At 41.6% G+C, this 72,089-nt stretch overlaps 1 protein-coding gene across 1 annotated transcript; it reads left to right on the forward strand.

Annotated features, from left to right (window-relative positions):
* The first annotated feature begins 13,915 nt into the window (after window positions 1-13,915).
* On the forward strand, window positions 13,916-48,442 carry Fas (Fas cell surface death receptor). The gene is made up of 9 exons (XM_038316718.2): window positions 13,916-14,050; window positions 32,944-33,079; window positions 38,753-38,890; window positions 40,694-40,802; window positions 42,440-42,501; window positions 42,652-42,711; window positions 43,185-43,249; window positions 44,667-44,691; window positions 46,087-48,442. The coding sequence occupies exons 1-9, from the start codon at window positions 14,021-14,023 to the stop codon at window positions 46,401-46,403; spliced, it is 942 nt and encodes a 313-aa protein (XP_038172646.1). The 5' UTR covers window positions 13,916-14,020; the 3' UTR covers window positions 46,404-48,442.
* The last annotated feature ends 23,647 nt before the right edge of the window (window positions 48,443-72,089 follow it).

The following is a 72,089-nucleotide window of genomic DNA, read 5'->3' on the forward strand; positions in this document are numbered from 1 at the left end:
ATCACACCAAGGAAGCTCTAAGTTGGGAAAGGTCAGGATTGGGTAATGTGAGTCAGGAAAGGCTGCAAGTCTTTAAGGTTGTCTTATATGGGAAGTGAGGCTCAACGAGGGTCCTTTTAGCAGAGATATTTGGGTGACAGGGTGGGGACAGAACCCAGAGAGGCCAGCTGCTAGGAATTCAGAATTAGGGAATGGTAACATCAAAGAGGAAGTGGCTCAGTTGATAATGTGAACTGAGGAGGCTTTAGTACAAACCAGCCATGTACACGTTACTTTCATTCTGCAGACTTCAGACTTTGGATTCTCCATATGAAGAACAAGAATGAGAACAGACACTGAAAGTTAAGATCAGATAAGGTTGCAATCAAGCTCTTGATAAGTATTAACTCCATATTAATCACAGGGCAGACAGAGGAATGCCTACTTGTAAGGAGACTGGCTGATGTCTTACACTTCAATACTGGTGGGCTATGGCGTTTAGTGTTTTAGCTGTGTTCACAATGTGAGAATCAGGAAATAAATTCTGAGCTGTGTGAGATCTATACTAGTATTCAAGGGTAGGAATGCAAAATGGAGAAATCTGATCCTAAGACATAAGGAAGGGTGAAGGTAAAGTTGACTACGGCCCTTCCCCCAGCCCTCTGATATCTACTTTGCTCATGATGTTATAAAGAGCTAGATGGGTGGATGATGCCTTATAAAGAGAGAATGTTGAGATGGGTAGGAAAATAGAGAAGTAGAAATGAGAAAGAGGTGGAGAGGATGCTAGGCAATGATCATTCCAGAAAAAGTGTCTCAGGCCCCAGTACTATGTATTTTAGCCTGAGCATGGGAAAGTTTAAGATCAGCTTTTTATTAAAAAAAAAGCAAAACAAAACATGAGGCAAATGGTCTCATTCACCATAAGACAAGAGATGCCCTGCTGTTGTACAAACCAGAGTTTATTTAGATGTACCTATTCAGATGTACCTGAATGTGGATTTGTTCCATTTATATGAATCAGATGAGCCTGAAAATTAAAATATATATATATATATGAAAGAGTCTGGAATATTTTGAATTCTCAATTATTAACTAAGATGTGTAAAGGTAGCACATTGCAGAATTCTGGGAACAATTGCCTTTGTTCAAATCCCAGCTCTGTAACTTACTCTCTGTGATGGATGCAGGATCCTTCTTACTAGGTTCCTTTTGCTACTTTCCCTGCGCAGCAGGGCATTTGGGGAACTTCTGTAACCCTGAAATATAACCATATTTATAAAACCCTTACAGTTGTGCCTGGGTCATACTGAGTGATCTAAATGGGTTAGTTATGATTATTTTAAAAAAAGAAGCAACACCAGTGCATGTGTAAGTTAAGGGCTTTTTATGTAAGAAGCAGTGGATTTTTCAATGAGCAATCACACTGAACTTAAGCATCTTTTCAGAAGTGAAAAAAGTCAGAACTAAAAGGCAGAGGGTGTGGCTCAGAACTGAAAGATACAAGTCCCCAGGACAGAAATAAAAAAAGCCGAGATTCCCAGAAGGGGCAATTCATGGACATTTATGGTCACATTCTCCTGATTGGCCGAGGGACACAGCAGATATCCAGCCAATTTTCTTTCGGTTCACAGAAAAACTCAGTGTGCTTGAAAGGGAACTAAGGTCTTTTTTTTTTTTTTTCTTGATAGGAAAAATATGTGTTTATGCATTCAAGGCAAACTTGTGTCTGGAGCAGAGACGCATTTACGATATGGAGCTATCGTAAATAGAATTAAGTAAGAGGCCTGGTAGGAGACTATTGAGTTCACTAACTTTCCTGCATCTCTCGCCTAACACAACTGTGAAGATGGTCAAATAATACAACTGAAAAAATGTTCCAGGCAGAAAAAGGCGGCTTTGTTCTCACGTACTGATGGATTGAATTGGCTACACTCATGCCACATCTTGGGTCCTTTCAGGTCATTATATCCCTTCTGCCTAGGTGACTCCAGCCACTTATCCTTCTCAGACTTTAATGGAGTAGGCTTCAAATTTAACAATGATGTTTGTGGTACTGGGGAAGGAATTCAGGGTCTCATGACACACCATAAATACACACTCTACTGCCACGGACCGGCTCAGGGGAGCCACTCAGACCGTGGGAGAAGCAGGGTCTTGGTACACAGGAAGGCACAAGTTCGGCGAATGACAGACAGACACAACACACAAGAGAGTGCTTGGAATCTGCTGTAATTTTTCTAAATTCATGTTTTCATTATACAGTATTCAAACAAGGAACAAACCAGAAGGTCATGTGTCATCAGTTGGCACAGTATGAAAGCTTCTCTTAGTCACATTATCAGGAACAGGTGTTAGACATAAAGCATCCTTAGAAGAGGAAATCTTGTCCTTGGGAACGTAAACCTCAGTCAAGTGGTTTCATCTCAAGAATAGAAAGTTTCTGTCTCATTATCGCTATCATGGCCTTTCCTCTTTCTAACCCTTTCTTCATATCATCTAGTGACCAAATATGCCTAATCAGCTCTCTGCACCTGTGGAGATATACTTTTTAGTACCTCCTTATGCAGGAGGCATCATGGGGTTTGGGATCTAGGAAGCCTATTCATAAAGTTCAAAGTATAACTTAACAGTCTTTGTCCATCAACATTAACCCATCTATTCCCTTGCTCATCATACTCCTCGTGTATGACAAAGGTTCTGCTGTAGTCTCATATATTCCCATACTGTGCTTCCCTATCTCAGAGCTGTTCCTGAAGAGAATGATCCTTGCCTTGTATATATAAAGACTATTATTATTATGAAAGAAATTATGCAAAGCTCATATCCCGCATAGCCAACTAATCAAGAAACCTGTCTATGCCCCAAGGGCAGCCAGTACCGGGCTGTCTGCCATTGATATCCAGGAAGCCTAATCCCATGGGACACGTCACTCCCGTCCGGCATAATGACATATGTCATGTCACACAGACGACACTGGAGCTGGTGTAGCACTCTACCACTGAGCTATATCTCCTGCCTTCTTTATCCTTTTGAATTTGAGATGGCATTCTTGTCAATTTTCTCAAAAAAGCCTTGAATTGGGATCCCCGGGCTCAGTCTCCTTAGAATCCGGGTGTGGTTCCCCTGCATCAGACTCTATGTAGCTGGAATTCCAGGCCTGCACCACCAGATACGATTGCATTTAATAATGCTATAGGTGGTTTATTCTATGCTGAGACTTGAAAATCAGGAAGCCCGAGGGTGAAGTTATGGTCATACCATCTTAATTATTCTGTATTTCCATCCAGTTTGTGGCTTTGTAAGCTATCATTCTTACAGAGAAGAATCGTTACAAATAGCTAATTTCCTTCTCTAGGTCTTATTCAATGCAATGAAGAGGTTCTTAGTTCACTATATTATGATGTTAGTCAAGAAAGCCTAGGACTTTTTGAAATCTTTATTTATTTTACGTATGTGGATGTTTTGTCTGCGTGCACATTTTTCTGCACAGTAGAAGAGGTCGTCTGATTCCATGAGACTACAGCTGTAGATGCACTCACCACGTGGGTGCTGGGAATTGAACTCAGGACCTCTGAAAGAGCAGCCAGTGCTCTTAACCACTTAGCCATCTTTGCAGTCCAAGCCAGTTGAAGATTTGAGAAAAGAATATGGCAAAGGTATGCTATGAATCAGCAGGAAGCCAAGTATTTGACTGAACAACAAAGCAACCAGGTTTTGCACTTCCATGGTCATGAGGCCACCAACACAGCAGGGCTGAAAGGAATTGGGCTTTACGAGTTTATGGCTAAAGCTCAACTAGTCACTGAATTACCTCTGGCAAGGATCTACCTCCCAGAAAAAGGAGAAATTTAAGAGGACTGATACTATGGAAAGCTTCCACACACAGTCAAGCCAGCATCAGTGTCACACGCCATGAATAAAAGTAACACCTTAAGCTACCCTTCCTCAACATATAATCAAGCTACACAAACCCATTGGTTGACTTGCCAGCTAGAGGACTACTCTCCCAGGGTCTTTACTCGGTGTAGAAGCTGCTATAAGAATACCCATTGCTCCCGCAATCCCCAGTTTACTATAATTAGAAAGTCAGGCTGCCTCGTTCTTTTTGCCTGGATGAAAAATTCTCGAGGTGCAGGATTGTGCATGTTATAGGGAGCTCTCTCTCTCTCGCTCTCTCTCTCTCCCTTTCTCTTTCTGTGTGTGTGTGTGTGTGTGTGTGTGTGTGCGCGCGTGTGTGTGTAGCTGGGTTTCAGGGAACATCAGACATACATTTCTCTCCCACCACTTGGGTCCTGTGGCTTCACTCAGATTGTCAGGCTTGTGCCTTTACCTGCTGAGCCTCCTTGCCCCTCCCCCATCACCAATTTTTAATACGGAACAATTTTAGCTTTGCTTACAAGTATTGCTCTTTGCACTGTGAATGTTAAGCAAAACTTTGTCAACCTACAGTAAGTTACAGAATCAAGGCGGATTTCTAAACACTGGAAGGTCCTCTATTAGCGAGGAAATTTAAGCTAAGAGTGGTGCTCAGGTCCCAGAAATATAGGAAGGAGAATCAGGTTTGAAATGGTGGATATTAATTTCGTGATTCCAAGTTCCTCTACCCACCAGCTCTCTCCAACTTTCTGACTACATAGGTCAGAGTCTCAAGTGATACCATGATATTGACATGTTAAATGTCAGATGGCATTGTGACACAGATGAAATTCTGAATTTAAGTTTTAAGTATTAAAAGCATCAGAGGGCCATATGGAAGCATTAAAGATATCCCATTTCAGTAATTTTATTGACAGTTGTTGCTTTTATATACTAAGAACTTCAGCAGAAGTCCACGTGGCCCAAATTCTCTCAACCTAAAAAAAATCTTGTTCTTGTGTTCAGTTATTTTGGCTTGTCTAAATGCCAAAGTAATGAGAGAGAGAGAGAGAGAGAGAGAGAGAGAGAGAGAGAGAGAGAGAGAGAGAGGGGGGGGGGGGGGAGAGAGAGGAAGGAAGAGAGAAATTAAGATTTATTTTAACTTGAGATGTAATAAGAGGCAATAACAGATTCTCATGGGAATGAAAATCCTGACCCAATGATTCTTTTCACTTCTTGCTCTGGTTTTGAATGTGTCCCCCAAGATCATGCATTGGGAAAAAAATTAAACTACAAATTTAAATGCTAGTATCAGTGTTGGTAACTATAGGTAACCTAGAAAGGGCTAGGTCCTGAGAAAGCCATTTGTTAAATGATAATTAGGCAGACCATAAGGAAAATTCTCATGCAAGTCAGTTTTATTAGTAGGCTTCCGTTTACTGAGAGAGAAAACAGGCTGAGAAAGAGTAAAATTCTGCTTAGCTGGTAAAGTAACTGAACTGGAGCATGCCCTAGTCTCTGGCATCTTCTCTTCACAGTAAGTGAGTTTCCCAAGAAAGGAAAAGTTTCCCTGAGCAGGGACACTCAGTCTAACAAACCAGACCTTCTAGATTCTTTTTCCCTGCTGGCAGTGTATCAGCCAGCAGTCCTACTCTCTCTATACATGAACAAAGCTCCTCCGTTTCCAGGAAATCATCCGTGCACCTAGCGCTGCTTTGACTCAAGCACCCTAGACTCTAAATGGGGCCTTGGCTATCTTCTCTCTCTCCCAACTTCAACTTCATGATTTTCCTCTAGCTCCACAGGGCTCACTGTGGTCTTCCTGTCTTCCCGTCTCCCTCTAGCTGCCCCGCAGGCAGCATCTGCCGACAGGGAAGGGCCTTGCAAGCAGAGGTTCTGATCCCATTCCACTAGAACTAGACTGGCCTTCAGAGATAAACCCCTTCACCCACCTCCCACTCACTCGCACCCCACTGAGCCAGCATTTTCTTTCACATCACCTCTCTGGCAGGACCGAAGGCCATGTTTGAAAGTCTTAGTTTGTCATTTGGGGGGCAGGTCTCAGGACAAGGCTGAGAGTAGGCACTACCTTGCCGGATCCCAACCCTTCCAGAGCTATAAGGTTCTAACTGGTAATGACCTGGGAAACAATTTTAGTGGCATGCAGGCAAATATTTTACTTGATATTTATTTTTATAGATATTTTCTATTTTTGGCAAGGCATGTTGATTTTCCATTTTTGACTATCATGTAATGTCTTGTTTTAAAAATAAAATGATTGAAAAAACAAAGTAAGTTGATTTTTTTGTAAGTTGATTTTTAAAAATACATTTTGCTTAAACACACATACACACATCACACACACATATATATATAATATATATATACATATTACATATTGTATGCACTCATGTGGTGCATATACATGCAGGAGGGGGCTGGAGAGATGGTTCAGTGGTTAAGAACACTCACCACCTACTACTCTTCCTAAGGTCCTGAGTTCAGTTCCCAGCAACCACATACAGAATATACATTCAAGCAAAACACTCATACACTTAAAATAAGCAAATCTAAGAAGAAAGAAATGACTAACAAACTGTCATAATAATCAGTTAAGTGATGTTGAATTTTTGATTTTGTCATGAGTTGGGCAGATTGCTAAGTTTAAATTCCTGGTTAATGGGAGTCCGTCATCACTAATGCAATAAGCCAATCAAACTGAATCAATAAATTCAGGTTTATTCTGAGCACAGCATTCCTGGGTGGCCCCAGGAGAAGTTGAGAAGATCACGAGGGGAAATCATGAGGTGGGGGCTTTTAATACTCTGCGGGGGTGGGGGTGGAGTCGCTAATTGTGAGCTTCCTCAGGGGCGGAGATCGGACTGAGGCAACTCCAGGGGAGGGGGCTTGGAGTGGAGCCTCCACCCGAACATCCCAAACACTTTGGACATATAGATGCCAGGGGCTGGGGTGATGCTTCCACCCAAACACAGAGGTCGGTTTTAGCCAGGTATCCTGTTGATTAAAGAAAAATGACACACTTATCAGATGGGCACATACTTACCCAGAAGTAGGGTGAGATACGCTGAATAATTTACAGCCCCTTACTCATCTTTCCCAGTGTAGAGATGGCGCAAGATCATCATGTCTAACACTGTATTAAGTGGAGCCCACTTGAGACTAAACCCCATCAACACCAGGTCAGCACTTTCGACACCTCGGAAGACAAGTTCCCTCTGTGGGTCAGTTCTGAGAACCTGGCGATAAGTGTGCTTGTCAAGCTTGGAGTCCTGGAACGGCTCTATTTGGTGCAGCCCTACATGCAGAAATGGAAGCGGAAGGACGCTCACTTGGGTGTTGATGTCTGGGTCTGTTGATCAGCTATTTTCCCCACCTACCTGCTGCCAGTCCCTCCCCCCCACCCCCACCCCCGTAAATGCATCTCAGTGTTTGGTTGAAAGCATCACCTCAGCCCTTAACATCTTTAACCAAAAAAAGTCTGGGATGTTTGGCTGGAGGCTTCACCCCAGCTCCTGGCATCCATTTTGGAATGTTGGGTGGAAAACTCCATTTCAAGCCCCCTCCCGTGGGATTTGCCTCAGTTCAAACTCCACCTCTGAGAAAGCCTGACAAATGGTAACCCCTCCCCAGAGAGGGTCAAGATCACTCCTACAGGCTATTTAAACTGCCCCCCAAAGAATAAACATGTGGTCTTCCATTTCTCCATTCCCTGCTTCGTGGTTTCCCTGTCTTTCTTTGGGGGGCGGTATTTGAAGAGCCTTTAGGGGGCGGTATTTGAAGAGCCACCCGGGAGCACTGGCATCCATTAAACATGGCCTTTTTCTAATTTAGTTTGATTTGGTCTGATTTGGATCATTACATTGGCGGAGAGGCTTATTGGGCCAAAAAATCTTAACAGTTTCTGGATACTCCTCAATACATCATCATCTCCATGTGATTGGTCAAGAGGGATGTTGGTGGTGTACCAGTTTTCATGGTGGGAGACTTTGAAGATTAAATAGTTTCTTCCACATCTCAGGAGCCAGGCATTCAACCCTCATCAGTTAGGCTCCGGGGCTCTTTTCTTGGTGCTGTTCCTTCAGGCATGTGAACGTGCTTGTACAGGAGGTAGTTCAGCAAACGACAATAGAAACCAGCTAATTGATATTTCTTTTCATCTTGTCCATGCTCCAGTGAAACTACCTCGGGATTAGGGATGTGTACTTTGGAGCTGCCTTCTGTGAGTGCTAAGCATTTTGCAAACATAGTCTCGACCCTTAAGAAATACAGTCTTGGGGGGGGGGTGAAAATACCTGTATGATCAGCATTGCATGTTATTTGTAAACTTAAAGTTCTTCCTTTTCCCTGTCTAGGAACCGAAATACATTTTTATTGGTTGATAAAATATTTGATCAGTTATTTGGTAAGTGTAAGCTCTGATGCCCTCTAGTGACAGGAAGTAGAGGAAGTGTCTCCCTGGCTGTCAGGCAGTCTCTAAGGGAGTGTGGAGGTAATCTTTCTCATTAAAGCTTGAAAACAGAATAGCTAATGTTGAGCAATTATTACTGGTAAGAAAGGATTTCTTATATTGACTTTAAGCTTTAATGGTACCTGAAGAACCTGAGAGTTGCAAGAATTTGGCTTACACTTAAATTGAGAATTGACAGGGTAGGCAGTTGTGGGGAAACCAAGTTCCAGTCCTGATGATAAGTCATCCAGGAGTCAGGGGGAACCCCAGACCCCATCTTTCCACAGGGCTTCCTTTCAGTGTGAGCACTCTGCTTTTAGTTCTGCCAAACTATGAACTTTTCCCCCCACAACCAACCATACCAATAGAACAACTCACAGATATATTCGTTTTCATTTCAAAACCAGTGAGAAAGGGTTTGTAACTCAGTTGTTTCCAGCCAATGACACCAAGGTTTACTCCAACTGAATATGATATAGTGTTTTCATTGGCCAAGCGGAGTTCCTAACACAAGATGTACCCTGGTTCCAGAGCTGGTGATAGCTCTTCTTTGATGGTTGATAATTTTTGTCCTGCTGACTAGACTGTGGTACCCATATATTTAGTCAAACACTATTTATGTTTTGAGATACTCTATTTTGGATAAAATTCAAATCAAAATCCATAGGGTTTTTTTTAATAAAATTATAGCCCTTCACAATGTGACTCGGCCTTAACCAAGAAACTCAATGTTTTATGAAAAAGATTGATCATGTTTGAAAAACTGGGAAGCCCACCAGCAGGCTGCCTTTGGATTTGAACTACAACTCTTTCATGGGTCTCAACCTGGCTGACATACACTATAGACTCTAGACATACCAGATCCTGCAATCATGTGAACTTATTCCTGAAGATCTGTCATATGTTTATCACCTGTCTATTCATCCATCCATACATTCATGCATCCATCCATGCATGCATGCATCCATCCATGCACCCATGCATCCATCCATCGATGCACCCATGCATCCATGCATCCATTCTCTATTCTGTTGATTCTGTTTCTCACTCCCTGGAAAGCACTGACTCTGACTGAAACAACCACTCATATTAGATAGTCATGGGGAGGGGAGATGGGCAGCTTTTCCAGAACCACCTTGGAAATCCTGTTATTAGGAATGAGGAGAAGAGATGTAGGGTGGAAAAGATAAAAAAAAATAGGCAAGGATATTCATTATGGTTGGAAACTATTAAATCAATGTATTGCTATTTAGTCAAAGCAGTTTGGCTAACAACAAGATTTTAAAACTTTCGCCATTGAAGAGAGAACAAAAATATTGGCAACAGTAAAAGCTGGTGGGTATTTATCTATTAAGTTTTTTATGGAGGCAGATGTATATGTGAATGATATGTAAAATATTTAGAAGTAGTTATTCTTACAGTAAAAATGTACTTTAATTTGCATGGTATGGCTCGAGTAAGACAGTATGAGTGTACAAAACACTCCCCACTTCCACTGGAGTGCCTGAAGCCATATTACAGAGTGCATTTGTTAGAGGTGTGGGCAAAGTTCAGTGGGTAAGATTGATTGCTATGCAAGCATGAATCCCTGAGTTTAAATCACCAGCATCCACCAGAAAAGCCAGGTATGGTCATCCTCCTGTAACTCCAGGTGAGGTGGGAACAGAAATAAAATTTTTTTGGGCTTTCTGAGCCTCCAGCCAGGCTAGGTGACAGAATATCAAGCTCCGGGTTCAATGAGACAACCTATCTCGGGGAATAAGGCAGAGAGTAAAAGAGGACACTGTGACATGCATGGGCAACATTTGTATACACACAAATCATTTATTCCTTTTTTTCCACTTGAAGGCCTGGTGATTTTTCAAAATGTACTGGCAGAATAGAAATAACCTTTAGAAAGACTGTCTTAGCTTGCTTTCAGTTGCTGAAATAAAACGTTGATCAACTGCAATTTAGGGAGAAGAGGGTTTACTTCATCTGACATATTGCAACTCCCAGATCACAATCCATCACTGGGGAAAGTCAGTGCAAGAACCTGGAGCAGAGGCCAGGAAAGAACACTACTTACTGGCTTTCTTAGTTTGCCTTCTTATACAACTCAGAGCCATCTGCCTAGGGGTGGCACTGCCCACAGTGGGCTGGGCCCTCCATGTCAAACAGGAATGAGGAAAATGCTTCCACAGACATGCCCACAGGATATCTAATGGCAACAGATCCTCAGTGGAGAGTCTCTCTTCCCAGGTTACTCTATTTGTGTCAAGTTAACAAAAACTAACCAGTGCAAATACCCAAAGTACTCCATCCAGAACATAAATGTTCATGAGTTACTCATTCAATATATACTCCTCAAAAGTTCCATAAGAAAGAACTTGGGGCACAGGAGGTATGACCACTCCTTGGACAATAACAGCACATATTAAAGACCATGAGAAGTCACAGATTAAGAAACTCCAAACACTTTTTTATTTTACTGTTATTGTGTATGTATGCATGATGTGCTTACATCACATGTTCACACATGTGGAGGTCAGATGACACCCTTTGAGAGTTAGTTTTCACCTTCAGGTGTGGGTTCTGGAGATAGACTTCAGGTTGTCTGCCCTTTCTGGCCAGCACCCTTAAAGTAATTCTATAATCGCTCACCCTGCCGACTTGTAAAGTATGAAGAAAGACTGAATCGAAAGTGAAAGTTGCTGACTGATACTCAAGGGCTGTTGGTTTTATCAAGTGCCATTTTACGAAGTGTGCTGTGCTCCCCCATCCCGTCCCTGTGACCCCCTCTACTTCTCCTTCTTCCTCTTCCCTTCCCCCTCTTTCCTCTTTCCCTTTTGTTTTTTCAGGGAATGCTTTATTTCAAATGCTCTCTCCTTCCTTCCATTTTCAGAGTAGTGGTAGGCGGGCACAAGCTAAGGCATCTCCAGGGCACTGATAACCTCCAGGAAGACGATGCAAGATGTGGGGGGAGGAGTAGGGAGGGAGGAGGGGTAGGGTGTGGGTATAAATGCTGAAACACCTGCTAAACAGAATGGAGAAACACAGACAGGAAGGAGGGTGACAACCAAGATTCAGAGAACTAAAACGAATTAAGAAGAAAATGCTGCAGGATGTTTTTCCCCCACCTCCTCTCAATGTATGCATGTGCGTATGCGTGTGTGTGTGTGCGCATGCGTACGTACATGCATGTGTGTCTGTGTGTGCGTGCATACGTGTGTGCGTGTGCATGTGTGTGTGTGTGCGTTCGTGTATGTGTGTGTGTGTGTTCTTAATTAAATGAATCCTCCAGAGAAGGAAGAAGTGGAAATATGAGGTGAGCACTCAGGGGATTTTGCAAACATTCTGACCAGTAGAAGTGGAGTTCAGGAACCACTTCCTGACCAGGACCTTCGTGTGCTGCCCTTGAACAAACTCACTTTATAGAACTGTGGGTCGAGACCCCGTGGGTCGCATAGCAGCTATCCTGCATATCAGGTATTTACATTACAATATGTAACAGCAGCAAAATTACAGTTATGGAGTAGCAGTGAAATAATTTGATGAGGTCACCACATCAAATAATTTGGGAGGCCACCACAAGGTGAGGAACTGTATTAAAGGGTCGATCAGCATTAAGAAGGTTGAGAACTACTGTTCTAGAACACTCACACAACACTAAAGTGCTATCTACGTTTCCAAAATAATAGTGACTTTGAGCTGTGTTAATTAACTAGAGCAATAAAGAATGACAAGAATTGATTTTTTTTTTCAAAGAAAATTGGCCAGGAAATAATCAGTGACAAAATGAGGAAGTAATAGCAATGTGTACTACAGCTCGCTGTGTGAGGACTTTTCCCTCTTAATCCAGATTACAGTCCATTGCCCCAGTCCTTGTCTCCTCCTCCCTCAGCTGCTCCCCAGCTCCCCTTCTATCCAGGCACTCCCTTTCTATCATTAGAAAGCAAACAGACTTCTAATGGATAATAAGAAAATGAAATACAAGATAAAACAAAACCTAGCACACTGAAATTGAACAAAACAATCAAACAGAAGGAAAGAGGCTGAAGAGAGAAGCCCCAAGAAAAGGCCCAAGTCATTTGCACACCCAAGAAGCCCATACAAATACTAAACTGGAAGCCACAATATATACGCAGAGGACCTGGTGCAGACCCGAGCAGACCGGAGCAGGCCCTGAGCATGTGGCCTCCGTCTCTGAGCTCATATTGACTTAGAGAATCTTCTTTTCTTTGTGTCCTCCATCCCTTCTGGCTCTTATATTCTTCCTTCCTCCTCCTCTTCCAGTGGGTTCCCTGCGCTCTGAGAGGAGGGACTTGATGGAGAGATCTCATGTAGAGCTGAGTGTTCCTGGGTCTCTGTATTTGCTCCCATCTGCTGCAGGAGGAAACTTCTCTGATGATGACTAAGGCCCTGATTTATGAGTGTAGAAGAATACTGTTAGGAGTCATTTTATTGAAATCTTTCTTTTTTTTTTCAGAGCAGTGTATTTGGTTTTACTGGGTCCTTGGGCTGTCTAGTCTCTGACTCTTGGTCACCCAAGCAATGTCAGGGTATGTGTTTCATCTTGTGGAAGGGGCCAAAAATCAAATCAGATAGTGGTTAGCTAATCTCACAAACTTTGTGCCACTAGTATATCTTTGCAGGCAGAACACCATTTTGTATGTCTATATATCTATATCTATATCTATATATGCATATGTATGTTAAAATGCTTCCTCTGTAACCAGTTTTCATATTACTTCCCAAATAGCAGTTAATTTTAGCCGTCTCCCCCTCTATTTCCTCAATTCTCCTCCTCTCCCCTCCCAACTTGATCCCTCTTCCCCCAGCCATAACTATCTGTTCTATTTCTTTTTCCTGACAAGGTCTATCCTCCCCCGGCCTCCAGTCCCTTACACTATACCTAACTTCTGTGGCTCTACAGATTCTCGCTTGGTTATCATTGTCTTAACCACAGCTGTGTGATTGGTCATCAGTCATTTAGGTTTGTTCTCCACTTGGGAAACGCAACCAAGATGGGCTTTTCCTCATGATCCCACAGCCCAGTATCTCTACCTTCTATATGGTGATTGTCACTCCATGCACTAATCATGGACTCCGTGGAAGGACCCTTCCTCATCAGGATTCCAGTCTCTGTACCTCTGCTATGGTTATTACCATTCTGTCCACTATTCAACTGGCCCGGGAGCCTCAACAGTCCAGTCACTGACAAAATACTGAAGGCTGAGTGAAGGCAGGTTGGTCTTTGTCTCCAGCAGTTATTCAAGGTCCAGTTCCCTCAGGAGTTCTTTCCAGGGTTCAAGGGCAAAAGGAGCAAAAGGCTCTCACTTGAACTGGGGCTCTGCCTGTGGAAGCACCCAGGATGGGGAATGCCCGGTTGTGCAATCAACCCCTTCTCTGGCTACTCCCCCTTCCGCCCCGCCCCAGTGAGTTGATGAATCAGTGGATTTTCCCCCGACCCCAGCAGACTTCCTTCCAAACGCTGGGGCTTTACATAGGTTGTGTCTGGTCCCTCAGAAAACTAATACAGGTGTTCAAAGCGGTTTCTGCCAAGAGCTCAGGGAAGCCGTTTGAGAACTACGTTCTGGCACGCCAGGGGCGGGGCCCAGGCAAAGTACAGTCCCAGAGACGGTCTAGAGCAGAGGGGGTGGGGACTGCCCGCGTAAGTGACTCACCCTGCTGAGAGGTGGAGACTTAGGCTGGCTTTCCCTCCAGGTCACAGAAATGCTGTGGATCTGGGCTGTCCTCTCTCTGGTAAGCTTTGGGACGCTTGGGATGTGGGACGCTGCCCATTGTGGACCACCGCGCCGAAATCCAGATGCGGTTAGCATTGCATGACGGCTAGATGTTCAGAAAGGCGGGGGAGCTACTTTGTTTCTTGGCTCAGTGCTCAGGGCTGAATCCTGGGCTCAGACCCTGCAGCTCGAGCGTTTTTTTTTTTTTTTTTTTTTTTTTTTTTTTTTTTTTTTTTTTTTTTTTTTTTTTTTTTTTTTTTTTTTCTGGGAAGAGTATGGGTGGGGAACGACCAGAGCTTGGTGCTGGCCGAGTCTTCAGTGGCTTTGGCACGGCTGGAGAGGGACTCGGGCCGAGAGATATGCCCAGGCAGAGATCCATTCTGTGGCAAGAGAGGGGTTCCCTCCGAGGCTGTGTGGCACGAGTGGACTTGGCACTTCTGACAATTGGTTCAAGCGGGAAAGTGAGTCGACTCTGGGCTGTGGTTACAACCCAGGAGTCAGAAGGCACCATTTCTGAAAGTAACCTTAAGAAAGTAATTTTAAGAAAGTTACTTTGGATTAATAAACCTAAAAAGTCTCTGAAGATTTGCTTGCGTTCTTGTGACAACACAGAAAAAACAAGCAAACCAATTTTCTTCCCTTCCGGGAATTCATGTCTGACTCTGTGGGTGACAGGACTACTGACTATTTTTATGTTGTTCTTCTGCCCTGTTTCTTCTCTTCCTTGCTTTTTGCTAGCGCTCCACGGCAAGTTTGTCCCGGTAACCCTCGGGCTCTGGGTCTCAGCCGGGTGTCTTCTGCAGGCACAGGAGTAAGAACCCTCCAGCCCTTGGCCTCTCCAGAAGAGTCCCCTGCTCAGAGGAGCTAGTTTGATAATGGCCAATCAAAGGGATTCTACCTGGGACGGAGGGGGAGGGGGGAGGGGCTCATCTTGTTCTGAGTTTAGACAGATTGTCTTATTGGGCCCCTAAAATCTCCGGAATACAATGATCTGAAATCGGTTTTCACGGCAGCAGAGAAGGGAGGAAGACAACCTCTGCTCAGCCTCTGCTCGCTTTTACAAGTGGAAATGAAGTTTAGAGAGCTTAAATACTGCAGAGATAGTACAGCTACTTGGTGGCAGTGGGGACCTGGAACTCAGCTTTAACACCAAGGCACAAGCAGTTAGTGTATAAACTGAAGACATGCCTACTTCTTGTCATGGTTAAGGGGAAGTTTTTTTTTTTACTATAGGAGAGGGGGGGGCAGAGGTCTGTCTGGAGTATATAGAGAAAGAAGTAGACTGAACATAGCCCATAACCAGTAGACAGGACATGCTGCCCAGGGCTCCTATGAGACAGGAGAGAACAGCAGAAGATAGAGAATAGAGAAAAGCTAGTGGGAGAAGCAGGAACAGAACATCAAGAGAACAGAGAGAACAGCGGGATCATCAGGGGAGGGACGCCTGTGAGCTGGAGGCAGTTTAGGGTAGGGGAGAAGGTGAGAGGAGCTAGGATGCTAGCGTGGACCTTGGCAGATACCTTGTCCTTGGCAGGGCATGCCTAAAATTAGAATCTGCAAAGGCCTTTTTCTAGCCACTTTTCGACAACCTGATCTACTGACTCCTCTCTCTGCCCTAGACCACGTTGATCTACCCCTGGAAGGGACATACAAGAGCAGATGTCTGCATGAAAGTTCCCCATCCCTAGTTTTTCTGGATTCTAAGTCCACGCTTGGAACTGATGGGACTGTGATTCCTGGGTTAGCAAACGTATCTGCCCTCATCTCGGTGGCTTTTCTCGGGGACCACACCAGGTACTCTGACAGCAGGTGGGGTGGTGAAGAGGACTGGACAGAGTTCCTTTCCAGACAGATCCCAGGGTCTGGGCGGGGGTCTTCTGCCTGGAACTGGTGGGCAGGGCCAGAGGTGAGTGATGGAAGGACTCCCTTCACAGGTCAACGCCCGTCTATGGCTTGGCGGACTTCCTGTGATGTAAGCATGCTATAGATTTTTCAATTATCAAACCTTTTGTTGCAGATTTTACAAGTTTTTTATTTTTTTAACCACACCCAGTGAATTTACAAATCCTGAGGTACAGGAAGTTTTGAGAAGGGGAGTATGGGTAAAGGAACAATGAGCCGTGCTGGGAACAGCTTATGTTTCGGCTGTTTTAAAGCATAGAGTGTTTTTTCCTGTATTATTCTGTTTTGCTGTCCTTCTTCAGGTCACAAAGACAAGTGACCCTACCTGACCCAAGACAGAGATTTTGTAGGAAACTTTTAAACAATCATTCTTAGACCTGGAGAGAAAGGCCATAACCGAACTCCGGAACTGGATTTTTTTAAAAAATAAATAAGAATAGCATCTGACAATATTTAAATATTATCCATACACACAAGGCATTTGATTCTCTGTAAAACTGAATTTAGTCATCAGATGGAAAGTCTAGAGCAGACAGAGCAAAGAAGGCTCAGAGATAAGAGCGGGGAGCTGAGAAGGCTTAGAACTAAGAGAGAGATTTATTTTGAGAGTGGAGAGCAGAGAAACTTTATGGATAAGAGATTTGGAGATTGTTTGTTTGTGCAGTGGCAGAAGTTGTTACAATGTGTGAAAACTTGGAAATCTAGTGTACCACGTTTGGCCATTGAGATGTACTGAGAGCAGGCCATTTGCAATAAGACAATGCGGTTTAATGGGATCTCTGAGTCTGTGGAAGAATGGGATCTCTGAGTCTGTGGAAGAAAAGAGATGAGAGGTGAAAGGGGGGAGGTGCATTCTGAATGGGAAGAGCCCATAGAGAGGGAGAGAGGGGAAGGAAAGGAGAGAGGGGGGAGACAGGGAGGGAGGGAGGAAGGAAGGGAGGGAGGGAATGAGGGAGACAGGGAGGGAGGGAGGGAGGGAATGAGGGAGACGGAGGGAGGGAGGAGAGAGAGAGAGAGAGAGAGAGAGAGAGAGAGAGAGAGAGAGAGAGATTCTTTAGAAACACAGTGAATAGCAGGTGGGAAAGACTTAAGAAAACTCCACCAGAGGGAAGAGTCCGTTATCTTAGAGGCCCAGGAGAGCATAGAAAGATGCCTGATGTACCTTGCAGGTCTCCAACAGCAGACCCCAGTGAGCCAATGAGAAGTACAGAGACAGAGTAGGATGCTCCATGGGGAGATGAGGAGAGACAAATAGTTAGCCATGGTTAGAGACTGAGTTAGTTTCAGGATGGAGTCAAGAGACAGAGCTCGCGAGGAGGGGCTAGGATTAGACTGAGGATATGGACAAGCGAGACAGCGCAAGCTCCAGGAGGAAGCTGAGACCATGTAGGGACAGGGAGGAAGGATGGGAGAGCGAAGGATAGGTGTCCTGGTGACAAGAATTTCAATCCAGGGCATCCCCAAGTGGACTGAGAGACTTGCCAGGGAGAAGTGTCCAAAATCACAGAGGAGAGGCATCCCTTTGCATGGGTTGAGATCCCAACAGGGAGAGAGAAGCTGCTTGACATACTGGCATGACTTTTGTGACAGTAGTAGTCTCTAGGAGTTGATGGAGACAGAGCAGGAAGCTGAAGCTCTAAGGAGAGATCAGACAGGGGTAAGAAGCAGCCGAGCAGGAGTCAGAAGAACCAAATTTTCCATACCTTAGCAGAGTCAAGTTAGTAGCTTGATTCGGAGAGGCTGGGCACCTTGGAAAGGGGTCTCTGTGTGCCACTCCCAGGTGGCACTTAAATGTGCATACATGACGACATGACTGATTCATAGTATGGTTAGGGGAAGGTTTTTTAATTGTAGATATGAGAGAGAAAGAACAGCCAGAGGCATCTGGAAGAGTCAAGAGCAGAGAGAAAGAAGTAGACTGGGCATGGCTAGCAGTCTGGATATGGCCTGGGGTATTTGGGAGAAAGGGGGAGAATAACAGGAGGGAGGGGATAGAGAAAGGATGGCGAGAAAAGCAGGAGCAGAGGTGGGGCAGCACACAGCAGGCATAGCAGGGCTATAAGGAGAATGAGGGCTGTGGGGAGGGAAGCCCATGAGCTGGAGGGAGTTGAGGGTAGGGGAGGAGGGGAGAGGAGCCAGGATGCTATCAGGGTACTTGTGACCCCAGCATGCACTGTGACACACTGATAGGCCTTCTGCCAGAGGTAAGGAAAAATGGCTCCTTTTGACTAACAGAAATCCTTCAATAGTCTAGATTAAATCATTCATGGATATGTGTACTGCCTTTTGGAGTTTGAGGAATTGAAGTTTCTTTTGGACTAGACAGTTTGCTGGTTGCATCTGATATCCAGAGCATACTAAGAGTAGAAAGGCAAAAGCTCTTATACCTGGCACCTTATGAAGGAGTGGAAAAAAATTCTTTTGATTCTTTAAGAAGTAGTGTATCATATTTGGCCTCCAAAAAATGTCTTTATGTTGTCTTAAGATTCTCCTCACTGCAAACTCCATGGTCATCCATTGCTGCAGTGTGGGTGACTTGGAAACAATCTCAGTTCTTAGCGGTTTGCCAAAAGCCTGGAGCTGTGCTCAACTTAGGTCTAGCCGTGTCTTTATCATAGGATGTTTGCCTCAAGAAGCCAAGAAATAGCCTTCCTAAGAGAATGCACACAATACATGTATGCCCATGTTAATATTTACACACACATTAGTATATAAATATTAGAATTAAGAATAATTTTTTGTATTTATGATTTATGGCCTAGGAAATTAAAATTTACTAAATAATGTTATAAAGGCAGGGGAGTAAATTTGTAATAATAACCCTGTCACCTACATAATCATTGCTGTATTTCATAGTGTTTTCCATCCACCACATGAGACTCCCAAGCTTCCTTACTTAGAGCATGGCCTTGTCCAACATCAAGCCCCCATTATTCTAGCCTTGTATCACCCTGTGTGTCTCCTAAAATATGCCTTCCATGTAATAGGGCTTCCTCAGTTGTAGCATAAGTGAAATAGAGGCAGACTGAATTGGAACAGAAAAGGAAGTTTGGTTAAATACAGGGGATTTTCAAGCAGTAGATTTGGGGATGGGTTTTCTCTTTCTCCCTTCCCCAAGTCCTTCTGCCTTCAGCACCATTTACAGACACAGCAACTAGCCCCTTCTCTGCCTCTCTTTCTTCTCTCTTAGAGACCCCTTTTCCTGTCTTAGTTTCTGGGAATTTTCTTTGTACAATAAGTTAAGTCTGAAGTCCCCAAACCTTCACAAATTTTTAGGGGCAATAGAAAAGCAATCTATTTTTACTTTAAACTGTGTGTGTTATGAGTCCCGTGTACATGCATGTGTGTGTGCTGTGTGCGTGTGTGTGTGTGTGTGTGTGTGTGTGTTATGAAGTGGTACAGGTCCTTAAAAGTTTCATCCTGCCCTATTTAGGAATGTGACTAATTATTTACTAGACAGCCACTTTTCTCATATTTCTGAGAGCAGTAGTTCAAACTGATGGTTGAAGAAAATGGGAGGTGATTTAGAAGAGAACGGCACTTTTACAAGTCACCCTACAGAAGAATCATAAACCGTGTGTTTTTGTTTTGTTTAGAAAGGGTGGACAAAGACAGCTGCTTCATTATAACTTAATTATTTCCTTTAAAACAACTCTACAAACATGAAATATTTTCCCATTTTTTGGAAGGCCTTTATTTATCCCACAAGGGACTTGAAAGTTTTGTGAATGCAATAACGAGACTAAATACAAATCAGAGCCTTAACAAGGGTGGAAAAATTTAAGCTTTGTGGGTACTGGCACATGGGATTCAAGCTCTTGTGCTTGCAAGACAAGCACTTTCCCATCTAAGTTGCCCTCTCAGCCCAAAGCACGTGTTTTAAATCAGGGTCAAACTGTAAAACCAGAATCAACTCGGAAGGCATCAGCTTCTCACCAGCTGCAGTTAACAGACAGAAAGTCTTCTAACTGTCCCTGTCCACAATAGATAGAACTATAGCCTTCAGAGCAGATGGAGACTTAAATATAGAAAAATAATTTTTATTCTGACCCTGAGATTACAGGGGAGTCAAAAGTGAAAAAGAGCTGATGAACCAGGATTTGATTCTGTCTCATTGAGAGTGAATGTTCTTAGGGTCGGAGTGTCAGTGTATCAAGACAACGTTCCTTCTGATGGCTCGGGCATGCTCAATGGGGAGTCTGACCATCACAATCCAATTGCCATTTGGAGAGAATCGCAGTTTTTCTGAATTAGAAACTTGAATAAGGAAATCCCCCTAGAAAAGCCCCTTTCAGCTTGTATGATTTGGGTGAATTATCTTGGTTCCAAAAGTCCCTTACCAAGCACATGTTTTACATTACGGACCAGAGACAACTTACTGAAAAGTAATAAAAAGCATGTGGTTTAAGACGGCAATAAAATAATGCAATAAAAAGTAACTTGGAACCAAGTTTAGGATACTGAATCCGTCTCTTCTTCTTTTTGAGTAGATAAATTCTTAAAAATTGCCCAAACAGAATGAAATTTAACATAAATAATGAAAAACGTTATTCATCTTTTTTTTAAAAATCAGCCTTATAGCTTCTGAGTTGTATCCACACAGGTACATAGTTGAATGTTTAATCACTGTAATGTATGGTCGGCTCCTTGATACTTTCTATGTATATTCACCTGTGTGTGTTTCTGTGTAATTATGATAATTGCATAATTTTGATATTTTACAGAGAGGTAATTTATTAAAGGAGTTTGGATTACCATAATTTTGCTTACTAATTTTATAGTTTATAAATAAGTATCTCTTGGGTCTAAGAAATAGCTCAGTGATAGTGTTTCCTAGCATATGCCAGGCTCTGAGTTTGATCCCATCACCCTAAATAAAATAAACAAATAAATACAATCCATAAGAAAGAAAATAGTGGAGCCCAAGTTGGGGCCCTGGACCCCACAAAGTTTAAAAGAGAACAACTTTGCAGATTGCTTTCTGACCTCCACTTGTGCAGGTATACACACACACACAAACACACACACACACACACACACACACAGATGTTCATAGAAGTACCATAACCTCTAGTTTTGTATTATCTTTTCTTTGGGGGCACACGTGGGTGTGTTTGTATAATTCACCAAAGCAGAAAGAAAACTCAGTTACCTGCCATTCTGTTACCCCACAAAATCCTTGCTCTCAAATAGAAGAAAGGGGCTTGGAAGCTGCCTCCGCCAGGAACACTGCCCACTATGCAAGCAAGAAGTTGCTGCTATACGAAGAGCAGGCTTTCCTTTTTAAGAAGGAGATGAGCTGGCCATGCTTTTTAATTACTGCTCCTGTTCCTGCCATATGGCCTACTCACCCGCAGTCATGGCAGGAGTCACAGCTGGCTCAAGCAATTGTCCAAGGCCCGCTCAGTGGAGATGCGTTGCTTGGGTCTCTGTGACCACAATGGCCAGCATAGTAACAATCCACAGGAGGCAAGAAGGCAGTCCATGTTGGTTCACACTTTGAGAATCTGACTCTGGGTAGTTTATTTTAAGCACATTTAAGGATAGCAAAAATTCGATGAAAACTTTTCTCATGATAATCAATTCAATCCTGTGTGCACGGTAAAGCTCAAGATATGACTGCATTGAAACTTCTTTGTAAAGCACAGGTGACATACTCCAGAAAGATGGGCTCCATGGATCAACTACATGTGACACCTTTCAGGAAAATAGCTTTTTATAGATTGACTAGCTCACAATAAGGGTCTGATGTGGGCTTTACCACAGAACAAAGCATGTGAGGCAATGTGTGTCTGTGTGTGTGTGTGTGTGTGTGTGTGTGTGAGAGAGAGAGAGAAAGAGAGAGAGAGAGAGAGAGAGAGAGAGAGAGAGAGACAGAGACAGAGACAGAGATGGTACTTGTGATGGTTAATGACAACTTGTCAGCTCTCTGCTTTCTGTCGAAACAATGCAATAAAGAAATAGTCTACACGTTGTTCTAGACTAGGCTTTGTTTAACACGCGCAGTGTTGATGTATATAATACATATACATGAATTTATACATTTATTTCTATTGCTAGTTGAAACCATTTAATTTTAGAGATTTTCGATGTCTATTGGAAAACAGAGCTGGGCTAGTGTAGCAGTTCTCGATTCCCCTGGAGCTTAGTCCCAGCTGGCTCCTGGATCCAGGTACAACACTCCAGCCCATCAAGTCCAGTCCCATTCAAAGGTCTTGATTCTCTGGGTTGCTGCTAAGCCCTACACCGTGTATGATTCTGGTATTTGTTAAAAGTTTTATATATTACTTGATGAATTTTATGTATATCAGGGTTTTCTCAGAACCATCTTCTTTTCTTTTCTCTTCTTTCTTCTATCCTTCCTTCTCTCCTTCCCTCCCTTCCTCCTTTTCTACCATCCTCTCCCTCCCTCCCTCCCTCCCTGATCATTCAAGGTGAGAAGTCCTTCAGCTGTGTGATGTTCCCAGGTTTATATGTGCTGCTGATGTTTTCAGCTCAGGAGTGTGAGAGAAGGGATAGGCTGCGGTTCTGTATTTGTGTTAGTGTCCTGGGTCCCCATGCAGGATAACTTGAACAGTTGCTCACAGTTCTTATGGCAGGACGCCCAAGCTCACAGTGATGGGGTCATCTGCTTCTGAGGGCTATGAAGGGTCTGTTCAGGCCTCTTCTTTTCACTTACAAATGGCCCTTGCCTCTGTCTGTCTTTACGTCATCTTCCTCTATCTAGGAGCACCCACATTTCCTCATAAAAGAACGCCAGCTGTCTTAGTCGCTGCTCTATTACTGTAAAGAGACACCATGACAAAGGCGCACAGGCAGACATGGGGCTGGCGAAGTAGCTGAGAGTTCTACATCTTCATCCACAGGCAGCTAGAAGAGAGACCCTGAGCCTGGTCTTGAAACCTCCAAGCACACCCCAGCGACACAATTCCTCCAACAAGGCCGCACATCCAAATCCTTCTCAGATAGTGCCATACAAGTATAGGAGCCTATGGGGGGAGGGGTTCTTTCTTATTCAAACCACCACACCAGCTAAATTGGATTAGGACTCACTCTACTGAACTCAGCCAAACCATTTCTGAAATGGCTCTAGCTCAAAATGTGACCATGTTTTAAAGAGCTGAGGGGGGGTTAGAACATTACCGCAAGACTTTGGGGTGGGTGGACAAAGCAGCTACATCAATTTTGGATCAACACACAGCATGAGGTTGCATGGGTAAGAAGGCATCCTTTTATAGTAAGTCTTCTTTAAGAAAGATACCAGAGACTCTTTGGAAATACAGCAATACAGCTTACCCCGAACCACTGTTGCAAGTTGGCAGTGACTTAGATGACAGAGCTTCCAATCGGGTTAACAGTTCCTTTCAGTATAACTTGAAGGAGCCTCCTTCCTTTTTGTACAGTCTGTTTCGATAAAACAGACTTTTCCTCATGACAAATCAAAGCTGATAGTTCAAGGGATGACATAGCAGGTCTCAGAGGACCAAGGAGAGGGAAACAGTCCTGAACACACTTAGCTGAGGAGATAGGATCAACTGAACAAAGGTGGTATTCAGGATGCTTCATTCGGTAAACTGATAGGACTGCCATCAAAACCAGAAGACAAAATATTAACTTTTTATGAAGGATCAAATGCTGCTCACTCAAACACTCAAAATATGTTTTTGATATATTAGGTGGTTCCTGTTATAGATTCACTACCATTAGCACCCAGGTTCCTAATCTTAGTAGAGAACCCAAACCAGAAATCATTGCAGAGCTATAGATACAGTCTTGCTACCACCAAAGCTTTTCATTCACTATTACACAATAAACTCATACTCTCAGCAGCCAGCATTATTCAGAATTTGATGTGTGTTAAAAGAGCATTTCTTGTCAATGTTTTTTTTTTTTTTTTTTTTTTTTTGATTGCTTGGGTTTTTTTTTTGCTCACTGTTTTTTCCCTTTCTCTCTTCTTTTTGGGCAGTGTCTCTGTATGTCAGGGCCAGGCTAGCATCAAACTTATGATCCCTCTGCCTCCACTTCCCTAGGATTATATGTCTGAACTATGATTGGCTCAGGCATCCTTTTATTCCTCTTCTTCCCACCTTTTCATCTTTAGTTTCTAGCCTCTCTGACTTGTCAAGGGAGCATTTTCCTGTATTAACTGTGCACTATGGTCTCATTGAAAAAGACGCCCTGTGGCTTTGACTTTTCATTTCATTGATTACCTTCCGTGGAGCAAGGGCTTTACTGTGTCATTACAAACTGTATTAAGACTGACGCCGGCTTCAGTATCAGAACTGAACACTTACTGAGCCAGGCATCTGGCAACTCATTCTTGCCATTTAGAGGGCTGACATTTTCGACACCTAACACCTCCCCCCACACCGCTTCTACTTTAAAAACGTCTTTTCCTGTTTGTTTTGAACCTGGGGGGGGGGGGAGTGCTTTCTTCTCTTTCTGTCTTTTTTTTTTTGTTTTGTTTTTTTTTTTTTTTTTTTTTTTTTTTTGTTTTTTTGTTTTTTGAGACAGGGTTTCCCTGTAGTTTCTAGAGCTTGTCCTGGAACTAGCTCTTGTAGATCAGGCTGGCCTCGAACTCAGAGATCCGCCTGCCTCTGCCTCCCGAGTGCTGGGATTAAAGGTGTGCGCCACCACCACCGGGCTTCTTTCTGTCTTTTTAAAATCTACTTCAGCCCTTAAGATCAGTTGCCATGTTATCCTCGGGCACCAGCTTTAGCAGGAGGCCCAAGTTCTTTAAGGGGACAGTTTATTTCAGTCACTCAGAAGTCACTCTGCTTGTCATTGCCCTGTTGTTTCTTGAGTAGAGTACCGCCACTCCTTTCCTGGGAAGGTGTGGTGAGCCTGTCCTAGTGGGTGACATAGGCGCTGGGTCTTGTGGGTGTACTCACCCCTGTAGCGTGTCTTCTGTTTGAGAGCTTGAGAGCATCTGGAAGACAGTTTCTTATGACGCCGAGGGACAAGGAAATGCCCAGTGGTCTCTGCTTCTCATCATCTGGTAACAGGGACAGATGCTCGCAATCCTTTCTTCTGGGGACAAATGTGAAGACTCAGGTGTCCGCATTCCAGATCCATCCCTGTGCGAGAAACCGCATCGTAGCCATGGCTGTTCATCCAAATGCTGCCCCACCTGGACGGAAGACAGGCAAACTGAGGTGGACTGACAAGCTTCACCCTCCCTGCTAACACCAGCCCTGGCTTTAGTGGTCCTCCTACACCGCTCCTGCCCCTGCCCCCAGGCTGGATGCTTGAGGGTGACTTTTAGGTCCGAGAGAAACCCTTTCAAAATCATTTTCTTTCTCCCAGTGTGTGTTTTGAAGAATGCGCATAAAACTAACCTGCTGAATTTTGTTCAGAATTGTCTGCAAAGGATTGTTCCTGTGCCTAAATGAAGCAAAGTAACTAAGGAAATCCTCACAAACAAGCATGAGGGCCCAGCCCAGATTTGGAGCCCAAGTGCTCGGCTGGAGTCCTTTGTTCAGCACTGCTAAATGTGGGCTTCTGGGAAAGTCATTTCTCAAGCGCTGTGCTCTGCTTCAGCTCCAGCTAAGTTAGGATGAGACTTATGAGTGCTTTACTGTAACTGAAGAGGTAGTAGATGTTAATGAGTTTTGTAAAAAAGGGCCAGGGGAACAAAATTTCTGGTTTTCAGGGAATATTAAAATTTGTAGGTAATGAAGCATTCAACTCGACAGTAGTTTTAAAAGGCTTATTTTATTTTTAGCTGTGTGTAGGCTAGTGAACATGTGGACAGGAGTGCAGAGGTTCCTATGGAGGCCAGAGGAGGGCAAAGCATCTCCCGGTACTGAGGTTACAGGGCCCCATGAGCTGCTGCACTTAGATAGTGGGACCCAAGCTCTGGTATCTTACTGCTGGCCTGTCTTTAGCCTGAAGGAGGCTCACTGTTAAAATCTGGCTTGAAGCTGAGCAGATGCCATGATGCCTTTCTAGTTGACATTCCAGGCTTGTTTGTGAATGCAGCATGAGATACATGATCCCTCTGTGGCTGTGAGTACCAAAAGGATTCTTCCCTAGGCCAGGAGCCCTAGAAAGCCAGTCCTGAATGTGACTGTCCCTTATACATCATTAGGTCTGTAACTTCTCAGTGGCCTTCTTTTATATTTTATTAATTTTTTTATTTGATATATTTTGATCATATTTCCCTCTTCCAGGTCCTCCCCATCCCCTTACACACCCAACTCTATGATCTCTCTCTCTTAAACACAAACAAAACCAAAACCAAACAAGAAGAACCTCCCACAAAAACACAAAAATGAAAATTAAAACAAATAAACAAAAGAAGAAGAAGAAGAAGAAGAAGAAGAAGAAGAAGAAGAAGAAGAAGAAGAAGAAGAAGAAGAAGAAGAAGACAAAATAAATGCCTATATTGAACAAGAAGCCACAAAAAGCATGGAGTTCATTTTGTGCTGGCTAACTAGTTCTGGGCTTAGGACCTGCGTTCGAATGTGGTTGAGAAACTCAGCAACACTCTGTCTTAGAAAACTGATTTCCCCTTTGCCAGTGGTATCAATTGCAAACAGCTTCTTGGTTAAGGGTGGGAGCCCTCCTCTCAGTGATGGGACCCCATCTGTCTTGAACCTGTGCAAGTCTTTATGTGTGCTGCCTCAATCTCTGTGAGTTCATACGTTCATCACTCCTGTTGTGTCTGGAAGACACTGATTCCTTGAAGTTACCCATATCCTCTGGCTCTTACAATCCTTACAATCTTTCTGCCTCCTCTTCCACATAGGTCTCTCGCCTCGAGGGACAGGGTTTAATAAAGAGATCCCATTTAGAACTAAGTGCTCTAAAGTCTCTCACTCTCTGAACATTGTCCAGTCATGGATCTCTGTATCAATTCCCATCTCCTGCAAGAAGAAGCTTCTCTGAGGAGGGTTGAGTGAGGCACTGACCAATAGGTATAGCAATAAAGCATTAAGAGAAGTTTGATTATTATTTACCTTTAGCAGAATAATATTAATAGGTTTTCCCCTACCCGATATCACTTTTTCTTAATGAATATGTCCCAAGTTCTCAAATTCCCTATGCCTCCTAGCTTCCTTTGCTTGTTTGTATAGTAGAATTTCTCCCTGATGAACATATTGCATTTTCTTCTTTCTTCAGTATTTCTTCTCTGGAGATAGTTCATATTTATGTCATCTTACACAGAGAGCATTGGTCAGGCATTCTGCATGTGTCCTAAGATGAACAATCATTCAAACTGATACGCTCTGAGTAAAGCAGCTAACCCTTCATGTTGTAAGTGGACCTCGATCAGTTTGTTGAGTGCTTTAATAAACGAACACGGGCCTGCTCAGCTCCCCAGTAAGACAAATTTCTGCCCCTAGACTGACTGCCTTGGGACTTGAGATGCAGATTTTCTGGTTGGTGACTTATGCATCTGATCTGAGGGCTGGCACAGCCAGTTCTTTAAACCCAATAGCTCCACCCATCTGCATGTGCTTACACACACTTTCCCGGTAATAGATTTCCATTTCCCTGGTGACAAATGCATTCACTTCTATATAAACAAACCTAGGAGAGAGAATTTATCTTTCTTTCCACTGGCTAGTTTTCAGGCATCTACCAGACAATGCATGACACACGGTAGGTATGTAACACTGCTTTTGTTTACTTACTACTTCTTTCAGTAGACTGTAATAGCAAGGCTTCTCTTGCTTTAAAATATCTTACTTAGGAAGATGGGTATTTATCTAACTTGTATTCCCCTCTTTACCCTCCTTTCATTTGCCATAATTTACCTACTTTTCCCATCTTTAACTTTTTTATGTTTTTTTTTCTGTTTCTCAAAAAAAAAAAAATTTAGAACATTTAGATTTGTGTGGGATTCCTGCCCTATCATAATTGAAATGTTCCAGTCTCTACCTAAACTATTTTAGTTAGGTCATTGTGTTAGGAATATTTCTTAAGTGAGCCTCTCCACCTACACAAATAATTCCACCCAGACCAAATCAGACCAAATAAAAGATGCCCATGTTTAATGCAATGCTCCTGGGTGGCACTGGGAAAGCATGGCGAAGGGAAAGAGAGAGAAGAGAAGACAATGCAAAACCCGGAGACCACGTGTACATTCTCTGGTGGGGGGCAGTTTAAGCAGCCTGTGTTAGTGGTCTTGACCTTCCCTGGAGAGGGATCACCATTTGGCAGGCTTTCACGGAGGTGGAGTTTGGACTAAGGCAACTCCCAGGGAAGGGGGCTTGAAATGGAGTTCCTGCCTAGTATTCCAAGGATGGGTACCAGGGGGCTCAATAAAGCCCCTACTATAATATTTCAGACTCTTTGTATAAAGGGGTGTTAGGGAGCTGGTGTAATGCTTTTGACCAAACATATTGCATTCTGCAAAGATGAGTTTTTAAATGCAAAGTGTGAAGTGTGGCATGCCTCACCTCTGGAAACAGTCAGGAGAGGCACTTCAGACCGTCTTTTTGGCACCTGACATGGTTCGTTGATGTTGTCGGAAATCAGGAACATTTCCTGAAGAAATCAACTCTGTGATTTCTGATAGGAGGTTGCTGCTGGAACAGCTCTAGAGATTGTAGTCTCTTTAGTCATCTTGATTACGGATTTTACATTTCTCAGATTCCGAATGTAGTTTGGAAAATGATTCCCTGCCCTTGGTCCTCGGAAAGTACTCAGACATGCTAGGCCAGTTTGCTACCAGTTTGTACCTGGGCTCCGTTCCCAGTCCTCCTTTAGAAACAAGAGCAATCCTTTTATTTTGAGATGGTCTCATAAAGTTGCCAAGCTGGCACTGAATTCACTTAGTAGCCCAGTAGACCTTGAACTTGAGGCCTCAGAATCCCTAGTAACTTGGGTGAAGTAGGGGCAAGAGGTGTATTTCTTTCAGAAATCTCCAAATGGCATAATATATGCATCCTTTTCTGGGAAAGGTATTATTGGCAGCAGTCCATAAATGTTTGGATTTCTGTCCTGCTCCTGCTACTTCACCATTCATGCTAGGAATTGAGGACCCGCACATATAGTTTCTCTCAGATGTTGGTTACAATTTTCATACCAAGGACAAGCTCTAGATCCACAGGGCGCATGCACAGATATATACACTTGGGCATGAAGTTTGAGTGCTTTAGATTTGTCTGTTTGGGCTAGCCCCAACCCTACAAATGCCCTCTCTCTGAGTTTCAATCTGTGTCATTTTCTTGTTTTTACTGAAAAGCCAGAACAGACAGAAAACAAAAGCAAGTTTGACTCAACACCAACGTTACTCGTTACAACAGCCCACGTGGCCAATGATAGAAAGGAATCACCCCTCCTCCGGCAGTCGTTTTGATCCAGTTTTGATTATTGTTGCCAGTAGGATTTATTGATTGCTTCTAGCCCCTGAGGTATTTTCCTGATTAGGGAATTCTCCACCCTCCCCTATCAACCCCCCCCCCATGTGTATATAGTGAGTATGTGTGGAGGTTGAAGGCCAACATTTGGTATCTCCCGCAATGACTCTTCACCCTATTTTCTTAAGAGAAGCATTTTTTTTTTTCACTGAACCTGGGTACCTACTGATTCACCTAGGGGAGCTGGACTGCAAGCCCCAGTAATTATCCTGTCTCCATTTCCCCAACGCTGGGACATGGCCTCTTTATGTGGGTTTTGGAGGGTCCAACTCGAGTCTTCATGGTTGTATCACAAGCACCTACCAACTGAGCCATCATCTGCCAGCCCGAGTTTGAGAGTTTTTATGTGTTGCTAATTCCTGAAATACCAAAATGAACAATTCATCACTCATTGACCAACATGAGTTTGACATAGTCCGAGAGTGAGGAGTCATAAAAATTTCAATGACTTTTGTGCAAAACCTCTCTTATGTGAACAATTAATCCTTTGGTATATTTCCAAATAAGTTACTATTCCCTAGTGTCCCCAGTTCTGTCACCATAGCTGATGACTTGTCTGATGGATACAGTCTGAAAGAGGCCCCGGCATGAACTGGTTACTGAGAAAGCAAGAGAGAGAGATACTGCCTTTCTGAAAAGAAGTTCATGCCATTAAGGATAGTTTCTGTAAGCTTTCATATTAAAAATGTCTTAGAAAAAGAGACACATTTGAGTGTGTTTTTTGTTTGTTTTTTGTTGTTGTTTTGTTTTTTGAGACAGGGTTTCTCTGTAGCTTTGGGGCCTGTCCTGAAACTAACTCTTGTAGACCAGGCTGACCTTGACCTCGCAGAGATCTGCCTGCCTCTGCCTCCTGAGTGCTGGGATTAAAGGCGTGTGCCACCACTGCCCAGCTTGAGTGTGTTTTAAAAGCAGTAGATTGTGGGTGGAACTTGGTGTTCGGTAACACGCTTGACACGCATGAGGTCCTGGGTTCAATCCTCAGCACCGCAAAAGTTAAAAAAAAAAGTCACACAAATATGAATTGTGAGACATCCCTGCATATTATTTTGTTTTAAAGCACAAATTCATATGCAAATCTGCCTTTGGGAACTTAACTATTTTCCATTAATAATCGATTGTATTTATATTTATGTTATCAGAACTTGACTTAACAATTGTCTGTTGGGTTGCATTGGCAATACTTTGGGGATGATGCCAGCATATTTAGGCTCAAGGCATCTCCTCTTTGCAGCAGGTCCTATTGTCCTTTACAGATAGTTGCTCAAGCATGCAAGTCAGTCGTGTTCTCCGTTAAGTTCACTCACCTCTGAGTACAAGAGAAAGAACACTGTACGAGGAGGTGGAAAATTTTAGACCCATTCTAACTGTACTTTTCACTGGTGAGAAACTCCAGACAAGTCAAATGTGTTCTGATATTTTGATGTCACTATTAGAAGCCTGCATGTCAGCATGTCAGAGATGCATCTTTTTTTTTTTTTTTTTTTTTTTGGTTTTTCGAGACAGGGTTTCTCTGTGGCTTTGGAGCCTGTCCTGGAACTAGCTCTTGTAGACCAGGCTGGTCTCGAACTCACAGAGATCCGCCTGCCTCTGCCTCCCGAGTGCTGGGATTAAAGGCGTGCCCGGCTTCAGAGATGCATCTTAAGACACATTTATCCCAGAAGACAATCTGGGCCACTTCTTTGCTTCCTTCCTACTTCTTCAGTCAGAGGTCCCACGGTAGCCTGTGACCTGAAGGGGTCATAGACTTTACTGATGAGGGAGGACAGGCTGAGAGGGACTTGGGGGCTTCTATGGCAGTGACTAAGGATCATTAAATTCTCTTGGCTCAGAAACACCAAAACAGCTAACCACACAAAGAGATCCCACTCCATCATGTACCAGGAAACCCTAGAAAATGATCTTGAGAAAACCAAATTCAGAAGTAGTAGCTCAAAGAATTTGACGATTGATAATGCTCTCTATGCATCATAGGAAGGACTGACATACATTTATGTTTAGAGGGTATCTTAGCCTTCTCTTGCTGTGAAGAGACACTATGACCATGGCAACTCTTACAAAGGAAGGCATTTAATTAGGGCTGGCTTACAGTTTCAGAGGTGTAGTTCACTGTCATCGTGGTGGGAAGCATGGTGTCACTCAGGCAGACCTGGTACTGGAGAAGAAACTGGAAGTTCCATATCGGGAAATGCAGGCAGCAGGAAAAGAAAGCCACGGGTCCTCTCTTGGGTTTCTGAAGCCTCAAAACTTACCTGCAGTGATACACTTTCTCCAAACAGGGCCACACTTCCTAAGCCTTTCAAGTACTATCACTCCCTGATGACTAAGTCTTCAAATATATGAATCTACAGGGTCATTCTTATTTAAACCACCCCAGAGGAGTAAAATATACTTAGAAATCCTGAGAAAGGAATCATGCAGTTTTCACCTCAAGTTGCTTCAATGCATATTTTTTGCCCTTTTTCCCCCAAGGAAATCCAACTCTATAGCTAGCAATAAATAAATAAATAATAGATAAATAATAAATAAATTAAATTAAAAATGGAAATAACTTTACTTGGAATTGTGGATTTATATCTTCAGGAGAAAACAATTAAAAATAGATTTAGAGATTCATTCTCCATAATGAATATATATATATATATATACATATATATATATATATATATATATATATATTTCTTGAACAAGATAAAGAGACCTATATGGATTTATGGTAAGTTTATTGTATCCTTAGTCAACAGTAAAACATTGATTAGACATTGATCAAAACTTTGATTCTGTGTTGGGTAGCAAGAAGGAAGCAAAGACATGCTCTGAGTAAGTATCAAGTCTGAGAGAAACGACCACTTTCATCTTCACGATTAACGTTCAAAGACAGGAAATACTAGTCTCATTAACATGTAAGGAAATTAAGGCACAGAAAAGTTAGTCACGCCGGGCGGTGGTGGCGCACGCCTTTAATCCCAGCACTCGGGAGGCAGAGGCAGGCGGATCTCTGTGAGTTCGAGACCAGCCTGGTCTACAAGAGCTAGTTCCAGGACAGGCTCCAAAGCCACAGAGAAACCCTGTCTCGAAAAACCAAAAAAAAAAAAAAAAAAAAAAAAAAAAAAAAAAAAAAAAAAAAAAAAAAGAAAAGTTAGTCACTATTGGTGGTGAAAGCTAGGTTTCAAACTATGTTTGTTTTGAGCTTTTTCCTTTATTTTGTTGTTAGAACTTCATGTCAATAGTAACAATAGTAATACTGTCACTTTTAGGGAATACTTATTTTAAGTACTGGGCCTTGTACTGAGAGCTTTAAACACATGGTTCCATTTAATTCTCACATCAGATCTGTGAGGTAGGGGTTATTTCCACTGTTGAGATGAAGAACCTGAGACTGAGAGATCATAAGGGATTCCCCATTCTCCTCCCCATCACCAGGCATGGAACAGTGGAGCCGGGCTTCCCTGTGTCTGTAGTGTGGGCTAGAAAAACCTGTGGTTGGACCTGCAGGGCCACAGGGTACCCCTCCGCTGGCAATCATCAGCATGACCTTGCTTAGCCTGTACACAGATCCAGTCACTTCGGGTGGGTGACACATATTCCTCACATCTCTTGGTTCTGATCTCACTAAGATCCTTCGTATGTTTTTCTTTCACAGGTGCTTGCTGGATCACAAGAGGCTGATAGCATCTCTGAGGGTTCAAAGTTGAGGAGGAATGTTCGTGAAACTGAGCCTAACTGCCCAGAAGGATTATACCGTGGGGGCCAATTTTGCTGTCAACCATGCCAGCCTGGTAGGTTACACGAAGCATCCAGGGAAGTGGGCTAAGGGGTTGGGATGTACTACAGGTAAGAATGCATTGAACAGCTAGTTATACAGCTATTGGCCATCCTATAGTGTATAGAATTACAAAGAAGAGCTGGGGAAAGACTATAAAATTATCCTCCAAACACAAATCTTGTTTTTTTGATTTTTGTTTTTTTTTTTCTATCTTTATTTCACATGCCCAGGCTGCTTGTAAAAAAAAAAAAAAAAAAAAAACCCCTGTAATTCACAAATTGCATACATGTCTAAAATGAGAAGATTCATCTCTTTAGTTGTTTCTCAGGAGCTAAAAAGAGTCATTTGTGATGGTTAAAAGACTTTCGTCTCAAAGCTGACTAAATCTGAAGCTCCCTCAGCAAGGAATTTCCACCCTCAGTGGTATGTCTCAGCCCCTCTTCAGTCTCTCACTAAAGTTCTCTGTCCTGGCACTGAAGCCTGCAAAATACATTTGCATTTTGCAGCTAAATAGCCAGATGCGCTAGAAAAGCAATGAACAGCAATGAAAGAGTTTTTCAAAATTCAGTGTTTTGAAATGTGGAGCACTTTTAAACTAAAACCCTTTCAAGTACCAGCAAATGAGAAGTTAAGGAAAATGTTATTCTGTAAGCTCAGTTTTCACCTTGGGGTTGACCACAGTTACTCACAAATCAAGGAGAAGACCTGATGACATTTAGGATTGTTCTGCAGGTTTCGGGCAGTAGTCATAGACCTCCAAAAGGCTTTTGTAGGTTTCATCACTGGCCTCTCAGGCTTGCAGTACTAAAAGTACAAAGCAGGCCCAGGTCCTGTACATACAGACTCCAACGGTTTCCATGGGGCACCTTCCTGTCCAGGTTTTCCTAACAATAGTAAGAAAGTTTCCCCTATGATATAACCTACTTATACCTAAGTTTCTGCACAGTTCCTGTTTTCTAAATAGCAATTGGGAGTCATCTATTTTTTTAAAGTTGCTAAAGACAATCAGTTTAGCCTATGAATTTGAAATCCATATCTATAGTTTGAAATTTTAGATTATATGTTTAAAATTTAAAGTGCAAGCTAAAACAGAGGTGATGTGTTTTGCACGCTAAGCTCTCAAAGATGTCAGCTGTGTGCTTTTACTGTACTTTTGTCTTGTTTGTATTTTAAAAGGGAAATCTCATGCCTGCTGCAAACTTTTTTAAAAAAATATTTATTATGTATACAATATTCTGTGTCTGTATGTATGTCTGCAGGCCAGAATAGGGCACCAGACCTCATTACAGATGGTTGTGAGCCACCATGTGGTTGCTGGGAATTGAACTCAGGACCTTTGGAAGAGCAGGCAATGCTCTTAACCACTGAGCCATCTCTCCAGCCCCTGTTGCAAACTTTTAAGGAGGAAAAATATGATATGTTGAGAACCCCACAATGTCTTTACTCACTGACACGCAATGGGTTATTTATTTTAAAAAATGCATTGAAAATTAAAAGTTTTGTGTGTATGGCATTTTATTTTGATGGCCAACTCTGTAGGATGGTACATGTAAATTCTGGAGTAAACAAAGCCTGGAACAGTTTGTATCAATCAGAGCCTAAGTGCACCAACATCTCTGATCTATTTCTAATCTAATTCTCAGTTGTATGGATTTCTTTTTTTTTTTTTTTTTTTTTTTTTTTTTGGTTTTTCGAGACAGAGTTTCTCTGTGGCTTTGGAGCCTGTCCTGGAACTGGATTTCTTTTTTAATTTAAATTTATTTATTTATTTTTAAAGCAATCTTTTCTCATTTTTACATACCAATCCCAGTTCACACTCCCTCCTCTCTTCACACTCTTCTCACCTTCCTTCCACCCACCCTTATCCACTCCTCAGAGAAGATAAGGCTTCTGATGGGGAGCCAACAAAGTATTGCATATCACTTGAGGCAGGACCAAGGCCCTCCCCCACTATATCTAGGCTGAGCAAGGTATTTCTCCAAAGAGAATGGGCTCCAAAAAGCCAGTTCAAGCACCAGGGAAAAATCCTGGTGCCACTACCAGTGGCCACACAGTCATACAACTGTCACCCATATTCAGAGGGCCTAGTTTGGTCCTATCCTGGTTCCCCCATCCCCACAGCTGTCAGTCTGAAGTTAGTGAGCTCTCACTAGCTCAAATATGCTGCTTCTGTGGGTACCACCATCATGGTCTTAATCCCTCTCTTCAACTGGACTTTGGGAACTCAGTCCAGTGCTTCGTACTGGATCTCTGCATCTGCTTCCTTCAGTTCCTGGATGAAGGTTCTATGATGACAATTAAGATAGTCATCAATCTGATCACAGGAGAAGGCCAGTTCAGGCACCGTCTCCACTATTGCTTAGCATCTTAGCTGGGGTCATCCTTGTGGATTCCTGGAAATTTTCCTAGTGCCAGGTTTCTTGCTAACTTCGTAATTGCTCCCTCAATCAAGATATCTCTTTCCTTGATATCCTTCTCTGTCCTTCCCCCATCTAGACTTTCCTATTCCCTCATGTTCTCTTCCTCCCCTTCTACCCTCCTTTCTTCCCCTATTCCCATGATCCCAATTTTCTCAGGAGATCATATTTATTTCCCCTTTGCAGGGAGATCAATGTGTGTCTTTCTTAGAGTTCTCCTTGTTGCCTAGTTTTTTTTTTTTTTTTTTTTTGGGTCATGAACTATAGGCTGGTTATCCTTTGCTTTATGTCTAATATCCACTTATGAGTGAGTACATACCATGTTTGTTTTTCAGGGTCTGGGTTACCTCACTGAGGATTGTTTTTTTTTTTTTTTTTTTTTTTTTTTTTTTAGCTCCATCCATTTGCCTGCAAATTTCAAGATGGCATTGTTTTTTATTTCTTTTTTCTGCTGAGTAGTACTCCATTGTATAAATGTACCACATTTTCTTTATTCGTTCTTTAGCTGAGGGACATTCTGAGTTGTTTCCAGGTTCTGGCTATTATGAATAATGCTGCTATGAACATAGTTCAGAAAATGCCCTTATGGTATGAGTGTGCATCCTTTGGGCATATGCCCAAGAGTGGTATTGCTGGGTCTTGAGGTAGGTTGATTCTCAATTTTCTGAGAAACTAACATACTGATTTCCAAAGTGGCTATACAAGTTTGCACTTCCACCAGCAATGGAGGAGTGTTCTCTTTACTCTGCATCCTCTTCAGCATAAACTATCTTTGGTGTTTTTGATCTTAGCCATTCTTAGAGGTGTAAGATGGAATCTCAGAGTCATTTTGATTTGCATTTCCCTGATGGTTAAGGATGTTGAGCAGTTCCTTAAGTGTCTTTTCGGCAATTTGAGATTCTACTGTTGAGAATTTTCTGTTTAGATCTGTACCCCATTTTTTAGTTAGATTATTTGGTATTTTGATGTCTAGTTTCTTGAGTTATTTATATATTTTGGAGATTAGTCCTCTGTCTAATGTGGGGTTGGTGAAGATCTTTTCCCATTCAGTAGGATGCCAGTTTGTCTTATATATTGTGTCCCTTGCCTTACAGAAGCTTCTCAGTTTCAGGAGGTCCCATTTACTTATTATTGTTCTCAGTGTCTAAGCTGCTGGTGATATACTTAGGAAGTGGTCTCCTGTGTCCACATGTTCAAGGCTACATCCTACTTTCTCTTTGATGAGATTCCGTATGGTTGAATTTATATTATGTCTTTGATTTGGACTTGAGTTTTGTGCATGGGGATAGATATGAATTTATTTTCATTCTACTACATGTCAACATCCAGTTATGCCAGCACTATTTGTTGAAGATGTTTTCTTTTTTCCTTTGTATAATTTCAGCTTCTTTGCCAAAAATCAGGTATTCTTTGGTGTGTAGATTAATATCAGGGTCTTCAATTCAATTCCATTAGTCCACCTCTCTGTTTTTATGCCAATACCAAGCTATTTTCATTACTGTAGATTTATAATAGAGCTTGATGTCAGAAATGGTCATGTCTCTAGAAATTCCTTTATTGTACAGGACTGTTTTGGCTATTCTGGGTTTTTTTTTTGTTTTTTATATGAAGTTGAGAATTGTTCTGTCAAGGTCTGTAAAGAATTGTGTTGGGATTTTGATAGGGATTGCATTGAATGTAGGTTGCTTTTGGTAAGATTTCCATTTTTATTATGTTGATCCTACCTATCCAAGGACATAGGAGATCTTTCCATTTTCTGATATCTTCTTCAATTATTTTATTCAAAGACTTAAAATTCTTGTTGCACAGGTCTTTCACTTCTTTGGTTAATGTTACCAAAAGATATTTTATGTTATTTGTGGATATTGTAGAGAATGTTTCTTTGATTTCTTTTTCAGCCCCTTTATCAGTTGTATATAGAAGGGCTACCAGTTTTTCTTTTTTTGAGTTGATCTTGTATCTTGTCATATTACTGAAGGTTTTTTTTTTATCAGCTGTATGAGTTCCCTCATAGATTTTGGGGTCACATATGTATACTATTATATCATCTGCAAATAGTGAAAGTTTGACTTCTTCCTCTCTGATTTATATTCCCTTCATCTCTTTTTGTTGTTTTATTGCTCTGGCTAGAACTTTGAATCCTATGTTGAATAGAAATGGAGAGAGTGGACAGCCTTGTTTTATTCCAATTTTAGTGGAATCACTTTGAGTTTCTTTGCATTCAATTTGATGCTGGCTGTTGGCTTGCTGTATATTGCTTCTGTTGTGTTTTGATAAGTTAATTGTATCACTGATCTCTCCAAGACCTTTTCATGAAGGGGTGTTGGATTTTTGTTGAATGGTTTTTCAGCATCTTATGAGATGACTATAAGTTTTTTTTCTTACATTGATAGATTTTCATATGGTGAACCACCCCTACATCTCTTGAATGAAGCCAACTTGATCACGGTGGATGATTTCTCTTTATGTGTTTTTGGATTCGGTTTGCTACACTTCCCTGTATATTTTGCAAAACTTTTATCTTTATTCATTACCCACTAATACTTGCTGCCACTTAGCATCTCCACCTGAGAAGGTGAAGGTCCAGGAAGCTAATCTTTTGTCTTGCTTTCTGCAGGACGTCCTTCAGCTCCTAGAGATCCTTTAGCACACAATAGGCATTAATATAAAACACTTGTTATTTCCAGAAGGCAGTGTTCTGTAATGCTTGGTCATAGAAAGGCATGTGCATGGTTCTAATAGTAATGACAGAGAAATCTTCATGATTTACATGACGAAAACCTAGGCTTACAGACTCTAAGTGCTCTATCAAAGATTTGATGGAGATTTCTAGAAATTTCCAATGTTCCTTTGCTTAAACTGTATTGTTTATGACCAAGATTTATGAATTTGGGAACATAAAATGTGAATAAGAACTAAGTGAGTTTATTCCATATTTTCACAAGGCAAGGAAGCCACCTCCACTGTCTACCTACTTTCTTCCTCCAGAAAAGAGCATTTGGTCTTTAATTGTTTCTTTCCCCGTGATTCTGTTGCTAACTCTCTTACCTTTTATAGGAATATTTTTTTGCCTGTCATTTTTGGAAATCACTTAATGTGATTGTTTTCCCAATAGTGTTTTGTCTTTTCCTGTGTGTTTGCATATAATTAGCCTAACGTATCATTCCCTGATTTTAAGATTTGTTATTGTCATCTTTGCATACTTCTCATGTTCTTACATGGAGACTGCCCCAGCCCCAAAAACTTAATATCTTTTTTTTCCATGATAGGTGAACGAAAATATTTGGACTGTACAACCAATGGTGATAAACCACGCTGCTTTCCCTGCAAAGAAGGGAAGGAATACATGGACAAGGAAAATTATTCTGATAAATGCAGAAGATGTGCATTCTGTGATGGAGAGCATGGTATGTATCTAAGAAAGCAATTGAAAATGTGTGGATCATGCAGAACCACACATGACACAGTTTGAGATCAAGACCCACTCTAGTACAATACTAGCATATAGGAAGGAACAGAATGAGGTTAGCTGGGTCATGTAGAGTCAGATCCTAAGGTGGTAATCTCTTTTAAGGATCTTCTCAGCAATTCTCCCAAATGGAGGCAAAGGACAAAATAACACTATGAGTGGAGTTGTACCATTTGCAATCAAAGCCACCTATAGAAGCCATTTTTCCCCACATCTATTTAAATTTGTCTTGTGATTCTTGTTCACTGTAAGAAGAGACTGTGCTTTCATTTCCAGGCCACCCAGAACCGAATAACCACAGAGAAACTATATAAATCACAACTGTTTGGCCAATAGCTCAGGTGTATTCCTAGCTAGCTTTTACACTTTAAATTAACACATTTCTATTAATCTCTGTATTGCCACGAGGCTGTGGCTTACCAGTAATGTTCTGGTATCTTTCTCTTTCGTCATCTGCATAATATCTCCTTGACTTCACCTATTCTCTCTCTATATCTCTGTTCAGATTTCCCACCTGGCTTTACTCTGCTAAGTCATTGGCCAAACAGCTTTACTCATCAACCAATAGAAACAACACATATATAGAAGGCCATCCCATGTAAATTCATGGCTGTACAGAGAAACCCAAGATATGCGGAGAATGTCCCCTTATCTTTGGGGGTCTGGTCTACATCATTCTACCTGGGGACCTGAATTTTTGTAGCTTTTTCAATCTATTCTCAAGACCAAGATGAAAACAAAACAAAGTAGCAACAGCCATACTTTGGTTTGATATAAAGAAACCTCTTTGTATCAAGTTTTAAAGTGCTCCCCCCCCCACCCTCTCTCATACAGCTTTTACATCAGACTATAAAGAAGTGATACCAAACCCTGGTTGTACATTTGCACTACTCAAGGAGCTACTGCAACACTAATGCATAAGTGTTAACTCCCAATTAAATCAGAATATCTAAGTTGAGTCTGAGCATGTGTCTGTTTAAGCCTAGTTTAGGCTTATCATGTATCATTCCAACATGCTAGACATGACAGTGATGATGATGATGATGATGATGATGATGGTTTCTAAGCCATGTACTTAAGACTCAAGGTTCTCAATGAAAGGTATGGAGGGTCCATCTAGGCAACGATAAAGAGTGTCTGGTGTAACTAGAGACTACACTTTCATTTCCCAGCTGCCCAATACCAAGTAAACACGCAGAAACTTACATTAATTACAAACCATTTGGTCAATGGCTCAGGCTTCTTGCTAGATAGCTCCTACAACTTAAATTAAGCCATTTCTATTTATCTATGTATTGTCATGTGGCAGTGGCATTATCTCATTTTCTACATGTCTTGTTTGTTTGGTGGCTGGCTGGCATCTCCAAGACTCTGTCTTCTTTTTCTCTCTATCTCTGCTTGTATTTCCTCTGCCTGCCTCTATGCTGCCTGAGTATTGGCCAAATCAGTTTCTTTATTAACCAATAGTAATAAAACATATTCACAGCACTCAGAGGGGGAATCCCACCTCAGTCTGGCTTTCTGGGTTATCTGTCCACTAACAACACCACTTGATTGCTGGTCCTTTCAATCTGGTACTGCCATTTTTTTATTAGTAAACGTTGTCATAAAGGTGTGATAGTGTAACAGTTGATAATAAACAGTAGATCGAAAAAAATATCCATGAAAATCCTGGCCATCATTTTCATAGCTTATTTTGAACTAGCTGCTACAATGAATACTTTATAAACTGGCTTTCTAGGTTTAGAAGTGGAAACAAACTGCACCCAGACTCAGAATACCAAATGCAAGTGCAAATCCAACTTCTATTGCAATGCTCCTGTCTGCGAACACTGCGATCCCTGCGTCTCGTAAGTCCCAGTATTCGGTGCCTAAAACACTAGCTACAACTTGAGAGACCCTACCCTTCTAGAGAAGAGTTAGGAACTGAGTTCCAGTCTTGACTCTTCCATTTGCTCAGTTACTATCAATTAGCCCCAGACATCACTGAACACTTTCCAGTCTCTGAACATTACCAAAACCACTCTGTTCAAGTGACACTGCTGACTGCTTAGGTTGGTGATGGCGATGGGAGACATGTCACTGTCATCAAGGTTTTGGTTCTGGGAGCAAAGAAAGCCAAAAGACCAATGCTTATTGTATGTCAATGCTCCCATGTCTGCTGGAGGCTAGGAAAGCCTGGAGAGGAATTGTCTCACGAGGACATTGCTTTGATACTAAAGGGTTTGCTTTTGAATCACATCTAGAAAACCTGGTTGCATTGCTCATGAGTTGGGCTTCTTTGAGCAGATCACTTAACCTATCTGAACTTCAGTTCTCTCACTCATGGAATGCAAAGACTAATTAGCTCCACCCACCTGCCACATTTCTCCGGAGACCAAACTAGGTAGAATGTGTTGCAAACACAGCTTTTGCATCTCATGGCACACCTTAGTGGTAGTGCACTTGGCCAGCAAGTGCAAGGTGTTATGTTCAATTCCCAACACTGAAAGAAAAGTAGCTTTTGGTTTGTAAGATGCTGGTTTCCTATAGAATGCTTAGGACTGCTATTTCCTTGGCATTCCATAAGCCTTTAACTCGCCTTTGGAACCTATGGGCTTTCATCTAATAGGTTTGAAAAGCAGAGGCATGATGCTTCAAATCTTACTAGAAAAAAACATTTGAGTTGTTACTCGATGGCACTCGTTGAGGTATAGTGTAATTATCACCATGCTGTTGGTGAGCTTACGGGCTCCTGGAGGTTTCCTGATCTCTCTGCACACCTGCGTAAGCCTCAGGAAGAAGTGGGCTGTGAACTCAGACTGTCAGAGTTTACTTGTCTGAAGAAAATCCCACAAGTGCCTTTGACAGCCCTGATCACTCCCTGCTGGAGCCCTGGGCAGCATCCTAGGCAGTAGCTCCCTTCAGGTCATTCTAAGAAGACTTTTTTAAAAATCACTCCCAATAAGTTATTTTTTAAATAGCTTATTTTAAGCTCTTGTATCTTAAAAATTCAATTTATTACCAATTTTAAGTTTATTTTTGTCTATCCTATTCTTTTGTGTATCAGTTTTTATTACCTTTGAAAACTCTTGATATCATTTTTATTTTCCAAATATGTGACACAGAGATTATGAGTGTGACTGCGATGGTGGGGAGACCAGAAGATTGTCAGGTGCCCCAGAGCTGGAGCTAGAGGTGCCTGTGAGCTGCTTGGTGTGGGTTCTGGGAACTTCTCTCTGATCCCCTCCATAGGCAACAAGCACTCTTCACCACTGAGCCATTTCTCTCGCTCCTATAGCTTAAAGTGGATTTAACATCGTTCAACCAAACACTCAATTGCAGTTCTTAGCTCGGGCCATCTTTTGATGGTGATCTAGAAATGTCTGAGAGGAAACAAGGGCCGGAGAAGAACGGGCAAATGAAAAGAGAGAATGTGTAATGTACACTGAAAGACAGGAAGGAATCTATGCAGGCCTTCTAAGCTTCTTCTGCCTTTCCCCCCTAGGTGTGAACATGGGATCCTTGAGAGGTGCACATCAACCAGCAACACCAAATGCAAGCAAGAAAGTAATCATTTGCTTATTTTTTTTTAAAACATCCCTATCATCACGTCAGAATAAAAGCGTATTGGTTTGGTATTGATTGAGAGAACAGAGCTTCACTTTATCTTAAAAGCTGCTGAATTTCATGTCAAATGTCCAATATTCCCAATCACAGGGTCCAGAAATCATTTACTATGGCTGTTCATCATCCCCGGTTTGGCAATATTATTGGTTGGTAAGTCCTCTTTTTTGCTCAAACCGTAGATTGAAATGACACAGGAAGTAGCCGCTGTGCCCGCCGAGAAAGCACAGAAAGTTGAGGAGACAATGACACTCGGTCAACTGACCTTCTCCGGGGCTGCCCTCCCCTAGTAAACCATTTACTTTAATGTGTATTTAATTTTTATGTTTCTTTATGTTTTGATTACTCTTTCTTATTTTGTGTCTTTAACTTAAAATCTGCGCTTTGTCCAAAAATTACTTCAGAATGTCAGAGGTTAAGGGAAAGCTAGGTCTCATCATGGTTACTCTAGAAAATCACCTTGAAGCCTAGAGAGGAGAAGATACACCAACTTTCAGGGACTCAGAATCTTCTAATTTTCCTTCTGTGGTGGAACATGAAGCTGTCTCCTCAACTCACTTCCTTCACTGTGAGGATTTCTATCAGAAGGGCATCTGATTCTCACAGTGGTCTTTTTGATCTTTCAGCATTTGTATATATAAAGCATCGGAGAGAACATCATGTTGACCCTGAATCTGGGACTGCAAATTCTGTGAGTATGCAAAGTTGCATTGGCTTTCTTGAAAAAAAAAAAAAAAAAAAAGCAAGCAAACAAAAATTAGTCCTTTCTTTAAAACAAATATGTGTTTGTCTACGCACAGGTTAGATCAACAGTAATAACGACTTAACACAACAGCAGTGAACTTATTAGTAAGTTTTTGTGGGGTGCTACGTAAAAGCATCTAACTCTATGGTCATTTGAGTCAAGATGGGGCCTGTTCTGACCTATCCACTTCTTTCTCAAAGAGACCATGTGCACTATCTGTTAGGCAGCACGAGAAAGCATGATTGGAAAGAAACATAGAACTTGGTGTTAAAGACTCTTCTACCAGAGTTTTCCAAGGGAAGAAGGTGGCTTGGGACCCCTAGTGACCCGAAGGGACACTCAAAACCACAAGCAGATTTTTTTCACCCTGTATTTACACGTTACCTTCAGCATTTACAGTGGATGTTTGTCGGGGTTGCTGGCGGTCTCGTGGTGCTGCCAGGGAACGGTGTTAGACTGAGTCCCAGCACTCACGCATACAAACTTTATCTGGGCGAGGGACATGATTAAAGAGCCCACTTTAAGATTAAAGTTAGCGCCGGGCAGTGGTGGCGCACGCCTTTAATCCCAGCACTCGGGAGGCAGAGGCAGGCGGATCTCTGTGAGTTCGAGACCAGCCTGGTCTACAAGAGCTAGTTCCAGGACAGGCTCCAAAGCCACAGAGAAACCCTGTCTCGAAAAATCAAAAAAAAAAAAAAAAAAAGATTAAAGTTAGCTTGTAAAAGAACTGATTATGCGGGAAAGCCAAGGCATAGCTGAATTGGTTGGACTGTTTTCTTAAAGGGGGGTTAAACTGAAGCAGTAAGGGAACAGGCAGAATAGATCGTTTTAAACAGTCTCAAAGCATATTACGAAGCTGGTTGAAAAAAGTTGAATTTCTGAAGGCAAGCTCACAAGAGGTATTTCCAGAATCAAACAAACCCTTTCAAGGCTTTACACGAATGCTATAAGGAGCAATAAAGGAGCTTCGAAGCCTGCCAGTGAGAGCTGGAAAAGGGATATGCAATGCACCATGGTTCACCTTGCTATTTTCCCTCCAGAAATGCTATTAGTCAAAGTGCGAGAATCAGATTCCAAACTCCAGCCAAGGTTTTTCTCTTAAAGTCCACTTAATGGCCACAGTGTGGCTCTCTTTAGCTAGCCATGGTACTAATGCTAGATAGAATCTACCACAGGAGGATGGAACCTTTTAGGATCAAAATTGAATGATTGAAAGAACTCATCTTAACCAAAAAGTCTAATTTTCTAAATATATGTACACACACACATATGACAATTGTATTATATTTCCTTTTGAATTAGAAAGAATTAAATGACATTTAAGTATGTATTTGTCTCTCTCTCTCCGTCTTATTCCTCCCAGGAAGACATGCCAATGAATCTCCCAGGTAAGCCCTTCTATTACTTTATTTCACAGAGTGGTTTTGTCAGAATAAGCCTAAACTGGAACAGACTTTAAGATTTTAGAGGGCAATAGTTTTTAAATTTCATAGACATTGTAGGCTTTCCTGATATTTGAACTGTCAGTTCTGTAAAGTGTTGGGAGCAGTGAGGCCCCAGATCTTGAATTTCTTGTAATCCCCTGATCTGAGTGCCTACAGCTGCTCTGAGCACGAGACCTTCAGGAGTTCCTGATGGCAGGAAAGTGGTTTCTGGTGGGTTTGGCTGGGGCATGGCTCTCTATATATAATCTGCCCCTGAACACAATAAAGGGGACATTCTTGGGGAATTCAAGGATGACCCGTGTCGTTGTCTGTCTGTGTGTGTATCTGTGTATTTTAACCTCCAACCCCTTGCCCGAAGCTAGGTAACAGGGTTCAAGTGCACCGAACGCAGACATGGGGGCGCGATGCGTGGCAACTGGAGGTTCCACTTTTATAAAAAAATTTAGGGGGGCTGGAGAGATGGCTCAGAGGTTAAGAGCACTGTCTATTCTTCCAAAGGTCCTGAGTTCAATTCCCAGCAACCACATGGTGGCTCACAACCATCTGTAATGGGGTCTGGTGCCCTCTTCTGGCATGCAGACATACATGCAGACAGAGAGACAGTGACCGGGGTCATTCTTGAATTTTCCAAGAATGCCCCCTTTATTGTGTTCAGGGGCAGATTATATAGAGATAGCCACACCCCAGCCAAACCCACCAGAAACCACTCTCCTGCCATGAGGAACTCCTGAAGGTCTCGTGCTCAGAGCATCTGTAGGCACTCAGATCAGGAGATTACAAGAAATTCAGGATCTGGGGTCTCACTGCTCCCAACAATAAAGAGTTTAAATTTATAACAGCCTTAATTAAAAATAAACCAGGTAGTGATAAGACTTCATATTATGAAAGGTTTAAGAACAATTTCTTCCCAAAAACTCCCTGTAAACTGATGTTCAGGTCAAATGGAGCCATAGAAAGTTAGCACATTCTCCCTCTACAGCAACATGTCTAATTCTGTTTGGTCCTGTCTTTTGACCTCTGACTCAGGGATAGGAAGAACTGACCTTTTTGGTTTGTGGGTCTGTTTATCACGTCTCTAGGGGGCGTTAGACATGATCCTTTCTTTAAAACTTCTGCTTTCATGACTGAGATAAGAAAACGTAATGATAGCATGTATGCCTAGCTCAGAGAGTAAACTATATAAGCCACAGTGAGCTTGGGAGGACAACTCAAGCTTATTCTGTTTGCATCTATAGGACTCACCTGTTCTCCAAATTATGAAAGGAGACATGAACATGGTTTCGGTAATGGAAATCCCTCATAGAAATACATTTTCAGAGAGCATTTTCTATTTTTCAGACGTTGACTTGCGTCAATACATCCTGAATATTGCTGAAGAAATGTCTTTAGATCAAGTTAAGACATTTGTCCGGAAGAATGGGATGTCTGAGGTGATGATAGACGAGATCAAGAATGATAATCTCCAACACACAGCTGAGCAGAAAATCCAGTTGCTTCAGTGGTGGTATCAAGCTCATGGCAGGAAGGATGCATATCGCACTTTAATTAAAGGCCTCAGAAGAATGAAACGCTATGCTCTTGCAGATAGAATTCAGGCCATAATCCAGGCGGACATTGAAAATACAAATGCAGACACCAGAAATGAAAATGAATGAAAGACAAAGATTCAAGTGAAAGCTACCTCAGTTCCAACTAGAGAGAGAGAGAGAGAGAGAGAGAGAGAGAGAGAGAGAGAGAGAGAGAGAGAGAGAGAGAGAGAGAGAATCTTTTAAACCAGCACTGTGACTGGTGTCTGAGGCAGGACCATTGCTGTGAATTTAAGGCCAGACTGTGCAACATAGTGAGCTCTGGACTAGCCTTGTTTCAAAAAATAACAAAAGGAAAAAAGAAAGCATAGAAGAACATTTTTTAATAACGGAAATCTATAAATGTTGTTTGGCTTTTTGTTGAGAATATTTTCTATTTCCTTAGATTTGTAAAGGACAATATATTTATAAGATGTGAAGATTTCATGATTCTGTTTTGAGTAATGTTGAAATGCATGTGGAGAATGGGCAGGAACAAGAGCAGCTGCGGTAGTGATTTATGTACCCACACAGAAGTCTACACAGAAGCCTATAAACTTAATATCATGCTCCAGCCTTGAGTGGAGATGGTGTGTGCTGGCCTGTAATGGACCATCCTGCTCACCCGGCCATAGAAGGCAGGAGGATGGCTATAAAGTCATACACACTGTAAAGGTTGCTTTGTCCCAACCCAAACTCCAGGATAATTGTAGAGATTTTATCATATGCAGAGACTTGGCTAGCCATCCTTAGAACATACACATGCAAAGCTTGCATGTATACTTAAAGGTAGAATTAAATAAGGTTCTGTTGCAAAGATTTTTTTTTTGTGCAGACCATTGGTGTTTGTGCAGTAATATTTCTCATTTAAATTTGTGTGGAAAATGTAGAATAAATCTGAATGATTGAATATATTCTATTTATATATCACTTTATACTTCCAAAACAATTTGCTTGTTTCTCGAGTGTCAAAAGTGCTTTTTCTCTCTTTTGATTTTTTTTTAAGGTAAACTCATTTTTATTTGGCTCCAACACCACAAAAATCAATATTACACACAAGTCCACAAAAACAAATATTTCTTTAAAATTTTATTTCACCAACCCCTCTCAGTATATGGTGCATATATGGTAAGTTTGGTGAGTGTGTGTGTGTGTGTGTGTGTGTGTGTGTGTACCAGGTCAAGGTGGTGGAAGTCAGAGCGCATGCTTCAGGAATGGGTTCTTTCCTTCTATCATGTGGGTACTGTAGATTGAACTTTTGTCATTGGGGTTGGTAGCAAGAGCCTTTGCTACTGAGCAATCTGCCCAAACCACCAATGCTTAAAGTACATAACGTTTTATTGAACAATAACTGAATTCTTCATGAAGAACATTATGTCTACTTGGCTGAATATTATGTTTTAGCCAGGAATATAAAAAGACTATTAGCTACTGAATGAAGAAACAGATATCCTGGTAGACTACTTTGTAAATTTAACTGAATAAAACTGACATAACTCTTGGTATTTTTCTTTTTTGAATAGAAGTGTATTACTCCAGCCTCACTACCTCTCAGTTTTCTCCTTGTTCAACTTGATACAAACATATCCACTCCTAAACCTGGAAACTTTTCTAAAGAAATAATGGTCCCCACAAAAACCAGAACTTCCTGGAAAATTCTAACCTGATTTGAAAGAGTTACATTACTTATTTAGGGGTAGGTTAAGGCATGGACTCATGCCTACACGACCAGTGGTGGGGAGAAAAATGAAAGCCTTTTGGCAATTCCTGGCGTGTTCTCTTTGCCTACAAATGATGGTTGATGCTCAGCAAAGCGGAAATGCCCAGAAGGCTCTAGGAATTGCTTCTGTTATTCTCTTTAGGTTCTGAGACAAACCATTTCCTCCATCTGCTGCTATGCTGGTATCTTTGCATTTAAACCTCTATGAAAATTGTATTAAATGTGAATTGGAATCTGCAGTGTCTCTTATGTTCATGTACTGTGAACTGAGGAGACTCATAAACAGAAACACACACTTGCAGTTACCTAGTGATCTTCCACTAACGAACGATTCTTTCCCCCTACGTATGGAAATGTATGATAAAGGAGATAATTTTCTTTAATTAAAGTATCATTTTGGCATTTCTAATTCTCTGTTGTCTTGCGCGCTGTTTTATTTTTCCTTGGTTGTAGTAACCACTTAAATGTTACCTGTTCAATGAATCTTTTCGTTGACTTCTGAAGAGGAAATTCCTCTTGTAAAGCCTCTTAATAGTTAAAAGATTTATTCCATGGCTGCTACTGCCAAGAATACTCCTAAATAGCACACAACCATTTGCCAAACAGGATTATACCGAGGCACTGAAATACTGGTAACAAAATACAAACGTTAAGGGGTGAGTTTCTCTCTCTGTGTCTGTCTCTGTCTCTGTCTCTGTCTCTGTCTGTCTCTCTCTCTCTCTGTCTCTCTGTCTCTGAGTGTGTGTGTGTGTGTGTGTGTGTGTGTGTGTGTGTGTGTGTGTGTTTAGTAAGTGAGTTGAAAGGAGCAGATTCAAATAGTATAGCAACTTGATGACCGCTAGGTCTTCTCTCTCTCTTCCCTCCCTCACCTTCCCTCCCTCTCTCTCTTTCATCCCAAGAAGTCCTTAAAATTTATTTTCTCCTTATGTTTTCCATTTTTGAGAATATCATCTGAACACAGAAATTCATAAAACAATAGCTTCCACATTAAAATCAAATTTAGCAGAAGCTATTTAGCAGAGTCACATAAAGCAAGGTGACTATGGCTCGGCTCATACCGTACAACCAAACAACCAAAGGAGGCTTGGAGGTTCTGCCATATGTGGAGGTGCCCCTTTCTCCCCCTCTTGGGTCAGTGTATGAAAAAGTGATCCTCTTTTCCTATCATTGACTTCTCTTTAATGTCTTTAATCTTTTTTAATTACAATAATAAGTTTATTTAACCCAATATTTCCAAGAATTGACCTTTTAGGATGCAGTCAGCATTAAAACTTTTATTTAGAACTGGAAGAACAGCTTTGCACAACGAGGGCATGAATTCAGTCCCTAGCAACACAATTAAACAAAGCAACACTCCCTTTTAAAGGAAAAAAACATTACTAACAAAGCACTATTAATAAGACAGCTTACATTCCACCAGAAAGTCTTAGAATGACAGCGTGTGCTTTATTTTCACCTGTAAAAGCACATCTCATTTTAGTTTCCCACATTCCATAGATCTGGTGGCCACAGCAGAAGATAATGTGTACCTTTCTCTTTCTTATTGAAGAGTTCAGGAATAAAAAAGTGCATATTCCAGAAATAAGAAGGTAGAAATAAGGAAATATAAAATTATAAGCCTAAGAGAACGAGAAGAGACTGTCAAGAGCTTTCTCAACAGCTTAAGGATTAACTATCAACAGTGGGTTACTCCACTTTACAGCCCATAGCTCTTTTTGCAAGGCTGAAGCTGCTCTCTGCAAACTTAGGGTCATTCTGCAAACTGGGGATCTACTTTTAGATACCACACCCGGCTTCCCTGCCAGTCATGACCAGAAATTGATGTGAGCTGAGTTAACTTTTAAATAATGGGATGTACGTGACTTTTGACTTTTGGGTTTTATATTGTCCCATACCCTTCCCTGCTATGCAAAACTGACAGTGTCAGCGGAGGTGCAGAGCCTTGGTAAACACTATTCAGGAATTCCAGGGAAAAACAACAGGCTAAATACAAACACTAGTTTAACTGAAAAATTCTGTTAATGGAAATTGCAAAGAAGGGCAATTTGTGTCTGAGTTTTACCTTGAGATTGTAAAAATTCTTTTGTTACTCCTAATGCTTGGTATAAAAGAGGAGGTCAAAAACAGGCCTTTGCCACAGCCTTACAAATCCATCTCTGGCTGTGGTCTCAGCTAGCTGATAAGCTTTTTTTTTTTTTTTCCTGGAATAAAGTTTGTTTCTGGTTTATTAGACCTTGGTGGTCTGTCCCCACCTTTGAGCAACCTCCGTGGATCCAACAGTTATAAAGCCCTAGAATAAGGGCAACTCTATGGCCAATTAGCTCTACTAGCCGAAGTCTGGATTTTCTGGGTGTTTCGTGCTAGACAGCTTTCCTATCAGAGGTTGGAAGCGCAGCATCTCCCATTCGTGAGTTTGTTTTGGGGAAATGTTTTGCTTCCAACCATTGTAGGTATTCTTTTACCAAACATCCTTCGCTGGCTCTTGGAGCCTGATTGTCTCAGACTCGGGGGACGTCTGAGTAGATTGCAATCCATTCTGGGCAGCCTTCTTCTTACAAGGACTCCATTCATTCTCTACAGTCCAATGGTGACAACCTCCTGAACGTCAATGTCACCTTGCTAGCTTGGTAGACGACAAGTTTTCTTGAGGAATCTGACCGCTGTGGTCTCAAAGAGCCTTTAGGAAGAAAGATTGAGTGGCGTCAGGATCGGCCTCCATTTCTCCCCGAGAGATGACAGTGTGGGCTGCCCTATCCAGCTTAGTAGTTAGAACCAGGAGAAAGGCAAGCCCAGTACAGTTGCTGAAGTCAGTGATGAATCACCCACTCTACAAGGTAAAATTAGCTGTGAGAACCTCCTGTGCCTACTTTGATGAGTTTGAACTTGAACCAAGTACTTTGAGTCCCTTTGAAAAGGCTTTGTACATAAGGATGTGACACTTTCCCCTTGGGCATCATCAAGAGGCTCCAGGAACAACTGTTCCCACACCAGTAATCACGGCTGTGCTCTGGACTTGATGCGGCTTCTTGGTCCAAAGTCACCTTGTTTGAATGATCCACATCTTGTTTGCGGTAGACATCCTGATCAGGAATATCACCCAAATGTCCTTTATGGGCTTCAGAGAAAGACTTGGCAAAAGGTCAGAGACCCTGCAGATGTTGCATAATTAAACATCCTTAGCAACTCCACAGAGTCCGCTGGTGCCTGGTTTGGTCAGGCACCATGTAGTACTGAACTGCCGATTTCTGTACAGTGATCTGGATAGGGCATACAAGGCAGCATTGTTTACAATTGCTTTCCATGCTCTCCTCTGAATGTAAATTTACCTGGATCAAAATTTTATGCCAGAGGCTGGGATGCAGCTCAGTAGTAGACCACTTTCTGAGCATTCCTAAGACCCTAGGATCAATCCCTGCTTTCAAGATAAACAAACAAATAAGGAATGGAAAGGGAAAGTCTACACAATACAAGCTATTTGTAGTTTCTTCGGAGTCCTTTAGAAACTGGTTCATAAACACTGTTTCTTGTTTGTTGGTGACATGCCCGCTGCTAATGTTTCTAATTCCTTTCTAGGTAACCTTTCTAGGTAATCTTGCTAATTCCTTCCTAGGTAACCCTTTTACTTCCCCTGCTGAGAGATTTTGCAGCTTCCTCTGCTACACTTCCTTGGTGTTCTGCAATTTCACTTACAAGAGTTTCAGTGTGGATTTATTTATCTCTTCCTCCTCTTTTTCCTCCTCTCCTTCCTTCTCCTCCCTGGCTTTCTTCTCTCCCTGCTCTCTTTTCCCCACCCCTTATCCTCCTTGTTTTTGGAGGTCTTTATCTTTGGTCTGGGCTGGTCTGATATTTGTGGTAATCCCCATTCCTCAGCCTCCTAATTACTTGGATTAAAGTGGATTTACTTTTATTTCATTTGCTAAGCGGTGCATCTTTTAAAAGATTATTTCTTTTTATCTTTTGAGATTATAATATATCATTTCTCCTTCCCTTCCCTCTCTCGAAACCCTCCCATTTCCCCTCTGTTTTAACCTCATGGCTTCTTCCTCCATTAATTGTTGTTAAAGGGACATGTTGCATACATATATATTTCTATATACATAAATACAACCTGCTCAGCATGTATAACATTACTTGTATGTGTATTTTCAGGGCTGACTGTCTGGCATTGGATAACCAGCTCTGTGCTCTTCTCTAGGGAAGATTACTTCTGCTCTCGGCATTCTGTATTTGTCTGTAGTCCTTTGTGTAGAGTTGGGGCCTTCTAAGCTTGCCCCTAACCACATTAGCATGTCACCTGACGTCATTCTTGTTTGGCTCCTCATCGTGTTAGTGAGGTTTTGTAGAAGACAACATCTTACAGCAAACATTCCGGTCCTCTCTTTTGTCTTTTTTGAGAAAGGCACAATTATCTTCTCTTTCTTCCTTTTTCTTTTCCTGGTCTGAAAACTCAACTGAGCATGCTCCTGTATGGTTCCCTACATTCTTTCTGAAGCACAGCACTACCTAGTGAAGTTTCTTGGATTTCTCTCTACTCGCTCATGATTTTTTGAAAATATATATACAGTTAGCATTTAGGGAGATGTTCCATTATTTTCTAAAAATAAGCCATTTCCTTTTTTATTGTTTTTAATGTTAGTGATTATTTTTCAATGCGCGCCTGTACAATTTTGTCTCCGCTTGCCTTTTCATGTTAACATGATGCGGGGGATTTTCTCTGTTATTCTTTCTTGTTGTAAACAAATACCCAACAAGAAGCAACCAGAGCGAGGAAGCTTGTCTAGCGGTTTGAGTGGAAGTCCGTCATGACAAGGAGGGCCTGGCTGAGGGACTGTGAGAAAGCTGGCCACACTGTGACCGCACTCAGCGAGGAGAGACAGAAGAGTGTTGGTGCTCTCTACCCCTCTCTATTTCCGTTTTAATTACCCCAGGACCCTGACCCATGGGATGGGGCCCCTGATGGTCAGAGTGGTCTTCCCTCTTCGCTTAAACCTATCATGAAACACCTCACAGACCTACCCAGAGAGGTGTGCCTCTTAAGTGCTTTTAAATCCAGCCAAGGTTGCAATCAAGATTGATTACCCCAGTTTTACCCCACCATTGCTTCTTTAAGGATCCTATAGTTCTCTGGAAGTCCTTTCCAAGAGCATTTTTTAATTAAATTTTATTTGTTGTGATTTCATTCTGTCAACTGCAAGTTTACTTTCCTCCTGTGATGTCTGTATGTGTGTGTGCACACATGCACGCACATGTGCAATGTTTACACATCTGTGTGCAGGTACACATGCCGATGTGCATGGACAGGGAAGCCAGAGGAGAACAAGAGGTGCTCTGATCTCTCTCTCTCCATGTCATTCTGTTGAGACATGGACTCTCACCGAACCTGGACCTAGACTAGCAGCCAGCCATCTCTTCTCACTTCACATCACCCATGTTACACGCGTGTCACACCTGGAGGCTTTTTACATGAGTTCTGGGGACTTGAACTAAAATTACCTACGTCTCTGATACTTTGAGTTTTGTTGTAAGATGCCTCCAGTTACTGGGTAGAAACATCTACCGGAGCCACAAATCCCAGAATCACACAAGTGGGCAAAATGGCTCTACTATCCAAAAGATGAAAAGGGAAAAGAATAAGAAGGCTCCTAAGCAACGAGCAACTTTAAGAAGAGAGGATCTAGGCTATTTACATCTTTCACCAGAATCTCTTGACTGTTGGTTAGTATCACCTGACTCTATGTAATCTGGGTTAAAAATTTCTCAGCTATAAAATCCAAGGCCCAAGATTTTGTCAATAAAAAGCCAACAGCGAAAGTTGAAATTGACTCCAAACCCATCACCAAAAAAATACATCACGTCAGAGGAAAGCAGTGCTGTGTTTCCACATGGCCACAAGATGGCACTGTGACTCCAGCGCCGACTCAGATGCTGGCTGACGACTTACGCAAATTTTGTCGTCGTTTGACTCTCCCACTCAACAGAACAGAACAGAATAGAGTAAAACAAGAGTATCTAGGATAGGGCAACTTCCCGGTCAAAGGCTACCCCCTTTTCACGACCTAGCTGTTTAACTTTAGATTGAACGTCTCTGAAGTTTGGTTTCCATGCCTGTAAATTAAAGTCATGCTTTCTCAGTCCTTCATAGAACTGTGAGGCACACGAAGGAGATACATATGTGAGTATATGCTATGTTGTAATGTACTATGATACTGGTTCTTAAGCTCAATATTCATAAAAGTCAACTGAGGACATTTGGAAAGCGTGGATGGTGTAGCTCAGGGGTGGAGCACTTAACTCACGCACGTGAGTCCCTTGGGTTTGATGCCCAGGACTCTAAAAATTTATATTCCTAGATCCAGGCATGTTCTAGTAGGCTTGACACTGGACATAGTCAGACGCTGCATATTAATCTGCAATTATGACAATGTACAAGGCCTTGGGCCACAACCTGAGAGGCTTCACGATGCCAACACCCATGGAAAGAAGATATTTCCAACTTAGAGACTGATTTCACTATGTAACCAAAAGTTGAGCAAGTGCTTCACCAATTTTAGACTGACTAAAGGTATATGTCTATATTGTCACCACCTTCCTAAGTTAATAGAAAGCACTTGGGAAGGAAATGTTCCCTGGATGACAAGCAGATGACAGCAGGTGTAGAACCCACAAAGGTCAGCTGATTCACAGGTATATCCATGATACAGAACGCTGATAGAATCGGTGGAATTCTTCTTGACTTTGCCTTTGCACCCTGATGCACTCAGGTTTGTCTATAAACGCGTGACTCGGTGTCTTCTAGTAGAGGCTGGAGTGGTCTCCTCTGCTGACACAGTGAGAAAACAAAGCAATGATCTTCCATGATCCTCTTGGAATTCTTTGTCACCATGACTACAGACTGCCAGGGCTTGCTGGCTGTTGTCAATGGAACTTTCCTAATCCCTCCTCCTTCACCTCCATCCCAGAGGGTTCTCAGTCTGGTTTCCAGAAAAATATAGTGGGGAAGATTTAAATTCCAGTCCCAGGCCCGGAGCCAGTGCGCAATAACTTGGATGCGTTATCCTTAGAACCTAGAGAGGAGTATACAAGTTCCATCTTAGGTAGGTTTTAGAAGTTGCCATGAAACTGGCTTCATTTGGAAATGTATACAACACCGATCAAAAAAAGAAGGAATTTATTTTGAGGTATAGGACTCTTGGACTTCCTAAAGCCATTTATGGAACAGGTCTTAGTTTTTAGAGCCAGGCACTGTTCTAGGCTGAAATAACAATAAAATGTGTAGACATTTCACACTTTTTTCTCCCCATCCCCCCTCCCCCCATCCCACCCCACCCCTATGTTCCCATTTTTTGTCCAGCAATCTTGTCTACTTCCAGTATCCAGGAGGATAACTATATGTTTTTCTTTGGGTTCACCGTCTTATATAGCTTCTCTAGGATTTTTACCAATTATAGGCTCGATGTCCTTTATTTATGGCTAGAACCCAATTATGAGTGAGTACATCCCATGTTCATCTTTTTGGGCCTGGGTTACCTTACTCAGGATGGTGTTTTCTATTTCCCTCCATTTGCATGCAAAATTCAAGATGTCATTGTTTTTTACCGCCGAGTAATACTCTAATATGTATATATTCCACACTTTCTTCATCCATTCTTCCACTGAAGGGCATCTAGGTTGTTTCCAGGTTCTGGCTATTACAAATAATGCTGCTATAAACATAGTTGAACAGATGCTTTTGTAATATGATTGGGCATCTCTTGGGTAAATTGAGACGGCAGGACAGAACTAATGGGAGACCACCAAGTCCACTTGGAATGGGACTGATGGAACATGCGACCAAATCGGACTCTCTGAAAGTGGCTGATGGTGGAGGCTGACCGAGGAGCCAAGGACAATGGCGATGGGCTTGGTCTCTACGACATGTACGGGCTCTGTGTGAGCCTTGTCAGTTTGGTTGCTCACCTTCCTGGACCTGGAGGGAGTTGGGAGGACCTTGGACTCAACATAGTGTAGAGAACCCTGATGGCTCTTTGGCCTGGAGAGGGAGGGAGTGGGGGTATGGGTGGAAGGGAGGGGAGGGAAGGGGGAGGAGGAGGGGAGAAGATGGCAATTTTTAATAAAAAATAAATAAACTGGAAGAAAAAAAATGTGTAGACATATTATTATAAAAAAATTCAGGGGGAGAGGCAGGAAAGGTTGCCTGATGGGCCATCGGGGAATGAATATTCTTTTGGGAAAAGAGAAATTATGGGGAAAGGTTTCTGATGAGATGAGGGATCTCACTGTGGCTTGGGGCGAGGGTCTGCAGGACCACTGGCTGAATCAGCAGGGCTCTGAATTAGCAGCTGAGAAAGCCCTGCAGCACTTTCTCCACTCGGTAGGTTCTGCCTTTCAGAGTGCACGGGCATACTCCACCTGTGGTTTCTCCCTTCCTCTCTCACGGCCCCCTGACTGACCTGCGCATCACACCTTACTCATCCTCTTGCTGAGAAAGGCCTTTCTTAAGAACTTGGAATTCGGAAAGTCCCTTCTTCCCATCCTTTTGTTTTTAATCTCGATGAAAATCACATAACATAAAAACCTAAAGTATACAATTTAGTGGTCTTTAGTATTTCAAAACATTGTGCAACTTCTACTTCCATCTGATTCCAAAAACTTTTATTGCTTCAAAGGAAAACTGGTGTCCGTCCAATAAGCAACTTTCCCCTGCTCTCCCCTGACCCCAGCCCCCCATCAGGAGTCGGGATTCAGATTTCTATGTCTGTAGGTTCAAGTATTCTGAGCATTTCACCGGAATTGTCTTGGTCTGAGAAGCCTTATATATGGGGCATCTTTCAAGAAAGTATTTCAAAACAGTAAAAAAAACTGGTCAAATGAAGAAGCAGATGTTGGTTGTTCCACAGTCAGACAAGGAATGTGATGGCAACCAGATATATCATGGGATAGCCGAGTTCAAAGCTCTCAGTTTCCCTCGTCGTTACAAGGTGGCGCGATGGAAATACAATGCTTATAATGATTCTCAAATGTCAAATGCATGTATGTGTGATGGGGTGGGGTGTAATATGAGCCATTCTGTGTCCTAGGGTTTCTACCCATGATTGAACAACGATTCAGAAAAAAATGGATGGCATTGGTAATGGCATCGACAGGTCATCTGGTAGGCATTGTAACTTACTTTCTGCCCTGTCAAAATCAACACAGGTTAGAGTCGGGAGATTTTTTTCTGTGCTTGTGCTCTGTGGATTGAACAAGTGAAAAGCACCGGTGTGGTATGACACATGCAGACATTAAAAAAACAAACTTTCCATGCCGGGCGGTGGTGGCGCACGCCTTTAATCCCAGCACTCGGGAGGCAGAGGCAGGCGGATCTCTGTGAGTTCGAGACCAGCCTGGTCTACAAGAGCTAGTTCCAGGACAGGCTCCAAAGCCACAGAGAAACCCTGTCTCGAAAAAAAAAAAAAAAAAAAAAAAAAAAAAAAACTTTCCATTCCTAAGTAACCATTCTGTTACGCCACCATGGTTCGGTTAATATTGAGTCTGCAGGGACAGCCATCTGGACACATCACGGAATATGATTTGTGGCCTTCGGTGACTATTTTGTCTCACTTACATCGTTTCAAGATTCACCTGTTTGTAGCTTGTTAGTACTTTGCTTCTTTTCATGGGCAAATTCTATTCCTTTGGGTGGCCAGGTGTGGGCTGAGGAAGGACAGTCTATGTGGCGAAGGGTGAAGACTTGGACGGAGAAGATGGAGAAAGCTTTCTAAACAGGCATGCTGTTAGCCGCATGAACCATTGATCTATATACTTTAGTTGGGTGTAAAGAAAAAAAATCTCCCAGCTTCCTGATTTCATTTCTCCTCTCACCCGAGAATGGCCACTGTGACTCAAGCTTGGTTTGGTTGTTGTGTTCCCCACCTCAACTTCAAATTTAGAACAAAGACTCTGCAGCTTCTTGAGTCATTAATGAGGTTTTTAATCCATCCCACCATCTCTTCCTTGTCACCAAATTGAAATAAAGAAATAGAAAACAAAACTGGATAGAGTCATTTTTAGTTTTATTGTTGTTTCAAATGGGTCTGCCAGTTTCCCCACCCAATCTTGTATCACTCCTCCTTAATGTGGCATCCTTACCTCTAAGTCATGAGCGACAATTAAGGACTCTGCTGGCGGACTGCAACACTTCCTGTGTATGCCTGTGTTGACCGGTCAGGACAAAGTCAAAGGCCACCTATGTATTGAGTATTGCTGCCAAAATATCCAAAGCACATAAACGCTCAGATCTGGTAGGAGAGCCTGTATTTTTCATAAAAATGTTTAATTTCATCCTCCATTTAGTTTCACAATTGTTTCCATGTTCATTTAATTATAAAATAATGTATAAAGTAATGCTTTATTTATTTAACTTCCTTAAATACTCAATCAAAAAATAAATGTTTCAGGAAAACATCTATTTTATCTTATTGGTTTTTGTAAGCTTTGTGGCTATGATTTTGATTTCAGTTCTATTAGGGTGAAAACCATGAAAGAGATGCTCTTACCCTTCCTTGATCTTCTCTCCCTACATTTTTCTCATTTTCCTTGTGCAACTCGATGTGACATGTCTGGGGAAAGTTGTCAATGCCAAGAAGTTGCCAGAAAAATTACATACTGAGAGAAAGAGAAATATATGTATGTATTTATGTATGTATGTGTGTGTATATGTCACACACAGAGAGAGAGAGAGAGAGAGAGACAGAGACAGAGACAGAGAGACAGAGAGAATGTGTACACAGATTCCTAGAAGGAGAAAAAGGAATGTGAAGATGCATAAAATAATCAACTATTTTTTTAAATGTGTGGATTTACAGAGTATTGTTTATAATCCAAAATTGTTATTAACCAGAAATAATTCAATAACTTGTGATGATAGACCATAGAGGTTGAAAACAAGATTAGCAGATGGGTATTAAGTTTCTTCTGAATATTCTCTCTAGATTTAAATGCAGATAAATCTCTTCAGAAGTGACAAAAGTTTTGGGAAGCAGGTAGCAAGAGCAATGGTAACTGAAATCTTCATTAATGAAATTTCTTTCTCAAGTGAGGTCTTTTCTTTTTTTCTTTTTTTCTTTTTTTGTTTTTCTTTCTTCTCCTCCCCTCTTCTTCCTCCTTCCCTCCCCTCCCCTCCACCCATACCCCCCTCTCCAGGCCAAGGAGCCATCAGGGTTCCCTACTCTATGTTAAGACCAAGGTCCTCCCAACTCCCCCCAGGTCCAGGAAGGTGATCAACCAAGCTGAGAAGGCTCCCACAGAGCCTGTCCATGCAGAAGAATCAAAGCCCAGCGCCATTGTCCTTGGCTTCTCAGTCAGCCCCCACCGTCGGCCACATTCAGAGAGTCCGGTTTGGTCACATGTTCCATCAGTCCCATTCCAACTGGAGTTGGTGATCTCCCGTTAGTTCTGTCCCACCGTCTCCATGGGTGAACACACCCCTCACGGTCCTGACTTTCTTTCTCATGTTCTCCCTCCTTCTGCTCCTCATCAGGACCTTAGGAGCTCAGTCCGGTGCTCCAATGTGGGGCTCAGTCATTTTCTTCATCTATTGCCAGGTTAGAGGTTCTATGGTGATATGCAAGAAATTCATCAGTATGGCTATAGGAACTGGCCTTTTCGGGCTCCCTCTCCTCAGCTGCCCAAGGAACTAGCTGGGGGCATCTCCCTGGAAACCCAGGAACCCCTCTAGAGTCAAGTCTCTTGACAACCCGCAGATGGCTCCCTTAATTAAGATATATGCTTCCCTGCTCCCATATCCACCCTTCTTGTATCCCAAGCATCCCATTCCTCCGAGCTCCCCCCGTTCTCCCCTTCATGCTTTCTTTGAGGATTTTCATTCATTTATTTATTTAGCCAATCAACAGACACCTTTTCATTTCTAAGAAGTTTGTCTATTCAACCCAGATAGTGAAGATGGCCAAACAAAGAAAAGTTTTATCCAGCCTACCTTGGGAAATCAATGAGAGTCATGGCCCATTTGAAGGTAGCAGCAATGCCACAAAATCCTTTGTGCAACTTCCTGGAAGTTCTGACCCAGAAATGCCTCCTCCCAGTGACTGTTGACTGCTTGAGCTTTTCAGGGGGAAGGGGTATCTTGGGTCTCTCACCACCCTCTGCCTGGGCTCAATCTTTTGAGGATCTAGGGTATGTGGCCCACAGCTGCCCTGATCCAAACAATAATCATATTAACACAGGGAAACAGCCTCTCAACGCCATCAGTCTCTCAATAAATACTTATTACCATGTATACTTTGTGCAAACCCCTTAACAAAAGGAATAACACTGATCATTTTTTAAAGTATGTACCTAGTCTGAATGTCAGTTGTCCGTTGTTGTAAAGTTACAATAACAAATGTCATATTATACAGTGAGGATCAGAAAGCTCAGACCTACTTAAGTAGATTCCATGGGTTGTATTCTACTGTAGACAGAGATTGCACATTGGTTTCCTCGCTGCCCAGATGAAAAATCACACAGAAACTACATTAATTACAACACTGTTTGGCTGATGGCTCAGGCATATTTCCAGCTAGCTCTTACATCTTAAATTAACCCATTTCTATTAATCTATGCATCACCACGAGGCTGTGGCCTATCAGTAAGGTTCCGGCATCTTTCTCCTTTGGCAGCTACAAGGCATCTCCTTGACACTACCTATTCTTTCTCTCTCTGTTCAGATTTCCCACCTGGCTTTATTCTGCCCTGCCATAGGCCAAATAAGCTTCTTTATTAACCATGGGAATGAAACATATTCACAGCATACAGAGGGGAATCTCACATCATTCTAGATATTGGTCAGCGATGCAAACTTGTATGGAAGCTCCTGTGTGTAGGGTGGTGTGGGGGTGTGCACATGTGCATGCATACATGTGTATGTGCATGCATGTGTGTCTGTGTGTGAATAATCCTAAGTGCGATAATGTAACTATTGAGATGCTTCAGCTACCTAGATTAATGAACAACTTCAGATCCTTTCTATATGGGACCCTCCACAGGCTTCCTGAATGTCTGCTCAGCATGGCAAAAGTCTTTCCACAGACTGAAAAATCCAGTGGAGAGGGGGAAAAAAAACGGGTTCACAATGTACAGCCATTTTACAACCTCACTATGTAGAAGTGCAGCATCTCTTTGCCAAGCATAACTGAGCATACAATGACATTGGCGCAATGTGTGACGGGGTTCATGAGGGGATGAATATTAGCAGAGAGTAATCATTGATGAGCCACAGTAGAACATGAACTCAGTGATATAGTACCAAACAATATTGCTAAATAGAAGAGCAGGTGAGTGAATAGAAAGTCTATACTGCCTGTTACAGCACAGAAATGCCATGCTGGTTTTCAATTATATTATTATGTATCATAACAGGACTATATCCTGAAGAGTTCTACTGCGAGGACAGGGCACAGAATTCATTGTCAGAAATATTAGTACACTAAAACTAAAGTGTAGTTCAGAATCTTAGTCAATTGATAGTGAGCAAATTAAAATACTATTTTCCCACAACCACCAGAAGTCAAAGATATCACTTAAACCCTTTATATTTTTGACTGTTAGCATACCTGTGATTTGAAATAAAAAATTTTTAAATTTCTAAAAAGATAAGAACCAAGAATTATTGCATGTGCACTTATATCACGTGGACTCCTACATTAATTCATGAGAGAATACGCAGATGTGTAAGAGCCATTAGTAACATTTCCTAAAATCTTAAATATTATGGTAGGAAGCATGTTCATAATGTAGCCTATAAAAATGAAAACACATAGTTGAGTTTCATGAACAGTTTTCAGATCAGTGTAGACTAACAGAAACACTGCGTTCTAGAGCTGGTGGTGTTTAAGTGTGGTTTGTCTTCAACAACTCTCATGCGGAGGTTTGGTCCTTAGTGCCCGGGTGTTGTCACTCGGTGCCTTTATTAGATGACTAGATCACTGACAAGAGTGAATACTTTTCTCAAAGTGGGTTCCCTGAGGGTAGAATTGGTTGATTGGTGAGTAGGTCATTGTAAAACACATCTGGTTTCTCTGGCACTCTTTCCCTTGCTTTTGCTCTTTGCCCCCTGGTAGTTTGCCATGTTGGATGGCAGCAGTGACCCTCACCAGAAACTAGTACCATGCTCTTCAGTAGCTGGATGCAAAGCAATTGAATGCTTTCTTATGAAATGCCTACTCTCGGGAATCCTGTGATAACAATGAAAGATAGACTAACATGGGACCAAGGAAATTTCAATTTAAGTCCTAGCTTCAACATTTACTAGCCATGTAGCCTTGATAAATGTACATGACATCTCTGAGGCTTGGCCTCCCCAAAGGTAAATTGATATATAGAGTTATTTTAAATCAGGCCCCTAACATGGCACCTATGGCAATGACAGTCAAGAAGGATTCTCTATAGCACACAAATCTTACGCATCAGACTCCCTCATCTTTACCTACTTCCACGACTCTCCATCAGTCTCCACTGTACCAAAAGCTCTGCCTTACTCTAGTTGTTTGTTACTGAGTGTCCAAGGGACTTGTCCTGGGTGTATTGTGTCTTTCACCTGCTCATCTGCGGCTAGAGCTGATAATTCTTGTCACCATTTCTCGGCTTCAATAGAGTACCTCTCGGCAAGGTTTGCAATCAAGTATCTTCAAATGCCACTGAAGGGATTAGATTGAAACATCTAGAAGTAGGCCGGTCTGATCTTGCGTGGGAAATAGCCACAAGGAGGAATTTCAGCAGGTACATCCTCTCTGCTCCTTCCTTGAAGGATAGTCTCTCCTTGCCACCTACGTGTAGATGATCCAAGAACAAACACCTGATGAGCCGACTCTGCCTTTTCCGCGGCTTCTCCTGGAGCAACAGGCAGCTGCATGTCAATCACAGCATTAATCATGCTCTTTGACAGGAGTTCTCAGATATGTGGGCAGAGCTCAGGTTGACATCATTTCTTCACTCGGTCTGAAGTTTTGCTTCCTGCAGATTTGGGGGAAGGAATGAGAGTTCAGGCTCATGACAGGGGCACTGATGACAAAGTAATAAAAAGCTTACGCTTGTGTACGTGCCAATGTTCGTGGGGGCCTCATTAGCAGAACCGGGCTTTCTGAAAAGCTGGAAATAACGCACAACGAGAGGCACATTAGCTCTTTAGTCTTCTTTTTGTTAACCTCCATTTTTAAAATCTGGGTCTTATTTCTTGCCAGGATCATCAATGTAACATTCCTAAGCGTTTCCCAGTTCTGTGCTCCACTATTAACCTTTGGACGAGAACCTCAGAACTGCTGTTTTGACAGCATCCAGTTTCACCCTACTTGAACCATTTTCTAAATCATCACCAGTTCTGTCTTTCTAAAATATAGCGCTGACTATTTTCTCTCAAAACTATTCAATAATCTTCCATGTCTTTTAGGGAAAACTGAACTCATTCTGGGACCACCCCCCCATCCTTTCCTTAGCCTGTGAAGAACAGCTATAAATAGTCTGACAAACAGTGGAGCAAAACACAGCAAAGGCGAAGACATCGGGGAAGCAGTCTTCCCTCGAGGAGAAATACTGTGCAGTAACGTAAAGCAGACAGGCACTGGTATTTTAGGAAGATTTGTGTTTTCTCTGAAACTACGAAGTGTATCCAAGTCATTTATTCCTTTGTTCACTCTGGTTGATCACATGATCCCAAGGACTCCTTACTCTCCCTGGAGCAAGGGAATTATGCATACACAATGACATGCATTGCTTGTCATGTAGATTTCTCTATCCCATGCAATGCATAGCATGCTCCTAGCCTCACTAAATTATTGTTAGCTTTGGCCCTGTGAATGCTTTATCTACTGAAAGGTGCACAGATTATGTGTGCCTGTTGTAGCCGAAGCCTTAGGAACTATGTTCTATGGTGTAGTGTACATACTTTCACCTCTTCCCCTGCTCCCCTGCCTCCTTCACTCTTTTTTCTTCTTCTTTTCTTACTTTGAGATCATTGAGTCACATATAGTGGCTGCTGTAGCTGTTGGGCAATGGATAAGCAGTACATGTGGGAAATTAGCATTTGCTGTACTAGGTCTCTTGAGATATTAGTATTGGTTACTACAGCAGCCCTTTATCCTGATCTAAGCTCACCTGTACATTCCCTCCCACTGTGTTTATGTGTTGACTATGCTTACAACGCACCTCCAAAGAGCGGCTTACACTAGCCATGGTTCTTTACACGTACAATCCTGGCAGGACTCAGGTGCAAGGGAGTGCAGATAGCATCCCTCTGCTCCCTGCTGCGCGCTAATGCAATGCAAGTTAAGAACTGGCACCAGAAGATGTCGCTCATGCTTGCACATGTCCGCTGCTGTCACCCAGAATCTCAACTGAACTGTAGCCAGAGAACTATTTCATATGGCTGCCCACTTTCTTCACAGCATGGCCCAGGGTCTCCACAAAGAAACCCTTCCCAGAAAATCATGCAGAAGCCACATGGCTGTATATGACCTTTAGACCCATTTCTACATTGCATCTCACACCACATACAGAACAGCAACAATATGGCCAAACGAACATCTAGATTCCAGCTCTCTACAAAGAAACAGAACCAATGGGATGTATTTGTGTGTGTGCGTAAAGACAGGATGGGGGAGATTTCAGAGGAATTGGCTCAATTTTTTTTTTCTTTTCAAAATTTCTTTTGAGCAGGCATGCTGGACGTCTGTAGAGCAGACTGCCTGGAATCTAATGACAGCCTCGTCTGAAGGTGTCTGGGTAGGCAGAATTACTTTCAGATATAGGTCACGTATTGTGAGTCTCTGGGGAGAAAGTCCTAACCTCACAAGGAGGCTAATCAGTTTGCGTGTGTGTGTGCGCGAGCGCGTGCGTGCGTGCGTGTGTGGGCAAATGCTCACATGTCTTACTCAACCTCAAAAATTCACAATGGATATTATGCAAAACACTGCACAGGGCAGGGGTGGGGAAGAGGGAGCAGGGAAATTTGTAATACACACTCAACTTAAAAATATTTTAATCACAAACATATAACCCAACCTAGTGAGAAAGAATATGTAGTTTTCCTACAATGTAAGAATAAAGGAGAAATGAGTAGAGTTAAATGGGAAAAATGACTGATACTTATTGTAAAATGCCCTTAGAAATATGAATAACACACCTAGAAGCAAATAGATTTGTTTGAAATAGTCAGTTAATGAAACAAAGCTGCGATTATCAAGTGCCCTGCAACCACATCACGCAGCACATTTGAAAGACGTTCAGAAAGACACAAGGCCAGGGTTCGACACTGAATCCCATGTTCTGAGCACTGGCTTGGACTCTCCCATCCTCTTCACAAATACAGAAGGGTTGGCAAGAAGGGTCTTAGTGTATTGGCTACGACTCAAGAAGTCTCAATTTGGAGTCATATAGTCTCCAGTCTCTCATGCTGGTACCAGACTTTTGACACATGAAGAACTGAATTAAAATGAGCAGTTGTCAGCAGAATCTCCATCTTGCTTGAGATGAGAACTGCAGACAGAACTTTTGTGTACCCTTGAATTCCAACTTCTACCACCACCCCCAGCCTTCCCAGTTTGATGTTATAAGCAGATTAGGCCTCCAGGGATAGCGAAGCTGTGAAGACAGATCCCCTCTTGAGTGTAAATAGTTTCTTAGTAAAAGGGACGCCAGCAAGTTCTTTCAGCTCCTTTTCCCATGTGACATCACCAGGACAATATCACCGATGGATCAGGAAGCAAACCCGCATCATCCATTGAACCTGCTTTGCCCTTGATATACGATTTGACTAAACTGTATGTAGGACCTCGACTTCCATTTTATACCAAAAAACCCCACAAAACCAAAAACCAATCATCAAGAACAAGAAAAACATTGTGTACCTGTCAACCCAAGCTATTTTTTTCTCATTCTTCTTTGCTATGCAGACTTTGGTCATGCTGAGGATGATGCTGTGCTGACCTGCTCTAGAAAGTATGATAAATGCAGAAAAAGTTTACTCCTACACTGAAAATTTAAAGTAGAATACTGTATATATATTTTATAGTTACATTGTCCTTAAAATATAATACCATGGTATACAATAATAAATATTCTTATGCCCATTAGCCAAGCAGAGTATACATATTTGTATTTGGCATATTTATCTAACTTTTAAGATAAAAACATTTAAATGCATGAGAGAAAATTGTAAAAATAATAACACAGAAAACACCTTAGGGGTTTCTGCCTTGAATCAGGACGCTATGATTTACAGTCTCAGGAAAAGCCAAATGACAATTATAGCACAAATCTCTCAGAAATAGGAACTTAATGGAAGCCTGTCCGCTTAAGAAGAAAAGGAAACATCACATGGGTTTCCTGTAATAGTGTCAGAAAATGATTTACACAAGAAAGAATACAGGATGATGAAGACACAACCTTACACATGCCTTTTTTGGAAAAATACACAGTCATGACATACTCAGATGTGTGCACACACAGAACACACTTGAGCAAACAATTGCCCCGGTGAGTTATCTTCCCCTGAGAACTTCTAAAATCATCAGGAGACCAAATATATTTTGTTTCTACTATTTTTTGACTCCTTGATCTTAGTGTCTAACCAACTCTTGCTATCATTTGTTATCACAGTCCTCCATTTGTACAGCTGAATAGCCTCTCACATAACTCATAACCCTTCCAGGTCTTATCCCTAATCACTGTACAATTCAGATATTCTCTCTTCAACTGGGTTTTTTAGATTTTCATGAGTATTAATCTGATTTATAATTATGGGATCTGGTAACTAAATAGTTATACACTATATATATATATATATACATATTACAATACAATATACAATACACGATATGCAATATATAATAAATAAAATAAACAATAAAATAAATAGCTATACACTATATACACACAATACAATATACAATACACAATATACAATATGCAATATATATAAAAAGTAAACAAAATAAACAATAAAATAAATAGTTATACTATATATATATATAATAGCAAATTGTCAATGAAAAGTCATTATTAATGTGAGTAGACCACATTTTTAACTTTCTGCCTGACCTGTATTTGTGAAACTCCCTTTGAAGTCAATCAGTACTTAGTCTCTACTCAAGTGCATACTTCCATGTGCAGCCTCTGAAACATGCAAGCCACAGGCATCAACATGTCTAATCTTTGAATTTTATAGAGAAATGTAGCATGCACTGTTTGATAGTATCATGCTTGGCTATGCAATGTTCTATAAATTACATTTCACATTGGCATGTTTTGAACCCATATCGTATAAAATTTAAAAGTAGTGATTTCAGAACATCTGTATCCTGAAGTCAGAGGCATGCTTTGGAATCCATGGAAAGTCAAATCTGGTAAGTACTTCCTCTATGTTTGTGAGATAAAATAATTTTAAAAGGTAAATGAATAAATACATAAATAAATAACATAAATCTTATCATTTTCAGTTTTTTAATCTTTTAAGTAGGGGTAATTATAAAAACTGCAAAATGAATGAAAAATTATAAGACTCAGGAGAGTAAAATGCATAATGTTTTATATAATACATATATAATATAGTCTTTCATAAATATTTATTTTTATAACATACCATAGGAATTTGATTGCTTTTTGGTTTCATACAGATTTAGTGCACTTTCTTTGTTGAAATTCTCAAGGCATTTCTGTTTCTCTTTAAAATAAGACAAGACCCTAGTTTCTCTTCCTTGTTCACACTATGACCCATGCACTTTTCTTGGTATGCCTGCCACTTTATTGAATATGTCCTCCATACATCCAGGCATACTGTATGCATCTTTCAGAGAACATGCCTACCTATTTGGGCCTTCTGAGAATGGTTACCACCATGCAGCTGTGTAAGAATAGGCTACTATTCTTGGTCACTTGTGTGAGCCAATCCCAGGACAAGAAGAAACAGTTTCTGCTACCAACCCACCTCTAAAAGACAAAAAGAGAGTGGATTCCCCTTTCCTTCAAAAGGGTGTTAGAGGCCACTGACAGGAGTGGGAAATTCCTCAGAAATACCTATGTTCCTTACAGGGGTGCATTAATTCCTTCAACACTAAAGGGTTTCTTCCTTAAAAAGGAAGCTGAAGTACTGTGAAAGAATATACATTGTAAAAATTGACTCTTTCATGAGTCAGGAACCCCAAAGAATTCTCTCACCATTAGGTAAGTTCAGCAGTCCTCTCTCTGTGGGTTCTTTGTGTCCAGTTTCTGCAACAGTCCAGGCAAGAGCAGTTTCTTGCCCAAATGGCTATCAAACTCCATAAGGAGCCTCTTCGATGCCCATCTTCCTCTTGAAGTAGATTGGTGCTGCCAGGAGCAGACATGTCTCATTGTCATGAAAAATTCTAAGTTATTAAAACATTTAAATTGCCATATTCTGTAGTCTTTGAAAGATATGAAGAATGCCTATTTAACTGAAATATATCTATATCTAGAAAATCTAACTAACATGACTACAAGCTTGACTGTTATCGATGATTATTTATTAACAACCTATATTTCCTAATTATACATTACATTCTTTTTTTTTTTTTTTTTTTTTTTTTTTGGTTTTTCGAGACAGGGTTTCTCTGCGGCTTTAGATCCTGACCTGGAGCTAGCTCTTGTAGCCCAGGCTGGTCTCGAACTCACAGAGATCCGCCTGCCTCTGCCTCCTGAGTGCTGGGATTAAAGGCATGCGCCACCACCGCCCGGCTTATACATTACATTCTTAAAAGAACTACACAATCACAATACCTTAATCAAGATCAGAAATACATATAACAAGATTGACCTTAAATTAATATCAGTAACCAAGATTCACAACAATCCAACTTATTTATATCTATATCATCTCCCCCTTTAAATGTAAAAGAACATTTATAAGCAATATTTGGGAATATGGGCCCCTATGTCAGCTGGAAGCAATCTTAGATGACGACGCCCCCTCTCCCAACAAAGTTTACCCTCAGGTTTAGGGACACTAATTGGTGGCTGGTATAGGGTTGAGGGGTTTTATTGTCTTTTTCCTCCTCATTTTTGGCAGGTTAAATTTTTATGACTTAAATAACTGCTTTTATACAATCAGAAAAAGACTGCATTAGTGAGGCTGTGATAAATTAAAAAACAAAATTCCAAGAACCGGCATTTAAATTTCATGAAGGCATTATAGTCCTTTCAAGAAATAAGAGTAAATTTGAGAGGAGGCTGAAGGCCTAAGAAATAAAGACTGAAAATACATTAATAGACAAGAGACTCTATATTAGAAAATATTACTTCTAGCCAAAATTGCTCTAAAAATTTATATCAAGTCTAGCCAAGATCAAAGCAAGCCTGTGCATAGGTGAAGGTGTGTAAGTGTACCTATGTCAGTGTTGACAAAATAGCTTTATACACGCTATCAGAAGTACGAAAATCAGGTCAACATTATGGCCTCGTGGGTAAAGGAGTTTGCTGCCAAGCCTGAAGACCTAAGCTCCATCCCTGCAAGCCTTGTGATAAGAGGAGGAGTCCGACCTCTGAAAGCTGCCCTTTGACCTTCACATGCAAGCTCACCTGTGCCTACATGTACGTGCAAATGTAAAAGTAGATTTTAATTAGGGTATTCTCTTTAAGTTCAACAATCTAAAAAAAATTACTAACAAAATAGTTATAGAAGATGGAAAGCTGGACACCCACAAAGCCATTAGTAAGGAAGACAAAACATAACGCCTCACTTTATTAGATGGCAGGATTCATTCAAAAGCAGTTAAGTGGTTTTAGTAGCATTAGTGAGCAAAACAGCTTAACGTTCACATGGAGATGAGAAATGTCCTTCCTTCTCACTGTAGGAGACTAATTCCAAATGAGCATGTATCCAAGTGAGTAGCTCAAATTATGACTTTTGGGGGTTACAACACTAAAGGATGTCTTTATGAACTTGCTGGAGGTAGATATTTTTTTAAACAAAGCACACAGAAAAGTACAAACCATAAAAGGAAAAGGTGAGGCTGAACTAAACCTTAACTAAGGTCAGATTGTGAAATGGTATCATTAAGGCAGAGATATGGAAAGCCACAAAATTCATTACGACGCTTGCTGCACCGATATCCCTAATAGACCCACTTCCAGAACACATAAACTTCCAAAGATATTCAGAAATAAAAGGAAACAAATCAGTTAATATAATTTTTAAAAGTCAGCAAACTCCTTGAAAGTCATCTTTAGTAAGGAGATAATCACATGATCAATCAACTTGTTCAAGTTCACAAGTTCAAATGCCAACTGAAACCAGCTCAAATATTTCACAACCACAAACAGATAAAATAAAAGCAAGCAAGTAAACAGTCAATATGGAATGCTGCAAGGGTTGTGACATTATGGACTAGAACTCCTCCACAGGGAATATATGTTGATAGAAGTTGTCAGATGACAACTTCTTCCCCTTCTCCTCCTCTTCCTCCTCCTCCCTCTTCTCCTCTGCTTATATAGCCTGGGCCAGAGTCAATTTCATTCTTCATGTACCCTGAAGAATGAATTCTTATCAGCATGGAGCATAAATGAATGTTTCTGCAAGATTATAATAACCTCAAATTGAAAGTAACTCAAACATCCACCAGAAGCAGAATCAACACTCAAATTCAATGTTTTCATACAGCATCTGGAAGATGGAGCTGCATACAGCATGGATGATGATTTCCCTGAATGGATCAATAAAGAAACTGGTATATGCTGCATTAAACTATTTTATAAAGCTAAAATATTGTTACATAGTTTTATAATTCTTGGAAGGGGCATAAATGTAGTGATAATATTTTATTTCTTTATTTAGCAGTTAGACATACGACAAGTTCACTTTCTTTAAAAAACCAACTTAGTAAGTCAAATACTTGTATGTGAATTATATATTAGCTAAATTTATATGTTAAAAAATAGGTAAATAAATCATTAGGATGCACACATACACCTGTAGCACGATTAATAAAAACCCAGAGACAGAAACTGGAGTTTAACTTGAAAGTCGAAAAGCAAAAGAGTCACTGGCTCTACCTCTAGCTCAGTCTGAAATGGCGATTCTGCCTCCAGAAATCTCAGAATGAGACTGTGTGTGAGAGCTGTCTCCCCCCCATTTTATATTTCTCTCTAGTGGTAGGATTAAAGGCGTGCACCACTACCGCCCAGTTTCTATGTCAAACTAGTGTGGCTCTGGGATTAAAGGTGTGTGTCACCACTGCCTGGCTGGTAAGACTGATCAGTGTGGCTGTTTTGCTCTCTGAACTTCAGGTAAGCTTTATTTATTAAAATACCAATGAAATATCACTACCTACAGTTAACTGGTAGAAGGGTGAATTAGAATGTGATAAATTTCTTTTTCCAGTGTGAGGTAAATGAGGTTGTCATAAAACTGTATGTGGCTTCAAACTTCTACAGATGAAGCCTGAGAAGTGTAATGGGATGCGGGTGTCAAATGTGTTTTTTATTTGAGATTCCTGATGTCTGAGGTGGCTCTTCCAATAAGTATTTGAACTGGCTCACCCTGGTGGCTGGCTATCTGACCGTGCTGTCGAGCCCTCAGTTTTCTCCCTGACTCCAGCTTGCCTCATACACACAGCATGCGAGTCCACGTATCTGGGTTGGTTATCCTTCAAAACAGTCCTGGATCTCCATGTTTCAGTTCTTGGTCCATGCCAGCCATCCCTGATAAGCTTCCAGCCTAAGTTGATGAAACAAAATCACTGATTAAAAAAAATAAAAATATTAAAGAAGACTTATTTTATAAATAGCAATGGATTTTTGTCTCCATTCTGGCTTTTATAAAACAGCCAGGACAATAACAAAGAACTATGTCTACCACAGGGGGGAAATAGCAACATAAAAGTTTAAGTTCAAATGTCAAAAATGCCAAGAAGTTTTTTTAAGAATTGGCATTTACACACACACATACATGCACAAAAATATTAAAGGAATTTTCTAAACCACATAGCTCTCAGCCTAAATTCGAGACCCAGAGAAAAATGTGTTTATTATATATTTATGAAAATAGCAATGTAAATTAAGTCACTAATTGCATT

This window comes from Arvicola amphibius, chromosome 1 (genome assembly GCF_903992535.2).
Source record: "Arvicola amphibius chromosome 1, mArvAmp1.2, whole genome shotgun sequence".
NCBI lineage: Eukaryota > Metazoa > Chordata > Mammalia > Rodentia > Cricetidae > Arvicola > Arvicola amphibius.

Coding starts and splice junctions, on each gene's coding strand:
- Fas (XM_038316718.2), top strand. CDS start 14,021: ATGCTGTGGATCTGGGCTGTCCTCTCTCTG. Junction 33,080..38,752: donor CTGTCAACCATGCCAGCCTG/GTAGGTTACACG, acceptor TTTCCATGATAG/GTGAACGAAAATATTTGGAC. Junction 44,692..46,086: donor CATGCCAATGAATCTCCCAG/GTAAGCCCTTCT, acceptor TCTATTTTTCAG/ACGTTGACTTGCGTCAATAC.